This window comes from Miscanthus floridulus, chromosome 11 (assembly GCF_019320115.1).
Source record: "Miscanthus floridulus cultivar M001 chromosome 11, ASM1932011v1, whole genome shotgun sequence".
In the NCBI taxonomy this organism is placed as follows: domain Eukaryota; kingdom Viridiplantae; phylum Streptophyta; class Magnoliopsida; order Poales; family Poaceae; genus Miscanthus; species Miscanthus floridulus.
In genome coordinates this window covers 72,746,716-72,818,804 of record NC_089590.1, presented here as the reverse complement: position 1 = coordinate 72,818,804, position 72,089 = coordinate 72,746,716, and the positions used below count along the sequence as shown (strand labels likewise).

General features: G+C 46.7%; 1 protein-coding gene and 1 pseudogene across 1 annotated transcript; both read left to right on the top strand.

Moving 5' to 3' along the window:
• Positions 1 to 12,094: 12,094 nt before the first annotated feature.
• On the top strand, positions 12,095 to 18,824 carry LOC136492190 (T-complex protein 1 subunit alpha-like; annotated as a pseudogene).
• Positions 18,825 to 39,247: 20,423 nt separating this feature from the next.
• Positions 39,248 to 40,425, top strand: LOC136491201 (expansin-B5-like). The gene is made up of 4 exons (XM_066487439.1): positions 39,248 to 39,464; positions 39,583 to 39,695; positions 39,808 to 40,001; positions 40,095 to 40,425. Exons 1-4 carry the CDS (start codon positions 39,248 to 39,250, stop codon positions 40,423 to 40,425), a joined length of 855 nt encoding a protein of 284 aa, XP_066343536.1.
• The last annotated feature ends 31,664 nt before the right edge of the window (positions 40,426 to 72,089 follow it).

The window sequence follows — 72,089 nt, the reverse complement described above, 5'->3', positions numbered from 1 at the left end:
CCTGAAGCATCACAATAAACATCAAACGGCTTCTCGATATTAGGTTGAGCTAACACTGGTGCAGTAGTCAACAGCCTTTTCAAAGTCTGGAAAGCCTCTTCACAATCTGATGACCAGACAAACTTGACTTGGTTCTTCAACAATTCAGTTATAGGCTTTGATACTTTAGAGAATTCTAGAATAAACCGACGGTAATACCCCGCCAATCCAAGAAAACTCCGAACTTGATGAACTGTGGTTGGCGGTTTCCAATCAAGCACATCCCTCACTTTGCCGAGATCAACTGCAACTCCTTCGGCTGACAAGACATGTCCAAGAAATTGCACTTCCTTAAGCCAAAAATCACACTTGCTAAACTTGGCATATAGTTGATGTTCTCTCAAGCGGGTCAGAACAATTCTGAGATGTTCCACATGTTCTTTCTTATTCATGGAATATACTAAAATGTCATCAATAAACACCACTACAAACTTGTCTAGCTCAGGCATGAATACTGAGTTCATTAGATATATGAAATGAGCTGGAGCATTTGTCAAACCAAAAGACATTACCAAGTATTCATATAATCCATATCTTGTGGTAAATGCCGTTTTGGGAATATCTTCAGGCTTTATCTTGATTTGGTGATACACTGATCTCAAATCTATCTTGGAGAAAACTTTAGCTCCGGCCAATTGATCAAAAAGCAAATCTATCCGAGGTAATGGATACTTATTCTTGATGGTCACTTCATTCAACGGACGATAGTCAACACATAACCTCAGGGTCTCATCTTTCTTTTTCACAAAAATTGCCGGACATCCCCAAGGTGAGGAACTAGATTGGATAAACCCCTTCTCAATCAATTCTTGTAACTGAGTCTTCAACTCGGCCAATTCCTTAGGTGGCATCCTATAAGCTCTCCGAGAAATCGGAGCTGTTCCAGGTTGTAACTCTATATTAAACTGTACATCCCTATCAGGTGGTAGACCGGGTAAATCCTCAGGAAACACATCCGGAAATTCACACACTACCAGAATATCTCTAATCTATTTGACAGCAGTTGCACAAATCTTGCCCACTGATCTTCTTAGGGTTGGAAGTTGGATGAGAAGTTGAGAATTACTATCAGGCAAACTCACTCTTAATGTCCTATTCAAAGCATCTATAACAGCCTTATGCTGATACATCCAATTCATTCCCAAGATTACATCTATATCCTGATCTTTAAGGATAATCATGGTAGTGGGAAAAATATGCCCACCCAGGTTTACGGGTACCTGGTATACCATTTCCTTAGTACACAGACGTCCCCCGGGCGACTGTATAAAGAAACTTTCCTTTGTTGCCCCAATTGAAATTTCATACTTCACGACAAATGTTCTATTGATGAATGAATGCGATGCGCCAGAACCAAAAAGTATAACTGCAGGGTGATTGGCAACAGGAAACATACCCATCATCACTGGCTCCCCTTCCGGAATTTCTCCAACTTGAATATAGAACACCCATCCTATCTTCCTCTCATCTTTGCCCTTCTGAGTATTCTGATTGGGGTTCTTGTTTGGTACCTGACCCTGTTGTTGATTGGCAGGGGCCTTCTGATAATTTTGATTAGCCTGCCTAGGATATGGACATTCCCTAGAGAAATGACCAGTCCTTCCACAATTGTAACATGGATAGTTGTGACCCTAGGACGTTGGAGCATTGCCACCAGGAGCATTGGTTGACTGTGAATTCGGATAGGTTATAGCAGGACGGACATTTGACTGTTGCCCGGCTTGAGACTGTGGCGGACGATAAGGAGGACGATTATGATGTACTGGATGATAAATCACCCTCTGCCTCTTCTGATTTCCCCCATAAGATCCAGATGGCATACTCTTTTTCTTTTTGAGCTCCTTATGCTGCCGATACTTTAACTCTGAAGCAATTGCAATATTTACGGCCTCATGGTAAGTGACATTGGTACAAGTGGTCATCATAGTCTACAACTTGGTATTCAGGCCTCTCATAAACCACCTCTTCTTCTTGGCATCAGTATTGACATGTTCTGATGCATATTGGGACAGATGATTAAATCTTCCCACATACTGCATCACAGTTTGATCTCCTTGCTTCAAAGCAAGGAGTTCATCTAGCTTCATAGCCATCACTCCTTTAGGGATATAATGGGCTCTGAAGGCAGTACAGAACTCAGCCCAAGTTATTGGAATGCCAACTGGTTGCATAGCCACTAAGTTTGCCCACCAAGCACTTGCTGCTCCTCTAAGTTGCTGGGCGGCAAACGCAGGTTTCTGATACTCCGTGCATGGAATAAGGTCAAATTTCTGCTCCATGGTTCGAAGCCAGTCATCAGCCTCCAATGGTTCATCTGCCTTGGTGAACACCGGTGGTCTTGTGTCTGTAAAGTCAACATATGTAGCCTCCTATCTGTTATGGTGACGACCACGGTTTCCTTGCATCTGATTCTGATTACTCTGAGCCATCTCATGAAGCAAACGAGAATTTTCAGCCGTCACATTGACAAGTGCGGTTATAGCATCAGCTAGATTTGTTGGAACTAGTGGCGGATCTGGAATACCGTCCTCATCTTGTGAAGTTCCCAGAATAAACGAACCCCGCGTACGACGCATCTGCTCATAACAAACCAAACTTTATTCACATGTCTTTATTGAATTGTACCAGAGTTTACTCTAGACACATTACATAGAGTTTACTAATGTACAGACAAACCCATGAGTACGAAAACAAAACTACATAACTTAACTAGAGTTACTATTATACAACTCTACTCCTTTCCTCAATTACTTCAAACTTCAGGCTCGGTATCCATTCCGAAATTATTACCGCCTTCATCATCACTTTCATCGATCATTACTAATTCTTCAGGATCTTCTTCCTCTTCCTCTCCCGATTCATCATCATCGGCAAGGATGACACCGGGGTCCATGGCATCAGCTTGAGGCTCATGATTCGGGTTTAGTAGATTGCTAAGCCTATGAACTTCCTCATGTAGATAGGTATTATGTTCTTCTAAATCTTCTACATAGAATTCTAGCTCATGAGTTCTAGCTCTAGCTACATTTTCCCTCTGCCAAGCTTCATTTCTTCCCTCCACCGTACGAACCAACATACGTTCGCAGTTCCTGTGTGCGGTGGTGAGACGCCTCAATTGATCCTGTAATTCTCCTACATGTATAGCATCCAAAGCCCTATCTCTAATAGCTTGTGCTAATTCTGCGGAAATCCTCTGTATCTCTGCTTGGGGATCAGGCCTAGAACTGCTATTGCTAGCACCATCATTTCTAGGGGCAAGTTGGTGACGAGGAACTCCTTTGGGTCCAGTGGACTTACGGGGCGTCATCTTGGCACGAGCCATACTGTAGGAAGCCAATTTAATCCAAGTAAGACCATTTGATCAAAGTCTAAAGAGCAGTTATGATGGATTACATTACTCAAACCAGTCTCACTACTCAACTCCAGACTAAGAGGTGAAGGAAGTAACGAGTGAATTAATAATGATGCATGAATCGTTCTTACGAACAAAAACATCAAAGTTTATAATGCACATAAACAACATTTATTTTTATATAGGGCATAGTAAGATTACTACTCCACCACACAAGACCTTTTTAATCAAATAAGGAATGGTGAGAAAGAAATAAGATAAGTCAGAAGCAATTTGGATCAAATTATCAAGTTAAATTTAGTCATCCCAAATCATTTTGAAGTTTTTGTAAAATAATACAACAAAAACCTTGTAACGATCGCTCTGATACCATTCTGTGGCAGAACCTCCTAAGTTATAGGGCCCACATGCACTTGTCACTGTCCGATGACCTTTGACATTTATGCATATGCTTCCAATAATTTAAAAAGACTGTCGGGTGTCCTCGGGGAACCCCGAATCATCCACGATTTTCGAGCAGGATCACGTTACAGAGTCATTGCAGTATTACAACATTTATTCAAACATCAATACTAGAGTGAAAACAGCGGAAGTCTTACAATAACATAATTTACAAAACAGTAGTTTCAAACCTCGCAACTAGGTTCGATGTTTATTACAAAACGAAATAGTGGAGTGGCATTATAATATAATACAAACACACAATGAGACTGCCCTGCCCAAGGGCCACACATTTACTTCTCATCGTCATCACAAGGTACAACTGTCATGCAGCACGATCCAAAACAGATCTGCTCATGAGGCTCACCTGCAACAAGGGTCAACGAACCCTGAGTACAAAAGTACTCAACAAGACTTAACCGAAATAACACTGAGAAGACTCAGGAATGCAGGCTCAGGGATTCAAGGTATGGCTTTAGCAATAATCAAAGTTCTTTTGCATAAAAGCTCTTTTAACAAAATTCTTTATATAGAAAACTTCATAAGATCATATACAAAGTTGACACGATCTATGATGAGATCATGAAACTTCATATCCAACACCTTCACAAGCCTTATTTGAGTTCCAGTTATTAGTACTACGATGATGAACAGTGAGTTGAGTCTCTATAACCGAGGAGTAACGACGATTCGAACCAATTAAAACCTAGCTGGGAATTCCAGACCACACGACATATGCAGGTTCCAGACCTACATATACCAACCTCCCCTCGGATCCTCTAAAACAAGAACGGGTCCGCGCCACCCGAGAATACAGTACTCCACCAATCCAGCCCATTGCCACGTGGGTACACGCTATTCCCGCCATCTCTCCACTCCCAGTGTGCGAGTAGCCCTTCTCGTAATAGAATTGCCAAGTTCAGGCTTACCGGAGTATGTGGTTAGTACTACAAATTCTCACCTCATGCAATTCAACAACGGACGTGCCTTAATCGACACAGGCGGAAAGAACCCGCTCACAAGACCTCCATGTCTTGTGGCTCACACACACCGAGTCCGTCCGGTCTAGATTTATTACTCCACATTCCCATATCACATGCTAACATAATTAACCAATGTTCCATTTAAAACTTACAGGTGGCAGGTAGTCACCCGACTTTCATCGTTCTACGCATAGCTAAGCAAAACTAGGCATATACGAGTTTAAAACTGGTAATATGGTAAATATGGAATAACAAGGGTGGTAATGCACCAATTAGGCTCTTACTTAACTCCTAACCACTTAATGCAGTAACGGAAAGCCAAAAGCGAAATTAATTTATAAAACACAAGATAGGGTTGTATGCATCCGGGGCTTGCCTTCGTTGACGGAAAAGTCCGGTTCAGGAGACGTTCCACAAATATCAAATCCGACCTCAACAGGTGGATTAACCTCCTCCACAACTTGATTAACTACCACGTGCTCACATTCGTTCACTACACGTAGTAACAATGCCATGTTTAACATGATGCGAGATACAAAATATGATGCTCGATGATGGATGCCAATTAACCACTAATTAAACATATTCATAAAACTTATTTCAATTGCCAAGGATCATTACCAACTAATTACCCAAGGTCATCACTCAATCCAAAATTCAATCCAAACCTAAATCATTAGAGGTTACTATTTGCTTTTATGAATTAATTATTTAATTCAAAATTATGGAATAAATCAACTAGTTCCAATTGAGCTCAAAATTTTTGTAAAGGTTCACCACATGATAACTAAGTGGCAAAACAATTTTCATAATTTTTGGATAATTAATTAAGCCTAGAAAAATCATGAAAACTCATTTATTAATTAATTGAGCAATTTTTATCACATTCAAAAATTACTGAAAAGTAACATTTCATATTTTTCCTAAATAATATACATCACAGAGAGGTCACACAAAATTTTTTATAATTTTTAGATCTCTAAATAAATCTACACAAAAATAACAAATTACAGCACTATTCAATCATTTCTGAAAAAGGAAAAATTCATTTTCAAACCACCTGCTCACACAAACAACTCGGGAAGAATCAGGAGTCACACAAACAACTCGGAAAGAACTTAGAGCTCACACAAACAACTCGGAAAGAACCTGGAGCTCACACAAACAACTCGGAAAGAACCTGGAGCTCACACAAACAACTCGGAAAGAACCTGGAGATCACACAAACAACTCGGAAAGAATCAGGAGCTCACATAAACAACTCGGAAAGAATCAGGAGCTCACATAAACAACTTGGAAAGAATTAGGAGCTCACATAAACAACTCGGAAAGAATCAGGAGCTCTCACAAACAATTCGGAAAGAACCAGGAGCTCACATAAACAACTCGGAAAGAATCAGGAGCTCACATAAACAACTCAGAAAGAATCAGGAGCTCACCCCGAACGCATTGGAGCATAAAGCTGGATCGGAAGAACAATGGATGAGTGGTTCGATGTGCACAGGAAGCACCAGTAGCTCACCCCGAGCTCGATGGAGCAAAGAACGGGGCCGGAGAAGCAACAGTGAAGCAGGTCGACGATCCGAGCAACCACGGCGGAGCAAAACGTCGACGGTGGCGGTGCTCCGGCGACTGCGGTGGACAAAACTATCAAGCAATAAGGTATTAAGCACCACGGCATCAAGGCGAAGCTGGAGCTACGCTGAGCAAGGACAAATACGCACCAGAGAGCTCTGGCCACGGTGACGCGCTCTCGACGGCGGTACTGCCGGCCACGAGGAAGAAGAGCAACGAACGGGGGTTCCCGGCAAAATCAAGTGACCAGAACTAGCTGGCTGGGTGCGCAAGGAGTAGGCGGAGCTGGAACAAGCTTTGCTGAAATGGTGGAGGCACTGCGGCGACGGCAAACGCACGACAGAGCAGCGGCGATGGCGACTGGAAAACAGAGGAGAGTGGCGAAAAACGGCGACGGTGAAGTCCTTATAGAGTGGCTTAGAAGCAAGGAGAAGCCACACAGGAGCCTTTCCTGTGCCAGCGCCAAGCAAAGGGCGGCCACCGTCGTGTCTGGAAGCAGAAGGAAGACCGTAGACGGTGAGTTGGCTTCCGCGGTTACTGTTCATCAAAATTACCAAACTGCCATTCGATTTAAAAATCCAAATTACTCCCAAATTTATGTAACAACTCAAAAATCTCCAAAAATAAAAGTTGCTCCAAATTTAAAGTTCTACAACTTTGCTTTTATAACCACCCCCTAATTCGGTCTACATTTTGAAATGCAAATTTGAATTAAAAAAGGAAACATTTAAAGAATCTCGCATTTTCAAATTACTTCAAATTTTTCATAACAACTTTGAAAACTTCAAAAACAAACTTTGTATAACTTGTCAAGCTCTACACTTTTGCTTTTGGGCTCAACCCCAAAATATGCTTCAATTTTGAAATGAGTTTTCAGGGTAGAATTTGAATGCTGAAAATCAGGGTTTTCTCGAAAATTCAAATCCAAACCAAATTTTGAACTTGATTCAAACAATTCCATTCAACACTCATAACATAAATGTAAACTTGTTTTAGTGAATGCATATCAAAGTTTGCAATATGACCAATGCCTTGCAATGCATATGATGACATGTCTTGTTTTTAATTTTTAAACACCTGGGGTGTTACAGCAGCGCTGTCCTGGCATGGACGTATCGATAGCTATGCATTGCCTGCCGTCGCACCTCAGGGTATGCGAACCTTGGGGGTGCTCTTACCTACTCCAGGTTTGGTGTTGGGAACGATGGCTCGTTGGAAGGCCCCTTAATACTGGTTTACCGGTAAGTACTTCGGTTCACTATATTCTTCGAGGCCGTTATATATGATTATTAATAGCTAAATAATTATTGTGTTCAATGCAGCAATAGAACGGGCAGGATACACTCCCTATTGCTCTGTATATCTGGACGGAAGCAGAGTTAGTTAGAGGGAATGCGAGGCGCAAGTACAGGGAGTACACGGACGGTTTCGATGTCCTGACACAGCACCAGGTTATGCTCCCTTTACTATCATACATGTGTCTTGTTCGATGTATACTATATCACAACCTAACTTAATTACGAAATGTTCAGGTGCATTGGTGTCCTTGGAATGCTTCGGAGCTCTAGTACTATCTCAGTCCTATCACTAGGGACGAGTCAGACGAGTATCACTGCAACGTCCCTCTTATTTTCTTCCACGTGGTCGAGATTCACTTGCCCATCAGGGTCTGTAGATAGTTTGGAAGAATGACAGGCTGTCCACCACCGATTTACTCCACCAACCAAGGATTGCACGGGTGTGTTATCGATTAATAACAAAGCTACAATTTAGAGGTGTGTGTGGTACAACTAACATCGTTTTGTTGTAGGTATGACCGCAAGAAGAGATACAAGACCAAGGATTGACATGTGACACACAACACGCACATCCACTTGTGGGAGACCAGGAAACGACAACCGGTCCATGTGGGTCCTCCACACGACCAGCACACCTTCGACGAGTACCTATGGTGGCTTCACAGGTCTACGAGGACTCATATTAAGCCCCCATACACTGAGGAGGCGATTGACGAGGACTCAGAGGAAGATGTGATTGAAGATGTGTACGACATTGACACTAGGGAGGACACACAGCTACAGAGAGCCCCGCTTCAAAGATACGTGGTAAGACACTTGAATGGTACAATTTGTTATCCTTTTGGTATTAAAAATGTGTACTAAAACTGTTCAACCGCGTTTCTGTACCCAGGCGACACAATTGTCAAGGATGTCTAACGAAGCAGTGTTCTGGCTTCACGAGTCTAGAGGGCAGGGGTCAGGCGTTCTCGAGGCTTTTACGAAGATAAACATAAACTTGTCCGTTTCAAAAATATTTCTTTAGTGTATATTGAAAGGTCCTAATATGACTAGAGGGGGGGTGAATAGCCTATTTAAAAATCTACAAATCAACTAGAGCAATTTGATTAGTATAACAAATAGCGAAATGCAAACTTGCTCTATCACTACAAGGGTTGCAAGCCACCTATCCAACAATTCTAGTTGCTATGATCACTAAACACACAATTTGCTATTTCACTACTCACTAAGAGCTCTCACACTTGCTACACTAAAGAGCTCCACTAGATGAACTTAAACTATAAAGCAAGCTCTCAATTCTAGTTACACTAAAGAGCTTGCTATAACTAGTTTGTAAGAATATAAATAAGTGAGTAGGGTGATTATACCGTCGTGTAGAGGAGTGAACCAATCACAAGATAAATACTAAATCAATCACCGGGAGAATACCAAAGGGCAAGAGACAACCAATTTTTTTCCCGATGTTCACGTGCTTGCCGGCACGCTAGTCCCCGTTGTGTCGACCAACACTTGGTGGTTCGACGGCTAAGGGGTGTTGCACGAACCTCGTCCACACAATTGGACACCGCAAGAACCTACCCACAAGTGAGGTAACTCAATGACACGAGCAATCCACTAGAGTTACCTTTCGGCTCTCCGCCGGGGAAGGCACAAGACCCCTTACAATCACCACGATCAGAGCCGGAGACAATCACCAACCTCCGCTCAACGATCCTCGCTGCTCCAAGCCATCTAGGTGGCGGCAACCACCAAGAGAAACAAGTGAATCCCGCAGTGAAACACGAATACCAAGTGCCTCCAGATGCAATCACTCAAGCAATGCACTTAGATTCTCTCTCAATCTCACAATGATGATGGATCAATGATGGAGATGAGTGGGAGGGCTTTGGCTAAGCTCACAAGGTTGTTATGTCAGTGTAAATGGTCAAGGGAGTGAGCTAGAGCCGGCCATGGGGCTTAAATAGAAGCCCCACGAAATAGAGTCGTTGGCTCCTCAGTCCACTGAAAAAATGGGACGATCGAACGCACAGGTCAGATCGACCGGACGCTGGACCCCAACGTCCGGTCGCGCGATGTGTGCCACGTGTCCCCTGCTTCAAACACTGATCGCCCGATCTCAACGGTCATCAGTACGTCTAAGTTGTGACCAGACGTGTTGCTTCAAAGTGACCGGACGCAGGACCTCAGCGTCCGGTTGTTTCCAATAAGCATCCAGAAGCAAAAAAAACATGACCGGACGCGTCCGGTCATGCCCGACCGGACACACCCAGCGTCCAGTCACTCGACGTCTCCTCTGTGTGCTGCCATATCAGTAGGACCGGACGCACCCCGTCAGCGTCCGGTCACTAAGTGACCCAGCGTCCGGTCGAAGACTGACGCCAGCGTCTTCACACTTCCACTGACCGAACGCGCCGGTCCTTCTAAGACCAGCGTCCGGTCACTTACAGTGACCTCCGTCTTTTCTGTATATAGCACCGGTGGCACCGTCGAACACTCCACCGGTGAAGTTCCTAACCCTTGCTTAAATGTGCCAACCACTAAGTGTATCACCTTGTGCACATGTGTTAGCATATTTTCATAAATGTTTTCAAGGGTGTTAGCACTCCACTAGATACTAAATGTATATGCAATGAGTTAGAGCATCTAGTGGCACTTTGATAACCATATTTCGATACGAGTTTCACTCCTCTTAATAGTATGGCTATCGAACCTAAATATGATCACACTTGTTAAGTGTCTTAATCATTGAAACAAAATGGCTCCTACCACTTATACCTTTGCCTTGAGCCTTTTATTTTTCTCTTTCTTCTTTTCAAGTCCAAGCGACCATGGCATCACCATCATCATGTCATGATCTTCATTTACTCCACCACTTGGAATGTGCCAGCTATCTCATAATCACTTTGATAAACTAGGTTAGCACTTAGGGTTTCATCAATTTACCAAAACCAAACTAGAGCTTTCATATATGCGTTTGGGAAATGCACTAACTTTAACGTCTATTTATGCAGAAGGTGAAGAAGAGCTGTAGGAAGCTAGCTCAGAAGCTGAGCTGCATGGACACTCCTTATGTGGAGCCGCCACTCCCGGCGCGGTCGGGTGGCACGTCTTCAGCCTCTTTGAGGACACCAGCCGACTCTTCTCAGCCGGTGACAGGTGCCACTTCCGCAGTGCATACACCACCACATCATAGCGCTGGGAAAGACCCTGCAACCGAGGACGACGAGGACGACGACGACCCCCCGGGCTTCCGCAGACAGTATGACCAGTGGGACGATTGGCCGTGGGGCGAGATCAGCAAGTCTCAGCTAGGTGGTGCCCTGCTTGGTACCTAAGGAGCCTCACATGTACTAACAAATGTAGTTTCTTTAAATACGTAGGCTCCATGAACTAACGATCATAAAGATTATAAGTAATCGTGCGTATCATATACTTGCAGGGTACGAGCCGTACGCACCGGCGACGCGACCACACCGACGTTGGCTACACTCCCAATGTGTTGCCAACAAATCCGAAGAGACAGAGGCGTCCGAGGGATCATTACACTCCTGGGTCTTAGTTTGTTAGGTCGAACGAATATTGGCGTCCAAAACTTGCAGGCTTAGTTGGTTATGTTATGTCGAACTTATGTTAAACCAATGAAAATTTTATGTGGTAGCTTGTCAACTTACGCATGGACTGCATTTATTTGCTTTATATTCGTTTCAATGCGTCGCGGCAGCACTGCCGGCGAGATTAAGTAACAACTAGTTCGGGAACCGGCAGTCCCGGCATATCTCGACGCCGGTGGCCGGCGTCTTGCGCGAGAGGTCGAGGAAGCCGGGGTCCATGGTCGCGTCGCTGCCGATCCTACAATATGGGGCCAAAGAGCCAAAAAAATAAGTGATTCATTTTTAGCCCTTATAAAAAGAAAACGGATTCTTGAGCCTCTTTTACGCTCATGTCACGTCGAGGTACTGCAGAAAAAAGAACCGTAAAATCTGATCCAATTTTTCGTAATCGATTAGTTAACATGGTGGTTAACCGTATTATGAAAGACGGAAAAAAATCATTGGCTTATCAAATTCTCTATCGAGCCGTGAAAAAGATTCAACAAAAGACAGAAACAAATCCACTGTTGGTTTTACGTCAAGCAATACGTAGAGTAACTCCCACTATCGACGCGAAAAGTTTCGATTAAACCGTCCAGATACTGCCGCGGTCTTCGCCGGTCAGCGGCCCCGGTCTTCGCCACGTCAGCCTTCTGCCGTGCCACCATGCATGGCGTGGCACAAGCATTTCGCCACACCATGACAATATGCGTGGCCAAAAGTGTTAGTTTTTTTAAAAAAAAATAAGGTGTTAGATTTAAAATTAGTTTAAAAATGTGTTAAAAATAAAAAAAAAAATTTCCCCATCGACGGCCGCCCCGGCTCACCCCTTCATCTCCCCACGCCGGCCATACTCTAGGCCGATCTCCCCACCTCGCCGCCGCTAGCCATGGCGATCACAGCGCCAACTCCCGACATCCTCGGCGAGCGCCAGTCCGGCCAGGACGTCCGCACGCAGAACGGTAACCGCTCCCACCCCTCTCTTGCCACCAGATTCCACGGCGGCGTGCGGGGGTTTGTGAGATCTAGTGGCCCGAGTAGCCATTTGACTGCGCACTGGTTTAGTTACTGTTTTTGCTTGTTTGATCGCAGTGATGGCGTGCGGGGCGGTAGCCAACATCGTCAAACCATCGCTCGGCGGCCCCGTCGGTCTCGACAAGGTATGTGTACCTTCCACTCTGATCTATATTTAGGTTATGTTTGGCAGTACCGTATTCGTTTTCAGGTGTAAACCATCTCTGCCTGTAATTTGCTTTGCTGCGCACACTGCACAAAGATACTGTCGCTATCTTTTACACTTGGAAAGTGTTGTTTGGGTAAAATGCTTCCGCTTGCTGCTTGCATGGTTGCATCTGTGCTGTGCTTGCATCTCAAAAGCACAAAATCATTTTCTAAGCAGGTTGCATTGCAGTTGCAGCTGCGACACGTCTCACCATCAAATTTAGATTAAACATAGATTAAAATACAAAATTCCGTAAGCACAAAACACACATCAGATATAGGAACTTATCATCAGTAACTAGGCATGTCACTGCTCAAGTTCAGAAACAAGTGCCATCACCCATCCGAGAAAGTACAGGGTTGCTTTAGACCAAATGACACCTCAGAATCTCAGATCAGTTTGCAACTGCTGCAAGTCTGAACCACCAAGTTCAAATATAAAAATATAGCCAACAATAAGCACAACTCTTACACAAGGAAACAACATAGTTAGATGCCGACCAGAGAATAATACTTAAATAGAACTTCTCCAAAGATCACACAAGGTCATAATCTTGCAAGATCGTCACATGTTTTGCAGCCACTAACCTGCAACGCAGAGCTATAAATTTGAGTGTGAAAATTGCAAATAAATAATAAATTTCATAGAGATTGCAGTCCATCCAAATAAGAATAGATGGATGGACAATAGAATAACCTATTCATTCCTTTGGTCAGCTACAAACCACAAAGTCTTGTTTCATAGCCTAGAAATATTTTAAAAACCTAGGATGTGAAATGCTGAGCTCCTAAATTGATTGGTACAACTCGCAAAAGATGTGCAATGCAGTAATAAATTAATTAAAATGACAGTACTGCAATTTTCATTGATGCATCATGCATTATCTCATCCCAAATTGCATCTATCCCAACTTTCCAAGCCCAAGCATTACAATTCATAGACCTAATGGAATGGTATGGTCGGCTGAATACATTTCTGTCTCTGCTAAGAATGTGCAGGAGGCCTTTTACCTGCTATGGGGTAGGAAACGGAACAAAGTGGAAGGTTGCTGCAAGCTAATATTTCAACTGATCAGAAGCTGGTTTTGTCGAAACCTTCAGCTATGGAGAAAGCTGCAGATGGAAGAGCTGAAATGATGGAGAAGGTCAAGGATGCACCTGATGTAACGAATCAATAGGACAAAAGGTGTGGTCAGCATGTGAAAAAGAAAAAGAAAGAGAAAGACGGAAACAAGAGAACAAAAGATATTGAAAATGAGTGAAAGGACGTAGCTGCACAACTCTCTTCTGTGAAGCGAGAAGCCATAAATATTGAAAAGGCTGAAAGGCTCCATAAGGATGAGAAGATCAATGGCAAAACAACTGGCTCAGCGATCTTCAGTCAGTCCCATGACTGCTATGAGAATGACACACCTTCTAGGAAGTCACCTCACTCTGACTGCAAGTATCTTAGCCAGATATACAGCATTCCTGAATCACCGCAATTGATGTAACGGCGTAGGCAACAATCAGCACATGCAGTACAGGTTGCTGAAGAAAGGGGCGGAGTTAAAAGTGCAAGCACTCCTATAGACAATGAATGAGTTGGCAATGATCAGTTGCTCCTGCGAGCTCCATAGTGTGCTGTGTGTGCTTCTCTCATCCTATGTGGCCAAACATATGTGGCCAAATCAAAAGTGTTGATACATGTAATGGAACCAAGGTACAGATGGATAGGAATCAGATGATCCCCAGTTAGGCTGCAATGAATTTTTCTCTGCGTCAGATCTCTATAAATATGATACATGTAGCAAACAAATCATCTATTTTGTTCTCATCCCATCTATCTTGTCAGGAACTTCTAGTTTTTACAAAATGAATTATATTCTCCCGACAAATCAAAAGTAGCAACTTTGATGCCCAACTCCACTCCTGCCCAACTTACCTACAATGAATAGCAACCTTTCTCCTGCCCAATGATGATTAATTTGAAACATCGATCAACTAGCTAGTGCTATTGTTCTCAAACGAAAGGGCAAACAGAACAACTTTCCATGCTGTAGATGTGGCGCAAGACTAACTTCAAAAGAAGAGAAACACAATGGAGATGGGTACCTGAATCAATTCGCGCCATGGATTTGTGCGCAGCTGCAGTCGATTTGCCGCTCGGCGGCCATGAATTCACTTCTCGCTGATGGCACCAGGAAACCCTTGGAGCCGTTTCCACCGGCGTGGGCGAGTAGCGAGAAGGGGTGGGTTGAGAGCGGGGGGGGGGGGGGGGGGGGGGGGGGGCGGGGGAGGGGGGGGTGTATCTCGCCTATTTGGGTCGGAAAAAATGGCAGGCCTGTAACTTACAAGTGTTTCGGCCCGATTACCGGGCTTCCAAACAGGCCCTGAGTGTTTTGTTTACATATCTCGCCCGCAGCCTTTGGTGAATCCAAATTTTATGTTTGTATAAATTGCTGCATGGTCCGTATTACTAGAATTTTTTTCCCGCTCTTCTAATTTTAGCTTACTGTGCTGAAGATGCTGTGGATTTGAAAACATAGTTAGCTGGGTTATGCCTTACAACATATTGGCTGATTAGTTCATAGAATGTATTCAGTGTCATCACAATTTTAAAGAAAAATTCTAACAAACGTGGAAAAACACCCATACATAAGAGCATGAGTCTATGATGTATGCTCTGTACTCTAATCAGGAGAAACGAAAACTAATTCAGCGCATTCTGCTTACAGATGCTAGTGGATGATATTGGTGATGTTACAATCACTAATGACGGAGCAATGATACTTAAGATGTTGGAAGTTGAGCACCCAGCTGCCAAGGTGATTTCTGTCAGCGAAGTCTGAAAAAAAATGTTTTTATTGCTTCTTTGTGTTTATATTCTTTTTTATATCAATTTCTAGGTTCTTGTTGAGCTGGCTGAGCTCCAAGACCGTGAAGTAGGAGATGGAACAACTTCAGTTGTAATCATTGCAGCAGAGTTGCTCAAGGTAATTAATGTTCCGCTTTTCTCACAATTGTGAATTGCCATACCAGTTTTTGGATGCACATGCACTAACATAGTTTTGTTTCTTATTGTCAGAGGCAATGATCTTGTGAAGAATAAGATCCATCCAACTTCTATAATCAGTGGCTACAGGGTGCGTTTTCAAGTCTCGTTGTAGCTGTAGTAACATTTGAATTTTAGCAATGTTTTTAAGGCGGTAAGGCGAGGCGTGGCGAGTGACTACCGCCTTACACTTAAGCGACTAAATCGTGAGGCGAGGCGACGCCTTGCGAATTTAAGAAAAACTTAAAACAGCAACTTAGAGCAGTAGATGATGAAGAAAAAAGAAAAGGAAAAAAGGAAAAAGAAAAGAGGAGTAAGAAGTGGGCTGGCCCAGCCCACCAGGCGGCCCATGTGCCCGTCCCCCTCCTGGCGTGGCTTATCCTAATCCCCTCCAGGGCTCATTCTCCACCACTCATTCCGCCTCCATTCATCCCTCTGCGGCGCCGCTTCCCTCTGCTGCTCTGCCATCTCCGTTCGTCTCTCCGCTGCTCTGCTCTCCTCCCTCGCTGCTCCCCTTCCAGATCTACAGCTGCCACCGTCCCCTTCCAGATCTAGCAGACGGCGGCGAGGAGATGGCGGAATCGAGCGGACGGCGGCGAGGAGACGGCGGAATCGAGCAGACAGCGGCGAGAAGGCAGAATCAAGCGGAATCGACGCGGAGACGGCGGAATCGAGGGTGGCAAAGCCATAGAGCTTCAAAGATTTGCAAAACGTGTTGGTGGGCTTTGTGCTTCGGCTTCAGGTTGTGAGCGTTGTTGGAGCACATTTGAGTCAGTAAGTAATCTGTCAATTACATAAGTAGTAGTAATTTTGGATGTCTGATGCAAAACGTGTTGGTGGGCTTTGTGCTTCGGCTCTGGTTAGATTTCCAACAGAATGGCACATTTTGCATTCGTAGTAGTAATTTTGGATGTCTGATGCATTATCCTTTTGCATGACAATGTAGTATGTTTCACTTAACTAATTCTTGTAAAACTTACCAGAGTTTCACTTCCATATTTCTGTCTTCTTGCTTTCCTTGGTTCATGTGATTTTTGAGATCTCAAAATGAAGCTTCTCTTCCATGATTTAAATTGATTCTGATGATGCCATTTTAACATCTATTAGGAATTTCTGATCTTTCTATGTTAATATTTGTACATAGACATCTCATTCTGATATGATGTCAAACATATTTCAGTACTTTGTTGAGGCTGGAACAATTGCAGTAAGGCGTGTGCGCAAGGAAGATTTGCGCCATGTTGCCAAAGCCAACTATGGTATGCTTATACATGACAAAAATTGGAAAAAAAAAATACTGGCAGAACTTCTATTCTTGAGGTTCTGTAGAAGTAATGCAGAAGATTCTATTTAACTAAAATCTTGATGCTGTTTGGCTGTGCATTATTAGTATTATAGGTGGCTTAATAAGTGAACCTTTCAGGTGACTACTTTTGCGGACATGGAAGGTGAAGAAACATTTGATTCATCATTCCTTGGACATGCTGATGAAGTTGTGGAGGAAAGGATTGCTGACGATGATGTTATTCTGGTGAAAGGCACAAAGAACACTAGTGCGGTTTGTACCTTTTCCGGACCAATTTTATGCAAGTTTGCTATAAGAGACAAATTTAATTTGGAGATAATTACATAGTGCTTGGTTTTCTATTGTGCAGGTTTCCATAATACCTAGAGGCGCAAATGACTTCATACTTGATGAGATTGACCGGTCCTTGCATGATGCTTTGTGCATTGTGAAGAGAACCCTGGAATCAAATATGGTAATTCTTTTTGCTTCCATTCGTGTTGGATTGGATACCTGCAACTGAATTAGTGAACGCTTAGTGACAACTTTCACTGTTCTTCTATGGCTTTTGCATTGAGGACTTTACATGCCTAGAGAAAGCTTACAGTTCAAAATGCAATTTGCTTTTATTTGAGTGGAAATACTAATTGTTAGTATCATTGATGGTGCTAGTATCTTCAACATATTTGTATTGGCTTTGTAGGTTGTTGCTGGCGGTGGTGCAGTTGAAGCTGCGTTGTCAGTTTACTTGGAGAACCTTGCAACGACCCTGGGATCTCGGGAACAATTGGCAATTGCTGAATTTGCTGAATCTTTGTTAATCATACCAAAGGTTTTGATCTGTTCTATTTTACTTACATTTACCTTTTTCACCAATCAACATAGCATATTAATGACCTGACCTTGCACCAACAGGTACTCTCTGTTAATGCTGCAAAAGATGCAACTGAGCTTGTAGCAAAGCTTAGGGCATATCATCATACTGCTCAAACAAAAGCCGATAAGCAACATTATTCAAGGTAATGAACTAATGACATAACATGTCTTCAGTTTATTTGATCAATAGAGTCCTGATTCTTGTGTTTCATTTCTAAAGTTCTGTGGAAGCATGTTTCTTTCTATTTCCTTTGAAAGCTTTCTATGTATGCTATTATGTACTATTTAGCCTGCCATTAGGAAAAAAATGTCCTTCCTCAATATTTGTGTGGCTAAACAATATCATCTCACTGTCTTGTGCTGTGTTAAGCTCCCTAAAGATCCTTACTTTGAACTTTGTTTTATAATTATCATCAACATGCTAAACTTTTTTCACTTGGACGAATTTTAGAAACCTCGTATAATTCTTTTTTCCGTAAGTGGTTCTAGGTGTGATTTACTTCTGCTACCTGTGCTGTGATTGCCATTAAGTTTACTTCCTTGGTGTGCAGTATGGGTCTTGACCCCTCTAAAGGTATCATTCGCAACAACCTTGAGTATGGAGTGATAGAGCCATCGATGAGCAAAGTAAAGATTATTCAGGTTGGGCCTCTTGTTTCTTTTTCGTCATGGTATTTGTGATGTATGAGTTCTGTTCCATCATCTTTGACGTTCCTGTTGCAGTTTGCCACCGAGGCTGCCATTACTATCCTGAGGATTGACGACATGATCAAGCTTACTAAGGAAGAGGGTAACGAAGAAGAGTAAGCAGCCCAGCTGTAGGAGGTAGACGGGTAGTGGACTCTTGTGTGATGGTTGTCATAGCGTTTAACATTTGATTTTCATTTTTCGTTTAGCCCTTGCTTAGCTGTGGACATTCGTATAGGGGTGCTGTAGTAAAACCGAGAATGGATGTGTATCAGTCTATCCCTGTAAGCTGACGTTATTTAAAGGACAACTCACGAATGGATCAAAAAATTTTGAATATTGGGGCCAAAATAGTTCTAAGTTGTAAACTATATGCTGGTTGGCGCGTTAGCGTCAGGCCACACCATGCCTAGGAAGGAAATTGAGGTGCTGTTTCACGCGCTGAGGTTGGCTACTGTAGATTAGCTTCCTGCCTTACTGGCTGGTATCATTGTGACGAGCGATAGGGGCCCGGGTGGCCGGCCGGTCTCGGTGGAGCTGCAGCTGGTTCGCTCGTGCTCGTTGGCTTTTCTGTTGACTGGGAAGTGGGAACTTATGCGGAACACTGAACAAATTCAGTATAACGAAAATCAATGCCTGCTCGGAGTTTTATAGCGCTAGCATATTTGTTGCGAACAAGCCAAAATTCTGTGGTACCGTAGTTTACAAAAGAAGCCGGCGCAGTAGCATATTTAAGTTGCAGAAAAAACAGAGGCTTCAGGTTTCAACCGTGTTATAAAGACAACTGGACGGCGCTATTTTCGCAGCATACTTGCATATGCAGATCCGCCAGGACCGTATACGGGGAACAAACGAACAAGCAGTTCATCGAAGGATTCTATACTTAACTAATGAACCACCTAAAGATGATATGTGAATTTATAGCGACGAGTGTACGTGCATGTACGAGTATTGTGCATATATAAGAAATATAATATGCACGAAAGTTCACTCAGGACTTTCGTGCCAGCATTGGTGAGGCAATTCTTGCATGTTCGCTTGGCTGATAAGTCATGGCTAAAAGTATCGTTGGCTGATTTATTGTGAGAGAAAAATATTGTTCGTTGCCTGAAAAGGTACGGCTTATAAGCCAAGCGAACAAGACGTCTAGTTTCTCAGTCTTTCGAATCCACGCGATTTATTGATTGGTTCCTCGTATTAATATTGTATTGCGTTAGAGGTTATACAATATACCCTTAACTTGAATAAGACAATATAATTTGTTATTGTTCGATTCACCTGGATAAGAAATTGACCCCGTTCACTGGTCTGAAACTTGGCTGAAACTGGCTGAAAACACTGTTGGCTGAATTATTTGTCACGACTTTTCTCGGGTAGAAGGAATCAGGTGATTCCCAGTTGGAAGAGCAGAACAGAGGAAGAGACAGAGGAAGAGTTTGGAGGATTCGGAGTTCTGTTATTCCATAACGAATGAGTTTGTTACACCGGCTTATAACACTGCCATGACCGACTTCACACGATGGGCCAAGCCCAGGTTCCAACTATCGGGACAAGCCCAGTACAGACCCATTACTTAGCCACTAATAGTCTTGACATTGCCCTCTCCTTTGGCAACAGCTTGCCCCCAAGCTGTCTGATACCGGCGAAGCATGTCATGCTCATCCTCCCAAGAAGCCATAGACTTAGGCTGATTAGCCCATTGAACCAACACTTGCTTAACTAGAGACCCACCCTTCCAGATAGCGCGGGATGACAGAATCTGAACAGGGGTAACTGGAGCATTTGGATCAGTAGCAACAACATGCAGGTAATCAATTACCTCCATGCCCGGTGGAATATGCTTCTTCAACTGAGAGACATGGACCACTGTATGAATAGCAGCTAAAGGAGGTAATTCAAGCTTATAAGTCACTGATCCGACCCTGGACAAAATCTTATAAGGTCCAAAATACCGGAAGGATAGCTTGTGATTATTGCGAAATGCCACAGATGATTGTATATGAGGTTGAAGTTTCAAGTATACTAAATCCCCTTCACTGAACTCCCTCTCCGATCTATTTTTGTCCGACTGGTTTTTCATGCGCTGTTGGGCTCTTAACAGCTGTTGCTGCATCAATTTGGTCAACAAATTTCGTTCTGTTAGCCACGATGCCAGATCAGGAACAGTTACTGCCACTGGATCATAGATGCCCAAATGCCTTGGAGGATGCCCATACAACACGTCAAAGGGAGTGGTTTTCAAGGCTGAGTGATATGAAGTGTTGTACCAAAACTCAGCTAATGGTAACCACTTGTGCCACTCCTTTGGACATGAATGAACTGTGCATCTGAGAAATGCCTCTAAACACTGATTCACCCTCTCGGTTTGGCCATCCGTTTGTGGATGGTAAGATGAGCTCATGAGAAGTTTAGTATCTGACAGAGTGAACAGCTGCTGCCATAATGCACTTTGTGAAAATCCTGTCCCTATCAGAGATGATGGCACTAGGCAACCCATGAAGCTTATATATATTGTTGAAATAGGTCTGTGCAACCTATAATGCGGTGTATGGATGGGAAAGAGGCAAAAAATGTGCATACTTTGAGAACTTATCCACCACCACAAGGATGACATCCCACTTGTATGACTTAGGTAATCCTTCTATGAAATCCAAGCTCACAGTGTGCCAAGCCTGCTCTGGTACTGGCAGAGGTTGCAGTAACCCAGGCAGTTTCACATGTTCATGCTTAGCTTGCTGGCAGATCTGACAGCCCTGGACAAACTGGGTTATGGTTTGTTTGAGTTTTGGCCAAGCAAGAAGAGCCTTAACCCGCTGATAAGTAGCTTGAACCCCAGAATGGCCACCTACTGCACCAGCATGTAAGGAATGCAAAATATGTTGCTGAGCTATAGTATTATTGCCCACCCAGATTCTGCCCTTTTTCCTGATGATGCCATTGTGCAGACTAAACCCTTTTGAGTTTTCCTCATGCAAGCTAAGCTCAGCCAACAACTGCTTAGCTTCATCATCATCCTCATACCCTTGCTGAAGCCTGTTCAACCAAGCTGGTGTACTTAATGAAATAGCCAGGATATGAGGTTCTTCCATTACCCTAGATAAGGCATCCGCAACAGCATTAGTGACTCCTTTCTTGTACTGAATTCTGTACCTGAGGTCCATCAATTTGAGTAGAGCCTTTTTGTTGAACCTTGGACACCACTTTTTGATTGTCCAAGTGCAACAAGCTCCCATACCTAATTCACTTGCATCAGTTTCAATTACAAAAGGCTGACTGAAATCTGGTATTGCCAGAACTGGGGCTTCTGTCAAAGCCTTCTTAAGCAGCAGAAAAGCCTCCTGAGCGAGTGGAGTCCACTGAAGTTGTACTCCTTTTTTCAACATCTGAGTCAATGGTCTGCTGATAAGCCCATAGTGCTTAATGAATCTTCTATAATAGCCTGTGAGACCAAGGAACCCTCTTAGCTGCTTCACATTACTCGGTTGAGGCCATTGAGTTACTGCCTGAATCTTAGAAGGTTTAGTAGCTACCCCTTGTGATGACACAATGTGGCCCAAATACTCTAATGATCTCTGTGCAAAAACACACTTGGACTTCTTTAGAAGAAACTGATTTTTTCTCTAAAATCATGAATACTTCTTGTAGGTGATGCACATGCTCTTCTATAGTCTCACTTAATACCAAGATGTCATCCATGAAAATAAGCACACATTTCCTCAAGAGTGGAGCAAAAATATTGTTCATGGCACCTTGGAATGTAGCTGGAGCATTGGTGAGTCCAAAGGGCATGACCCTAAACTCATACAACCCACTATGAGTTCTAAAAGCAGTCTTAAGCTCATCACCTTCAATAATTCTTATTTGATGATAACCAGACCTACAGTCCAACTTAGAGAAGTAGGAGGCCCCAACCAATTCATCCAATAACTCATCCACAATAGAAAGGGGATGCTTGTTCTTGACAGTGATGTTGTTGAGGTGCCTATAATCAACACATAATCTCCAGGACCCATCCTTTTTCTTGACTAACAAGACTGGAGAGGCAAAAGAACTGACACTGTGTCTTATAATCCCAGATTTGAGCATCTCATTGACCTGCCTTTCTATTTCATCTTTTTATTAAGGAGCATACCTGTAGGGCCTAACATTCATAGGTTGAGCTCCAGGTATGAGAGGGATGTGATGATCAAATGCCTCTGAGGTGGTAAACCAGTAGATTCCTAGAACAGATGATTGTACTGCTACAGTAAAGACTGAACTGGTTGAGGAAGCAGATTATCATCCTTAGTCTCAGGCTGGGTAATGTCCTCAATGACAGCAACAGATTATTGAGGGTCACTGGACTGCCTTGGAAGAGACTGGACATGCTGTAGTTCCAACATGTGGGTGATATCACCTCTTTTAAGTAGCCCTTTTAACTTGTAAGCAGGAACATGAGAACAAACTATCAAGTCCTTGACTCCTTGCAACAAAATTCTCTTGTTATTGTGAGTGAATTTCATCCACTTTTTCTTCCAATGGAACCACATGGGACTATGTTCCTCTAACCAATCTGCTCCCAAGATGAGATCATAGCCTTTGAAAGACAATACTCTAGCATCAAAATGGAAACTATGGCCCTACACAACCCACTGCAACTGTGGAATGACTCTGTCCGATACCAATGAACTACCATCAGCTGCCATGAATTTGAGAGAATCACAGTCATGCTGTTCTAGATTGCATCTTTCCACCAGGTCAGAGTTGATAAAGGTGCCTGAGCTGTTAGAATCCAAAAGGATCAGAATCTCTTGTTGATTAATATGACCTATAAACCTAAGAGTCCTGGTCCTCTTTGATGGTTGAGGTTGTGGCTACACTGCCGTTACCACTTGACCGGCATCAGCCTCTGTGTCCTCATCCTCTGTTGCATAATCCGCTTCAGGTTCCACATGTACTGCATCCATGAATTCTTGCAACACATGAATAGACACATGAGTGGGGCATTTGTGTCCACGGCTAGTCCACTTCTCACCACATGTGAAGCACAAATTATTGGCTCTCCTGAATGACCTTAATGCAGCCAACTTATCTTCAACGTCTCTATTCTTGACCTCAACCTTCTTGACCACAGCTTTGGGCTTATCAGTATTGTGAGACTTGGTACCCTAAAACTTGGTATGCTCTGACTTATGAGGAAATTTTGGCCTCTGCAACTCCAATTCTATTTCCTGCAAAGAGGCTAATTCACTGGCAATCTGCACAGTCTTTGGTCAGTGCAAAGCAATAGCAGATCGGATTTCCTCCTTAAGAACCCCCAAAAACCGTGTGACAAAGAAAGTATCATCATAAGCAGGATTATACAGCAGAATGCCATGGGCTAACTCCTCAAATCTTATCTGATAGTCATAAACCTAACCCATCTGCTTAAGAGAATCCAGATGCCTCAACTGCATTGGATATTGGTCTTGATCATATTTGATAAGCACTGCCTTCACCAAGTCTTCCCAATTTTGAAACCGACCACGACGTTCTTCTGACTGAAGCCAAACAGAAGCGGGAGCCACAAAATTCAGGGCGGCAAAGCGTGTCTTCAGAAATGGTGCCACCGAGTAAATCTCAAAATACAGCTCACACTGATCCTGCCACCAACGAGGGTTGGAGCCATCAAACTTTGGAAACTCCATTTTCGGCAACTGCAGATGACGACCCCCACAATCCCGATCTAAACTGGCCCCATCAACAAAACGCGGAGGAGAATCATGTGGCGAACCTGTGACCGAATGCGGTGTAGGCCCGAGAACTCCATCACCCTCCTCACGGTGTAGAGCAGACGAGTTGTGCCCCGCGGCTGCTCCAGAACTCGATGCCGACGGCTACACAGGCTGGTCTAGGTCAGTCTGTACGCTCAGACCCATCTGCGGCGGTGGCAGTAGTGGCGCGTGCTCCAAGTGAAGAAGGCGCGCTGAAGTCGCATCCGTCTTGAGCAGCAAATCCCCCATGGATTCATCCATCACCCCTTTCTAGGAGTTGAGGCTGCTCAACTCCTCCAACGCCTTCTTCATCATTGATTGGAAACCCTGGAACTGCTTCGCCAAATCTTCAATGTTCGTCGCCATCTGCTGTTGAAGCTTAGTTGACTTCGATGGCGCCAGCACGAATCAACAGCGTCTCCACCCAAACTCCTCCCGCACCCGAATCACCTCGCGTTTCAGCACCGACCCGTTCAACCTAGAAATGGACTTCTGGAATCAATCGACGAACACCGAAGTGCTTACGACGATTCCTGCCATCAGGATTTACGAACACGATCAAGATGGGAAACACGACGGCTCTGGTACCAAATTGTCATGACTTTTCTCGGGTAGAAGGAATCAGGCGATTCCCAGTTGGAAGAGCAGAACAGAGGAAGAGACCGAGGAAGAGTTTGGAGGATTCGGAGTTCTGTTATTCCATAATGAATGAGTTTGTTACACCGGCTTATAACACTGTCATGACCGACTTCACACGATGGGCCAAGCCCAGGTTCCAACTATTGGGCCAAGCCCAGTACAGACCCATTACTTAGCCACTAATAGTCTTGACATTGTTGTGAGAGAAAAACACTGTTCCGTTTGAAAAAATAAGCCGAACAAGCCGAATATGAGGTAAGCCGAACAGGGCCTGATATAATCTTACATCAGTGATTTTGGTTGGGCTGTAGAGCGGGTGCAGGAGTGAGGGTGCATAACTGGATAAGTAGGATGCGTTTGCTGGACAAGGGTGGCTCATGTGGCTGGCCATGCTCATCTGGTGCAACAACATTGCCTGTACGAAACGGATTATTTACATATTTACCCATGGGTAGAGTTACCCCTGCCATTTGCACAAACACCTTGCATACATGGTAGCGCAGCTCTGCTCTTCCCCATGTGAGGACGAGGAGGGAGAGATGTTGCTGCTAGGATTAGCCATAGGCTGCTCCTTCCTCGTCGTTGCTAGACGTGAGGACCACGAGGTGGTCGTCCGGCTTCATAATCTATGCCGCCTCGGTGGCGAGGTCGGCCTGGCGTTTGGAGGAGTCGAGGGCGCGTTCGGCAAAGATGAAGTCGACGGAGGAGTTCAGGAAGGGGAGTTGATGGTTGCTTCCCGCCTGCCTAGAGGGGAGGGGACCGCATCTTGGCGACCGCGACGGCGCTGAACACGCCGAGCTCCCGCAGCACCATCGCCTCCTGGGCACCGCCGAGGCAGACGGCGTGGGAGGACGCGGAGAGCATGCCGTCAGCGAGGTGTCTTCGGAGGACGGCGGCATGGTGGTCCATGGCTCGCCTCCACTCGCGGCTGCGCCACGCATCCGGTGACCTGACGGCCGCCTGGGCGTGAGTCCTCCTGGCCATGGCGAATTAGGCCTGATTTCAGCGGAAGCTCCTCCGCCTTCAGGGAGCTCTGTCGGGAAGCAGCGTCGGGCACTGCCCATGGAGGTGGGGAGATGGATTCGCCGTCGGGTAGCTAGCGCAGGACGGCGGCGCTGCCCATGGCAAGGTGGGGAGGGGGCGAGGGCTTTGACAGCCTTGTAACTTCGTCCTGTACAACTTTTGTTTTATTTAATGAAAATACAAAAAAAGGTAGGGATCTTCCCCGCCGGGATTGAGGGGTGATAGCGAACCAGAGGTGACAGTAACAGCCCCTCGTGGCTGCAGCAAGGCTGGCTCCGGAGAAACGAGAATAATTTTCCTTCCTCCAGATGGAGCATCTTCGCTGCTTCGACGACCGTGCGGGGCTGGCTCGTGGGCTCATCCAGCAATCAAACAGTCCAAGTTGCACCCTGGGGCACGGTGGTTCGTCGAGGCAAACAAACGCACGCATAATGACCCTGTTCGGCTTACCCCATATTCGGTTTGTTTGGCTTTTTTTCAGCAAGAACAATGTTTTTCTCTCACAACAATTCAACCGGAACAATATTTTTCAGTTAGTTTCAGCCAAGTTTCAGACTAGCGAACGGAGCCAATATTTGGCCGAATAGTTGAATGCAGTTTGTAGCATTCAAATTTCGTACTCAAATATAAAGAATTCTAGAATACATAAATCAGTTTTGCTGTCGGTGCTTTGGAACAAGGGGTCCCTCAACCAACGAGTGAATTTGTGCTGCGTGCCCCTAATCCCGGATGGTGGTGCAAAGAGACATAAGGTTTATACTGGTTCAGGCAATCATGGCCCTACGTCCAGTCCGAGAGATCGATCTTGTATTCCTTGCACCGGAGTGCTCGTAGTAGGGGGTTACAAGCTAGGTGAGAGAGGGAACTAGCCCTAGGTCTCGGCGTGTGTGGTGCGGGCTGCTTGAGGCGTTGTACCCAAGCAGCGTAGGAGTGCGTGGTTCTATCGGTGTGTTCGTCCTTTTATTCTCCCCCCTAGAAATGGCCCCAGTCCCTCCCTTTTATACTCTAAGGGAGGACCGGGACCATACATAGGTTGCTACATAGCGCTTCTGTAAATGGGGTGGCGTGTCCGAGCCCTGTAGCCGGCCACTGTTGTGGTATGGTCGATGGAGTGGCCCCGTCCTTGTCGTGCGGAAGTGACATGCTGGTCATACTCGATCTTGTGCGTCGTGGGGCTCCAGTACGGCTTGATGCAGGACATGGCGGGCGACGTGCTGATCACCGTGTAATGACGTCGTAGGGAGCAGCGGCTCTGTAGATGCCGAGGCCGAGCCATCGTGGGGGGCTCGGTGGTCATGGACCCTCAGGCTGCCGAGCTCGTGAAGCAAACTGTCGAGGCCTTGGGGGGAGTTATTGGCCCTGGGTACTGATTCCGAGGCCACAGTAGCCCAGACGTGGCTCCCCATGCTGCGTTGTTCTCAGAGCAGGAGTTGGCAGCACAGTGAGGCATGGGTGTCAACCATGTGCATGGTGGATAGCATAGTGACGGGTAACCCCTGCCCAGTCCTGCCTCCTGTCCCATCGGCCATTCTGCTGTACTGTGCCGGGCATGCGGCTGTTGTCAGGGGCAGCAGTTGGCTGAGTTGATGCGACACGATGTTTTGCCAGAGGGACGGGAGAAGGAAGATGTAGCGGAGTGCTGCCGAGCCCGCCTTGCGCGAGACGGAGGGTCGGTGGCCCGGCCGAGGCCTTTGGCGGGGAATCGGCCGAGGCCCGCGGTGAGGGGGCCTCGGGCGAATCGGAGAATCGGCCGAGGCCCGCGGTGATGGGGCCTCGGGCGAGTCGGAGAATCGGCCGAGGCCCGCGGTGATGGGGCCTCGGGCGAGTCGGAGAATCAGCCGAGGCCAGCAGCGTTTAGCTGGTTTCGATCTTTACGAAGTCTAAGCAGTCGTTTTTTGGATCTTGCTTAGGGTACCCCTTCTCACGGTATCCGACAGTAGCCCTCGAGCCTTGGGGGGAGTGGAGGCACTCCCCCTGAGGTTCTGACGAGAATTGGCTCTTGATAGTTCCTGTCGGGATGGTGTTTTGTTTTCGAGGTTTCGGTGGGTGCGCGCGAGCGCACCCGCCGGGTGTAGCCCCCGAGGCCCTAGAGGAGTGATTTCACTTCTTCAGGGGCTTTTTTCTCTTTCGAGTGAGGCGTTTTCATCGTGTTTGCCGGGCCCGTGGGTGCGAGTTCGGATCGCGGGGCCTCGACGATGTTGCGGGAAGAGCCCCTTAGCCTCCGCCTAGAGCGAGAGGGCCGTCAGGGGTTCTCCCGGCTTTTTTTGTACGACCCTCGTGCTTCCTTTTCGCTCGGAAGGAGGGGTGGAAGATGCCATGCTACCCTCAGTGGGCGCGAGTGATGGCATTTCCGGTGAGCTGTTATCGGGTAAGTCCGAGTGGAGGCCCATACCCCATTCGCTGGGGGTCGGCTAGCGGTCCGGAGACGCGCTCCAAGAATACCGGCGGGTTTCTCTGGTGGGTGCCGAGGCCGTTCGCTGGGCCTCGGTGGCTCGGTGCCTCCCTACGGTGGGATCCCATTTGGAGACCTCCCTGCCGGTCTCGGACACGACCCAGGGCGCGCCTGTACAGGCTCGCCCGTAGTCGTCCCTGACTCCTTTATCCTGGGGCGGCTGTCGAAACCCCTGGGGGCCCAGCCTTCGAACCCCTGGACTGTAACGGGCTTGGGTCGCTTTGTCTTTATCTTGGGTCCAGGAAGAACCCCCGAGCCTCCGCTCGGAGCGAGAGGGTGGTCAGGGCCCCGCACGTCCTTTTCGTTCGGACGAGGGGGCTCTTTGCCGAGCCCACTCGTGTGCGAGCTTGAGCCGCTGGGTCTCGGCAAAGTTGCAGGAGGAGCCCCCGAGTCTCTCGCACGGAGCGAGAGAGCGGTCAGAGGTCCCCCTGGCTTTTGGTTCACCCCTCGCGCATGAGGGTCTGTCTACCGTGCCCCCCTCGGGTGCGAGCCTAGGTCGCGGGGTCTCGGTGTCTTTTGCAGAAGGAGCTCCCTAGCCTCTGCACGGAGCAAGAGGGCCGTCAGGAGTTCTTCTGGCTTTTTGAACGACCCTCGCGCTTCCTTTTCGCTCGGAAGGAGGGTTTGTTTTGCCGAGCCCCCTTGTGTGCGAGTCTAAGTCGCTGGGCCTCGGCAATGTTTTGCAGGAAGAGTCCCTTAGCCTCTGCGCGGGGCAAGAGGGCCGTCAGGGATTCTCCTGACTTTTTATTCGACCCTCGCGCTTCCTTTTCGCTTGGAAGGAGGGTTTGTTTTGCCGAGCCCCCTCGTGTGCGAGTCTAAGCCGCTGGGCCTCGGCAATGTTTTGCAGGAAGAGTCCCTTAGCCTCTGCGTGGGGCAAGAGGGCCATCAGGGATTCTCCTGACTCTTTATTCGACCCTCGCGCTTCCTTTTCGCTCGGAAGGAGGGGTGGAAGATGCCATGCTACCCTCGGTGGGCGCGAGCGACGGCATTTCCGGTGAGCTGTTATCGGGTAAGTCCGAGTGGAGGCCCGTACCCCGTTCGCTGGGGGTCGGCTAGCGGTCCGGAGACGCGCTCCAAGAGTACCGGAGGGTTTCTCTAGTGGGTGCCGAGGCCGTTCGCTGGGCCTCGGTGGCTCGGTGCCTCCCTACGGTGGGATCCCATTCGGAGACCTCCCTACCGGTCTCGGACACGACACAGGGCGTCCCAAGCGTTTCGCTTGCTTGGGCCTCGGCCTCGTATAGGCTCGCCCATAGTCGCCCCTGACTCTGTTGCCCTGGGGCGGCTATCGAAACCCCTAAGGGCCCAGCCTTCGAACCCCTGGACCGTAGCGGGCTCGGTGCCCAGTTCCTTTGCCTGAAAGGAATCGGGGGGGTTATTTCTCTCCCTACGGCTAACAACGGCAGGCGCGTCTTTTGAGGCGACTTTTTTGGGGAGGCAAAACGGCGCCTGCTGCTGCTGCGGTTGGACGCGACGTGGCGTCAGCCGACGGGACGTGTCTGCACGCACGATTTAATGAGGAGGGAGTGGGCGCGTGGGCGGTAAAACCGGATCTGGATAACCGCGCCGGATCTTTTGGGGGAAACTTCCCCGATTTCGTCGCCCGGCGGTTTCGTCTTGTCCCTGCATAAATACGCAAAGGACCTCGCCCTTCCCCTTCTTACCTCTTCCGCATTCGCTTTTGCTGCCTCCGTGCCGTTGCTGAGAGCATAGAGCGCCGAGGAAGAGAAGGGCGAGGGCGAGAGACCGAGAGAGAGAGGGAGAGAGATTACCGCCGTAGCAGCGTCCTCCACCGCGCAATGGCTGGTGGTCCCGTCATCCTCCCGACGGATCCCTGGGAGCGGTCCGACGTTACCGAGGAGAAGCTGCAGTCGCTCGTGGAGGCCGGTCTTCTTCGCCCGATCACCGACCCCGACGAGCCAGAGTGGATTGCTCCGGGGAACGAGTCGGAGCCGAGGCCGTGCGACGGCTACGTGGTGAGCTTCGTCGTCTTCCACGAGCGAGGCTTCGGGTCGCCGGTGGATAACTTCATGCGGGCGCTCCCGCATTACTATGGCGTGGAGCTGCACAATTTCAGCCCCAACTCCATCGCGCAGGCGGCCATCTTCGTCGCTGTCTATGAGGGGTACCTGGGGATCGCTCCCCACTGGGAGTTGTGGCTCCACTTGTTCCGAGCGACGTTCACCACCAAGCCGGGGGGAACGAGGGGGGCTCGGAAGGTACAGAGGGCCGGCGGCTGCACCCTTCACGTGCGCCAAGACCGGCAGTCCCTCTATATCCCGGCCCAGCTGTCATCGTCCAACCGTCGTTGGTATGACGGCTGGTTCTACCTCCGCAACGACGGCGGAGGACTTCCCCCTTATACCGGGCGGGTTGTAGAGAGTCAACCAGAGAAATGGGGGTACGGCGTCATCAAGGCCGATCAGCCTAGGCTGGAACCGCTCTTGAGGGCCTTGGGGAAGCTGCGTGACCACAGCCTTTCGGTGGCCGTGGTCGTGGCGGCTTTTCACCGCCGGAGGGTGCTGCCGCTGATGGCCCGGCGGCGGCGGCTGTTCGAGATGACCCCGGGCGATTCGATCGTCGGTGTCAAGATGTCCGCCTTCGCCCTTACCGACGACGAGACCCTGCATCGGGTGAGAGAAGCGGTGGACGGGAAGCCGAAGATCGACGATTTGATGCCATTCCCGATGCGCCCGTCGCGGGGGTATGTCTCGCTGGTAAGTTGGATGTTGTCGAGGCTTTTGCGGCCTTCTTGTTTTTCGCCTTTTTTGTCTGTTGTCTTACTTCGTCGTTCTCACAGGGGATAAGAGACGTGCGAGGCTCCCCGCCGCCCGTTCCCGAGGACGCCCGGCGGCGATCCGTGAACAGGGCGCGTGCCGAGGAGGAGGAGAAGAAGAAAGATGCCAAGGAGGCGAAGCGCACGAAGAAGATCCTCGCGCGCGAAAAGCTGGACGCCCGTCGCCGGCGTCAGAAGCTCGACGGTCTCCCGTTGGAACCGTCTCCCTCGTCGTCGGTGTCGGATTCTTCGAGCGACGGCGGCGGGCGCGAGGTGGGGACGGCCTGCCTAGAACACCTCCCCGACATCAGGGAGATGGTACCCGGGGCGCCGGCAAGGAGCCTGACGCCCCCAGGAGGAGGAGGAGGTGTCCCGGGGCCAGTGGCGGCCCGTCCCGGGGCCGAGGCCGACACACCCGAGGCGCGGGTGTCGGAGGAGCGTGCCGTCAGCCCGATGGGTTCGATGGTGGAGGTGGAGCGGTGACGGTGGGGGCGACCCCATTATCTCCGCGAAGGGTCGAGGAGGTGCCGGGGTCCGACGGAGGCCAGCTGGCACTGGTGGACACCGAGGCCGCGCTGCTGCCACCACCGCCGCCGTTGCAGAGGAGGCTAGCGGTATCGAAGCGGCTGCATCCCCGGTCATAGTAAGCGTCTTCTCTGGTGGAGTCCGTAGTACTTCTTGTTTGCCCCTTGGTTGCATGCTGACCTTGGGAGTGTCTTTTCTTCCAGCCAGACGCTTCTGGTGGAAGATCCTCCCTTGGCGCCCCGTAAGGCGCTCAAGGTGAACGTTAGCTCCTCCGCCCATCAGGCACCGGAGGCGCAGGCTGGCGTGCGACGCGGCGCGGCGTTGGGCGAGGCCGTTTCGGAGGAGGCGGCTGCCCAGGAAAAGGGGGCCGAGGCGGCTGCGGAGCGAGTGGAGGAGGAGGAGCCCATGCCTCGCGATGTTGTGGGTCTTGGGGCGAAGGAGGCTGGGGCATCTGCTATTGCCGAGGCCATTGAGGGTGAGGCCGAAGCCCCCAAGACCTCCGACGTCAGCGCGGTGGACGCCGGGGCCATCGAGGTAGAGATGGCGGAGGCCAGAGCCCCCGGATCCGTCGAGACCGAGGCGATGGAGGTGGAGACGGGGCAAATTTTGGCGCCGCCCCTGGTTCAGACAATCTCGTCTGATGATTCCTCCTGAGGGAAGGAGGCGGCGGACATCGAGGCGGCCAGTACCGCGGAGCAGCCAGTCCCAGATCCCGCCGAGGGGAGTTCGGCCCTTGCGCCGCTACGGCCCGAGCCCCGTGGGTGGAACTTCCCGCGTGTTTTCTGGTGGGACCAGGCTGATCCCGAGGGGGAGCCTGTGTTCGCCCTTGAAGATATCGCGGAGGGGGGGCGTTGGGATACCCTCGAGGAGTACCTCCAACTGGCAGTGCGGTCGCTGCAGACAGCGATGACTGTTATGGAAGGGGACTTGCCTGGTGTCACTCGGGTAAGTACTTTCGTGTCTTGTGCCGAGTTGTCCTCGCAGTGTTTGACGTGCGTTTTTTACCTCTTTAGGAGCTCGAGACCCGGTCCCTTGGGAAATCGGTGTTCCTACGAAGGGAGAGGGATATCTGGGACCAGCTCCGGCGGCAGAGGGGCCTGCTTGCCGATGCCCAGGGGCTTTTGTTGGCGCGGAGTGCGGAAGTGGAGGACCTCCGCCTTCGTTGTGCTGACCTTCAGGCCGAGCTGGTCACGGCTAAGGGGCAGGCTGCCCCTCTGGTGGCGAAGATCAAGGAACTGGAGGAGGAGCGAGACTCCTTCAGGTCTCGGGCCCAAGAAGCAATGGCCTCTGCGAAGGCCACAGCCGGGCAGCTGGGTGCGGAGCAGAGCGAGCATCAGGCGACAAAAGTCGCCCTGGCAGAGGCTACCAAGGCGGCCGAGGCCTCTCGGGTCGAGGTCTTAGCCTGGAAGAACAAGGCCGAGGGTAAGTTCCGCTGAACCGTGTTCCTTGTCCATTTGTTCTGGTTCGCGTTTGACTCCTGACCCCTCGTTGCGACGTAGATCTAGAGAAAGAGGCTTCCCAGGCGGCTGTGGCCTCCGTCGCAGCGCAAGCGGCGCTGGATGTTGAGGTCCGGGAGCATGAGGCGCTGTGCAGCGCTGTTCGTACCGCCTACGAGGCCCTAGACGTTGGGGAGGTCCAATCAGCCAGCTCCCTTGGGAGCCGTCTGATTGCGTTGAGCGGCCGCGTCCATGAGAGGCTCCGGGGGGCGTTGCACACGGGTGTCAAGCGCGCCCTGGCCATTGTCTCCTCGCACTATGCCATCAACCTCGAGGCCGTCAGCGACGGCTACGTGTTGCCAGAAGATGACGAGGAGGCGGATGCGGAGGTCGTGAAGCTGTTGGAGGCGGCCGAGGCACCTGGCACAGCGCTGGCCCGTCTATTTGAAGAAGAGGTGGTCCCTCCCGCGCCAGCTGCCGGTCCTTGAGCTTTGATCTGGGCCAAAAGGGGTCATGTAACCGGATTGGGTTAGTTGTCATACCGTGACGTCTTTGTGGCCGTCGAGGCCTGTAAAGTATTTGCGTACGTGCGTCTTTTAATCGTTTTCTGTTCTACTTCCGAGCCTGTGCCCTCTGTCTCGATCTTGGGAACCCGCAAAGAAAACCCTCGGGACCTAAGCCGTCCTTCGGCGAAGGGTGGTGAGGGAGCTGCCGTAGCCCAGAGGCGTAGGCCGTTCTCACGTCTCGACCGGCCCTTTGGCCTCCAGACAAACTTTTGGTCTTTGGGTTTCTTGTGAGGGTCCCGCCGGAGCGCGAGAGAGTTTGGCGTAGAAATTTTTTTGAAAGACCATTAACAAACGGTGTTCGAGACTTAGGGGGTTTCGGGACTTAGGGGGTTCCCCCTTTTTAGCCCCCGAGGGGGGCTCGGCTTTGCAGAGGCAGAGCCGAGTCCCCCTTATAGCGCTATTGTGACGTCGAGCCCCTATTGATAGACAAGCTCTCTGCATAGAACTTCCTCGGAGCCTATGCTGTCCTTTGGGTGAAGAGGTGGTGAGGGAGCTGCCGTAGCCTAGAGGCGTGGGTCGTTCTCACGGCTTGGCCGGCCTTTTCGCCTTTGAGACGATCGTGCGGTCCTTAGGTTCTATACAATCGACTTGTCTATAAGGGGGGGTTCCTCGAAAGATTATAACAACTAAGGACGCTTCTTTATTGTATTTCGAGAAACAATGTAAACAATGCTTGGAAATTTAAGGGTAGAAATGACGTAGCTGTTCTATGTTCCAAGCGTTTGTGAAGATTTCGCCCTTCTCGTTGGCCAACTTGTAGGTCCCGGGCTTCAGCACTTGAGCGATGATGTACGGCCCTTCCCAGGGTGGGGTTAGCTTGTGGCGGCCCTTGTTGCTTTGCCTCCATCTCAGCACCAGGTCGCCTACCTTCAGGTCTCATCTTTGGACGCGCCGGGCTTGGTAGCGTCGTAGGGCTTGCTGGTACCTGGCTGAGTGTAGCAGCGCGACGTCTCGGGCTTCCTCCAGTTGGTCGAGGGCGTCTTCGCGGGTAGTGCGGTTGCTTTGCTCGTTGTACGCCTGTAGCCTCGGGGAACCGTATTCCAAGTCAGTGGGGAGGATGGCCTCGGCTCCATAGACCAGGAAGAACGGTGTGAATCCCGTGGCTCGGCTCGGGGTATTCCTTAGGCTCCAGATGACTAACGGGAGTTCGGCAAGCCATTTCTTGCCAAACTTCTTCAACCGATTGAATATTCTTGGCTTAAGGCCTTGTAGGATCATGCCGTTGGCACGCTCTACTTGGCCATTCGTCCTTGGGTGCCCTACGGCCGACCAGGCCACCCGGATGTGGTGGTCGTCGCAGAAAGTTAGGAATTTGCGACCGGTGAATTGTGTCCCATTGTCAGTGATGATGGTGTTAGGAACCCCGAACCTGTGGATGATATCCGTAAAGAACAGCACCGCTTGCTCGGATTTGATCTGAGCGATCGGACGAGCCTCGATCCATTTGGAGAATTTGTCGATAGCTACCAGCAGATGGGTATAGCCCCCGGGTGCCTTCTGCAGAGGCCCAACCATGTCCAGCCCCTATACAGCGAATGGCCATGTGATGGGGATGGTTTGGAGGGCTTGGGCTGGGAGGTGCGTCTGTCGAGCGTAGTACTGGCATCCCTCGCAGGAGCGTACTAGCCTCATGGCGTCGGCCACCGCCGTCGGCCAATAGAAACCTTGGCGGAAGGCGTTACCCACGAGCGCCCGAGGCGCCGCGTGGTGCCCGCAGACTCCCGCGTGCAAGTCCCAAAGTAAGGATTGGCCAGCCTCGGTGGTGATGCATCGTTGGAGAATACCGAATGGGCTACGCCTATACAACTCGCCGTCGCAGAGGACGTAAGTCTTGGCGCGTCGCGCAAGCCGCCGGGCTTCGGTTCTGTCAGCAGGAAGCTCTCCTCGAACGAGGCGATCAAGGAAAGGGACTCGCCAGTCCGTTCCTTGATCGGCCTCGGGAGGTTCTGCGTCAATCGCCATGGCCTCGGGCCCGGCGGGCGAGGTCTCGGTGGCAGAGGGGGCGTCGGGCCCTGCGGTGGGCTCGGCTGACGGGCCCTCTTCCGTCGCTGAGGCGTAGTCGACGGATGGCTTGTGGAGGTCTCTGGCGAAGATGTTCGGGGGAACCGGGGTCCGTGCCGACGCCATCTTTGCTAGTTCGTCCGCGGCCTCGTTGAACTTTCGTGTAACGTGGTTGAGTTCGAGACCGTCGAACTTGTTCTCCAGGTGACGTACTATCGCGCAGTACGCCTTCATTTTGGGGTCATGGCAGCTCGACTCTTTCATCACCTGATCGACGACGAGCTGCGAATCACCCCGTACATCGAGACGTCGCACTCCAAGTTCGATGGCGATTTGCAGGCCGTTGACGAGGGCCTCGTATTCGGCGACATTGTTGGAGGCGGCGAAGTGAAGCCGGATCATGTAGCGCATGTGTACTCCAAGGGGCGAGACCAGGAGCAGGCCCGCGCCAGCCCCGGTTTTCATCAGAGACCCGTCGAAGTACATGGTCCAGCATTCTGATTGGATCTGAACGGGTGGCAGCTGTGTGTCGGTCCATTCGGCTACAAAGTCGGACAGGACCTGTGATTTGATCGCTTTCCGTCGCCCCTCGGTGGTGGAGGGCTCGGGCATTGCTCGGACCAGCATCGCAGCCGCTGCGACATTCTGGCTAGCGCGATTAAAGATTGGGGGTGGCTCTCCCCCCTCGTCGTCGTTGATGCGGTGATGGATGTCGCGGGCCCTCCCTTGGGCCCCTCCGCCCTCACCGCGCCCTTGCTGCTCCTGCTCGAGAGTGTCCCAAAGCTGTTGCAGAAGGAGTCGATCTTGTTCGACCTTGGCTCGAAGCTCGTGGAGCTGCTCCAGGTCTGGGCGTCGATGCCCCCCGCGAACGGGATTCTCGTTCCGTGCTGCCGGGGCCTCGAGACGCGGAGGTGTGGCGTTGCCCGCCCCTGCCCGGGGCGGGGAATGGTTGCCTGTCCTCTCGTCCTCTTCGCCCGCCCTTAGCATCCCGAGCCCGACGTGGAAGCACTCACGAGATGGGTCGTAAGTCCCTTCATCTTCGGAGTCGGAGTAGCCGAGGCAGTAGTCGCTTGCGGCCAAGAATTGGCGCAAAGCCCCGGGGTTGTGGGGTTCGGAGAAATTCACCCTGGGCCATGCCTCGTCCTCGTCCGAGGAGTCGGAGCGGGCGCTCAGGTCGAGAGCGAAGCGCTGGCGGCGTTCCGAGGGGTGCTTGTGAGTGGCAGCGTAAGCGTAGGCGTAAGAGGCGGCGGCATTTCTCAACCCAAAGGGGTATGGGGACGGTGCCGTCTCCATATTCTGCCCCGTTGGGGTCGGCTCTTCAGGGAGTGGTGGGGCAGAGCTAGATGACTGGGCGTCGCCGCGAGCCACCGGCGATTTTCCTTCGTCCATGCTCAGGCCAGACAGGTCCCCAGCCAGGGACCCCGCACCAACAGCTGGTCGTAGGGCATCGGCGGGGAGGGGCGTGCTGCCCTGGGCTCACGTAGCGTCGGGGTGGCCTTGCTTGCGTCGCGCCTGGCGAGCGTGGCGAGAGCGGCCGCCCGGGCGCCGCCTGCGCCTAGGCTGCCGGGGCGCGACTTCATCGTCGGACGGTGGGGCTCGAGGAGTGAGGAGCACCATGTCGTACTCATGCCCTAGAGACATGAACTCTAGGCTCCCGAACCAAACCACGGTGCCGAGACGCAATGGTCGTACGGGGTCTGCCATCCAGAACTTGCTAGGATGACGAAGCTGACACGCAGACGCCCCCTACCTGGCGCGCCAACTGTCGGTGCTTTGGAACCAGGGGTCCCTCAACCAACGAGTGAATTTGTGCTGCGTGCCCCTAATCCCGGATGGTGGTGCAAAGAGACACAAGGTTTATACTGGTTCAGGCAATCATGGCCCTACGTCCAGTCCGAGAGATCGATCTTGTATTCCTTGCACCGGAGTGCTCGTAGTAGGGGGTTACAAGCTAGGTGAGAGAGGGAACTAGCCCTAGATCTCGGCGTGTGTGGTGCGGGCTGCTTGAGGCGTTGTACCCAAGCAGCATAGGAGTGCGTGGTTCTATCGGTGTGTTCGTCCTTTTGTTCTCCCCCCTAGAAATGGCCCCAGTCCCTCCCTTTTATACTCTAAGGGAGGACCGGGACCGTACATAGGTTGCTACATAGCGCTTCTGTAAATGGGGTGGCGTGTCCGAGCCCTGTAGCCGGCCACTGTTGTAGTATGGTCGATGGAGTGGCCCCGTCCTTGTCGTGCGGAAGTGACATGCTGGTCATACTCGATCTTGTGCGTCGTGGGGCTCCAGTACGGCTTGATGCAGGACATGGCGGGCGACGTGCTGGTCACCGTGTAATGACGTCGTAGGGAGCAGCGGCTCTGCAGATGCCGAGGCCGAGCCATCGTGGGGGGCTCGGTGGTCATGGACCCTCAGGCTGCCGAGCCCGTGAAGCAAACTGTCGAGGCCTTGGGGGGAGTTATTGGCCCTGGGTACTGATTCCGAGGCCACAGTAGCCCAGACGTGGCTCCCCATGCTGCGTTGTTCTCGGAGCAGGAGTTGGCAGCACAGTGAGGCATGGGTGTCAACCATGTGCATGGTGGATAGCATAGTGACGGATAACCCCTGCCCAGTCCTGCCTCCTGTCCCATCGGCCATTCTGCTGTACTGTGCCGGGCATGCGGCTGTTGTCAGGGGCAGCAGTTGGCTGAGTTGATGCGACACGACGTTTTGCCAGAGGGACGGGAGAAGGAAGAGGTAGCGGAGTGCTGCCGAGCCCGCCTTTCGCGAGACGGAGGGTCGGTGGCCCGGCCGAGGCCTTTGGCGGGGAATCGGCCGAGGCCCGCGGTGAGGGGGCCTCGGGCGAATCGGAGAATCGGCCGAGGCCCGCGGTGATGGGGCCTCGGGCGAGTCGGAGAATCGGCCGAGGCCCGCGGTGATGGGGCCTCGGGCGAGTCGGAGAATCGGCCGAGGCCAGCAGCGTTTAGCTGGTTTCGATCTTTACGAAGTCTAAGCAGTCGTTTTTTGGATCTTGCTTAGGGTACCCCTTCTCACGGTATCCGACATTTGCATTAAATACTTTTTATTTATCAATCAGTTACCATTAATCATATTGATGATAGCATCTGATTAGGAAATAAAAAGTTAAGATACATATGTTAATATGTTCTAAAATTTCTAAAATGCATTATATTATAGGACAGATGGAGTAGACTTATACCAGTAACCAAACAGGAACGGATTGTTCTAGGGCTGGATAAAGGGTTATATAGACAATCATTTAGACCCGATACATGTAGTACACTATAGTACGAACAATGATGAGATCAGTAGCAAGTCACCTTTTGACAAACGCAGCACATATTTAATAAATGAAAACAATAACAATTTGCCCAAATGTCTAAGCGTACCAGTTCAACTTCTTGAACTGTAACACATTACACATGCTCAACCGACGCGAACTACCTTGTGTTATTTGTTTATCCAAGACTCAAGAATTGACCGCAGCATATGAGGTTATGAGCGCTCACACCCGTAAGGACAAACAATTTGCCACGTTCATTCCCGATACTGCATGTGCACGTAATTTTTAAGTCGTGACCCCTAATTAAACCATCCTACTACTACTACATATAACACCCAAATCGAGCTTAAGAGACCACAAAACAAGCCTAGCTCCACTACGCATCGATACAGTTAGCTAGGACTAGGAGTAAGTCTCGCCCTCTCAACAAGGAGGAGATAATCAATGGTTACTCCAGTTACATTCCGAGATGCCGTATTCGCGGTGCTGCCAATCCTGACACTTCTTGTAAGCCCCGTTCCCTGCTATGGGCATCCGAGGTCCATGTCTCTTCGCAACCACACTACCAGCCGGTACACCTCAACGCCAGCCAGAGCCGCCGACCGATGGTACTCCGGCGGCGCGACGTGGTACGGGAGCCCTTACGGCGCCGGCAGCGACGGTAAGTATCACATTGATCAATATGTAATGCAGTGAATCGTAGCAGTCCTGGACTAGAAGAAATCATATTAAATAAGCTTAATCCTGCAACTGAATGTTGATGATCTCGTTGCATGCAGGCGGTGCGTGCGGTTATCAAGGCACCGTCAGCCAACGCCCGTTCTCGTCGATGATCGCCGCCGGCGGTCCTTCCCTTTTCAAGAACGGCAATGGCTGCGGCGCATGCTATCAGGTTAGTACTTGTGACTTGCGAAGTGTTGTGTGGCGTGTAGTGCGTACGTACATTCGTCTTCTTAATTAACCACTGATACAAGTGTTGTCTGTACTGCTGTACGAATACGAAGATCAAGTGCACCGGCAACAAAGTCTGCTCCGGGTGGCCAGTGACTGTTACTATCACCGACTCCTGCCCCGGTGGGGTCTGCCTCGCCAGGACGGCGCACTTTGACATGAGTGGCACGGCCTTTGGCGCCATGGCCAACCGCGGGATGGCGGACCGCCTCCGCGCCACTGGAATCCTCAAGATCCAATACAGGAGGTGCTGTTGAGTTTGAAGTTTTGACTGACCATTCTAGTGAAATTAAGCTGTGCACGCGTGTGACGATCGAAGCTACTACCTTTATTCTCGCAGGGTGTCGTGCAACTACAATGGCATGGGAATTGCCTTCAAAGTGGACCGGGGCTCCAACCCGTTCTACCTCGCCGTGCTGATCCAGTACCAGAACGGCGACGGTGACCTCGCCGCGGTGCACATCATGCAGCAGGGCGGCGCGTGGGCGCCGATGCAGCACTCGTGGGGCGCCATGTGGCGCACCAACTCGAACACCGGCAAGCCGCTGCGCGCCCCATTCTCGGTCCGACTCATCTCCGGCTCCGGCAAGGTGCTCGTCGTCGGGAACGCCATCCCCGCCGGTTGGCGCGCCGGTATGACATACTGGTCAACGGTGAACTACGCCACCTAATAAGCCATTGGTGTAGAGGGATTAGGTTAATGCTGCGGCAATTGTCAAAAGTAATTGGTCACGTGTGTGCCTGAAATTCCAGACTTTGTAAAATTTCTTCCCCTGTAGCCTATAGCCGGTATGGCCATTTGCACTTCTCCAGTCGTTGGTGCAGTGTCAGTCTTATTTGATAACAAGTGCAGCTCGGCGGTAGGGGTCTTGGAAGGCATCAAGCAGCATCTATAAATCTTGTTATAAATCTACAGTAGCAGCTTCCTTGTAATCTTTTTATTTTCGGGATGCTGGCGCTCGGACGTCCCGAGCCCACGCCTTTCCGGCGCCATCTCCGTTTCCCTACGCTCGCATCGCCCAAACACCTCGCTCTGCCCGTACCGTCTGCTCGCATACGGGGACCGTCCGCTTCCGCTCTATCGCACAGCGGGCACCACCTGCACCTGCACCCGCTTCCCACGCCTGCTTCGTATCGCGCTAGCACCCCCGCCTACGGATGTGCGCCGCGTGACTCCGGCCATCCCATCCAACACTTGAAACATGAAACACTTGCTGCAACATATGTCTGAAACAGCTAAAATATTTGGAACATACGCTTGCCACATATGTGTGAAATATATGCAATATTCAAATAAAACACTTGCAACATACATCTAAGACAGATGAAATATTTCGAACAAATGCTTGCAACATAAGTGTATAGCCATTGCAACATGTGCAACATCTGGATCTACTTTTGCAACATCCATATATGAAACACTTGCAACATACCTCTGAAACATCTGAAACACTTGAAACGTACTTTTGCAACATGCGCTTCTTCCTGTTGTGGCGTCTTCGTCTGCCCACGGGAGACGATGTCCCGGTCGGCGACTACCTTCTCCTGGTGGCGCCGGGATGGTGGTGGCGCGGTGCATGCCGTGGCCGCAACGGCGAGCGCGGAGTGGGGCGCAGTGGTGGATGGCCGCAACGGGCTAGCGTGTGAGTGCAACATAGTGTAGGATGGGGCATGCAGCGAGGGATGGCCATGGCGGCGAGAATGAGTGGGGCGGCGCGCTGCGGCGCAGGTCGAGAGCCCGTGGAGAGGATGGCCGCGGCGGCGAGGCGGAGTGGGGCGGCTGCACGGCCCACGACAGACGAGCGCAGAGCTGGGAGATATTTTTGAGATAGAGATGGAGAAGGCGTAAAGAGCAGGTAGACCTATTGGGCCGGTAGTGCGCAGGCTCGGGAAAGTGGCGTCCGGACGGATGGACAACCTAACCCAAGCATTACAATTTTTTTTCGTCTTCTTTCTTCTTTTTCTATAGTGGCTTTTGGTTCTCTCACTGACTATAATTCAGGTTAGTATGGCATAACCTGCAACTTATCACTCCAGTCTTGTTCGTTTTCTCCTTAATGCATTGGCAGGGCTCCTGCCTTGGCTTTAAAAAAAAAATCAAAAGATGTTCTCTCTGCACCACAGAGTTACAAAGTTGGGTGACAATAAAAGTAAGTTAATATTGTTTACATGAATTGTGCAGGCACCGGACGTGTCCGAGGCACCACCGGACCGGTGCACCGAACACGAGTGGACTGGTTGTTCACTGCTATTCGTTGAGGGGGCACACAAGCAAGTCCGGTGTGCACCGGACTCCACCCCACCAGACTGGACATCCAAGGAGGATGTCTTCTGGGTTTTCAGGCGTTGAACTCGGCAGACGTGTCCGGTGTGGCACCAGAAGCCACACCGGATTGGGGTTCCAAAGACGGTGTTTTTGGGACTTCTCGAGCTGACACACACATGACATGTTCGGGATGTCTGACAAAGGGTAACGACTATGTTTTCGCCCGTTTGAAACTAGTCGTTGGTGAGTCCGATGCACAGGTCCAGTGTGCCACCGGACAGGTCCGGTGCACCCGCAGACTGTGTGTAAAAGGGGTAACGGTTGGTTTTGTTGATGGACTTATAAATAGCCCTTGTGGCAGACCTTGGTCTCCCTCTTGCAACCCCAACACTTGTGCACATACTCTAGAGCTGAGAAACACGTACTCTCCCAACTCCTCTCTTGACTTGGTGTTCATCTTTGTGAGAGGATTGGAGTGACCTAGTGCATTGCATATGAGATTTTGCACTTGGTGGCACTAAGTGGTCTTTCTGACTCGGGATTTCTTGTTACTCTTGGTGATTGCTGTCACCTAGCCGATTTAGTGCTTGTGGTGGACCATGGAAGGTGCTCTCTCGGTGATTGTTGCCGCCTCCGGTCATTGGCTATTGTGAGGGGCTTTGTACTCATGCCCATGGGAGATTCGCAAAGTGTAACTCTAGTGAAATCAATCGAGGTTTGGAGAGGTCCATAGTGATCTACCGTCTTCTATGTATGGTGAACCTTGTGTAAGGAAAATAGACCCTAGGCCCATTTACTTTGGATTTTGGTGTTTGATGACCAACACAACCAAACTGGACTAATCAATTTGCAAGTGTTTGTTTTGTAGTCCAACAGGGTGCAAGACGTGACTTGGACGAAGGCGACGTGATGATCCGATGATCAACACCTTAAGCAAGACCTTAGGAGCATAAGAAAAGACCCAAGATATCAAGCAAAATCCAAGCATGAAGATAGGAACCAAGCCGTACGCAAGATCACGAAGAAACGAGCTTGCAGATACGACCGGACGCAAGGACCGGACGCTGGAAGCGCGACCGGACGCTGGACCGGTGGCTCGGCAGATAGGCGACCGGACACGAGGACCGGACGCTGGTGGCAACCGACCGGATGTAGGAATGCAGCGTCCGATCGATTACAGTAAGGTTCTAGAGCGGCAAATCTGTGACCGGACGCGTCCGGTGGCAGGCGACCGGACGCTGGCCAGTGTCCGATCAGTAAATTGCCAGCTCAATGGTCGGGACGACCGGACACGTCCGGTCAGAACGATTCAGCGTCCGGTCAGTAGCAGTTTCACGGGAATTCGACCCCAACGGCTACTTTCTCAGTGGGGCTTATAAATAGACCCCCAACTGGCCATTTGAGGAGTGTGGAGCTGAGGAAACATACCAAGGGTGTTGATACACCATTTTAGTGATCTCCACATGCATAGTGCTTAGTGTTTTATTAGGTGATTAGCATAAGTGCTTTGCGAAGTGCTTAGGTTGATTAGACCACCGCTCATGCGCTTGCTCTAGGTATTTGCCTAGTGTTTAGTGAGGTTTGCATACCTCTTGCCACCCCGTGCTTGCGAGCACAAGTGTTGTACATCGGAGGGGCTTGAAGTCTTGTGAGATCACACCAACCGCGTTGGTGGTGTGGCCACCACCGTGTACCGGAGGGAACAAGGCCCGCGGCGTTTCGACCGGAAGCTTGATAATGAAGACGGCGGGGAGCATCCAGGAGAGGCTTGCCGAGAGGCACATCGGAGACCCACTTGCGCGTGGGGAAGGCCCGAGACTATCCACGGAGTTACCCGACCAGGAGCTTGGCCCTTGCGAGGGATTCCTTGCGAGGGGCTCCAACGAGGACTAGGGGGAAGCTTGCGCGCTTCTCGATACCTCGGTAAAAATACCGGAGTCATCGATGGGAGTTTGCATATCTCTACCTTGCTCTTTAGCTTCCGCATTTACATTGATTACTTTACAACGTTTGCGGTAGAGATAGCAACACACTAGCAAAACCATAGTTGCACATCTAGATAGCTTATCTATTGCATAGGTCTTGCTAGGGTTAGAAAAAGAGGCCATAATTTAGAGTTAGAATTTTAAGTTGCCTAATTCACCCCCCCTCTTAGGCGTCACGGTCCCTTCAATTGGTATCAGAGCTGGTTGGCTCATATTTGGACCCTTGGCTTAACCGCCGTTGAGCCGACGCTATTGTAGAGTGGTTGGAATGGATACCGCTAGGCCTCCACAATTTGATGGCACTAACTTCCTCTACTATAAGGCTAGAATGGCTTGCCACCTTGAGGCGGTTGATTTAGGTGTATAGAGAGTCACTCGTGATGGAATGAAACTCATTAAGAATCCCGAAAAGCCCACAAAGAGTGACGAAAAAGAAATGTATTTTAATGCTAGAGCTAAGAATTGCTTGTTTGAATCATTTAACATGGATGTGTTTAACCAAGTGTTCATCTTAAATACGGCACATGAAATTTGGTTAAAACTTCAAGAGCTCCATGACGGCACAAGTAATGTCCGTGAGCAAAAACATTATCTAGCTAAGCAAAATTATGATTCCTTTGCTATGAATGATGATGAGCTTGTTCGTGATATGTATTCTCGATTGAATCTAATTATCAATGAGCTCCATTCAATAGGATTATTAAAGCTAGATGATGCGGACATCATGAGGAAGATCATCTCCGTTCTACCACAAAAGAAATATGCAAGCATCATCACCATCCTTCACAACATGGAGAACTTGAGCACCATGACCCCGGGCATTGTCATTGGCAAGCTAGTGGCATTTGAAATGTCACGTAAGATGGGTCAAGGAGAAGTATCTTCATCAAGCAAAGGCAAAGCTCTCGCTTGTAGTGAGAAGAAAAAGATGAAGGGCAAGAAAGTTGAGTCAAGCTCAAGCTCAAGCTCCTCAAGTGAAGAAGAAGAAGATGAGGATGATGATGATGATGAACAAGAATCAAGTGATGATGATCAATCTTCCTCCTCCACCTCCGACCTTGATGAAGAATCAATCAAATTAATCAACAAGGTGGAGAAGATGATCCAAAGGCTCAATGTCAAGGGTGTGCCCATCCAAATTCAAGATCTCATTTTCACCAATCAAAGAAATGAGCAAAGAAAGATAGGATGCTACGGATGCGGCGAGATGGGGCACTTTGTGGAAGTTTGTCCAAACAAGCCCACACCCAAGGCAAAGAAGAAGGCGTGCAAAAACAAAGCCCTCACATCAATAAGGTCATGGGATGATTCTTCAAGTGAAGAAGACCATCACAAGAGGCAAGGGTGCAAGCACTCATCATCAAGCTCTTCTCGTGTGTGCCTTATGGCACGAGGTAATGAAAGCTCATCCTCTAGTGAGAGCGATAGTGATGATGATTTGCCTTCTTATAATACAATTGTGCAACAAAATCTTAAATATGCTAAAGTTTGCACTAGTCAACAAAAGAAGCTCAAAAATTTAAAAGAAGAGCTAGGTAGTTCACAAGAAGCATACAAAAATTTGCTTGAACAATATAAAAACTTTGAAAATCTCAATGTTGAACTATCCACTAAAATTGAGCAACTTGAGGCTAGTGCAACAACAAATGCATGCACAATCAATGATGAGCAACTTTTAAAGAAAAATGAAAAATTAAAAGAAAAGTTAGCTAGCTCACAAGAAGCTTATAATAGTTTGCTTGCTAAAATAGAAATCATGTGCAAACATTGTGATGAGCTAACTAATAAAGTTGCTAATCTCGAAGCCGTTAGCACAAACCCCACCAAGGCATCTAAAAAGAAAAGTTCTATCTTTAACATGTCAAAAAGGGATGCCTCTACTTCTTGTAATGATTTATGTTTAGACTCACCTTTGTGCAACCAAGTTTGTGTTGAGAAAGTTATTGTAGATACATGCACACAAGAGGTTGCAAAGGAAAATGAGCAACTCAAGCAAGAAGTAGCTCGCCTCACCAAGGACTTGATTCAAGTAAAAGGCAAGGCGAAGCAAACCCAACTTTATCAAGATAACACCATCAAGGGAGTGAAGAAGCTTGATGAAGGACAAACCGTGGTTTGTTACGTGTGCCACAAGGAAGGTCACAAGTCCTATGAGTGCAAGGTGAAGAATGGGGGAGGAGCAAAGAAGGAGAAAAAGCAAACAAACAAGCTCTCCAACACCTACACCAATAAGGTGGACAAGAAGGCCTCCACACCTTATCTCTTGAAGAAGAAGAAAAATGACAAGGTGGTGGCCATCAAGGTGAACAAGCAAGCCAACAATGGGGTCAAACGCTTTTGGGTGCCAAAGGAAATCATTTCCAACATGAAGAGCACCAAGAAGGTTTGGATCCCAAAAGGGAAGTGAGAAGTCCGTCGGACTTCGGGGAATTTGGAGACTTGGCAAAGTTTGGGTGCATTACATGGGGTGCATCATGATGGACAAAGTCATTGCCAAGTAGGTTAGTGAATACTATAGACCCAAATTCCCCTTCCCATGTTAGGTAACTAGATGTCATTACTTTCAATTAGCATTTGTTTCAATTGGTATTGCCTTTCAATTGGTATACTCTTAAAGCATCTAGTTATCTTTTATGCCTAATGTTTGCATTTACATGCTTAAATATTTTGTCATGCATTCAATAGGTATATCATATGGTAGGCTTGCTCGGTTTCATTATCAACCCTTGAAGCAAACCTACATGGTTTAAAATTGTTTAGGAGCACGACACATAGCTTGTTTTACAATTAACTATCTAATATGTGCCAAAGTCCAAATTGTAGATAATCTCTCCCAAATATCATTTTTCAAGTGGTATTTTGATACTCAAATCAATGTGCACAAATTTTACAAGTATTCAACACTTGTGTGCACAAATTTAGGGGGAGCTTAATCTACAACTTGGATGCTTTGAGACTAACACTTTTTCAAATGGTATCAATTTTTTCAAACTTATCTCATGTGTAGTAGTCTCATTGTAAGGAAATTGGAGTCCCTGGAGTTCAGCATCATTCTTTAATTAGCATCATCATGTTGATCTCATTTCATATTTATATGCTTTCTCTATGCATTATATAGATTAAACTCTCTTATGCAATGAATTGCTAATTATGCATATGCTTTGCTTTCTACCATATGTATGCATACATTTAAGGGGAGCTTAGTCTATATAATGTGAGAGTTAAATTTTGTGATCCACTTCATTCTATACACAAAGGATCATGAAATTTGACCCTCCCTTGTGCTACTAATGTCTTCCTTTTCGGTGTTTGATGCCAAAGGGGGAGAATTTGAAGGACCAAAGGCAAGCATCAAGTTGATGTCTAAAAGTGGTAATGGTCCAAGAAAGGGAGGAAAGTGGATTATGGATTAGACTAAGTAATGGTAAAATTTGTAGGAATCCATAATGACACAGGGATTTTTGTAAGGGCAAGATGGTCTTCGATTGGTATCTAAGTAGGATTTTCTAGCATCATATAACCTTGCCCTTTGCATTGCATCCTAGCATCATATAACCTTGCCCTTTGCATTGCATCCTAGCAAGTAGGTAGTTTTTAAATTTCAAAATCTCTATCATTTGCTTGCTTTGGTCGTGTTGTCATCAATCACCAAAAAGGGGGAGATTGTAAGGAAAATAGACCCTAGGCCCATTTACTTTGGATTTTGGTGTTTGATGACCAACACAACCAAACTAGACTAATCAATTTGCAAGTGTTTGTTTTGTAGTCCAACAGGGTGCAAGACGTGACTTGGACAAAGGCGACGTGATGATCCGATGATCAACACCTTAAGCAAGACCTTAGGAGCACAAGAAAAGACCTAAGATATCAAGCAAAGTCCAAGCATGAAGATAGGAACCAAGCCGTACGCAAGATCACAAAGAAACGAGCTCGTAGATGTGACCGGACGCAAGGACCGGACGCTGGAAGCATGACCGGACGCTGGACCGGTGGCTCGGCAGACAAGCGACCGGACGCGAGGACCGGACGCTGGCGGCAACCGACCGGACGCAGGAACGTAGCGTCTGATCGATTACAGTAAGGTTCCAGAGTGGCAAATCTATGACCAGACACGTCCAGTGGCAGGCAACCGGACGCTGGCCAGCGTCCGATCAGTAAATTGCCAGCTCAACGGTCGGGACGACCAAACGTGTCCGGTCAGGACGATTCAGCGTCCGGTCAGTAGCAGTTTCACGGGAATTCGATCCCAATGGCTACTTTCTCAGTGGGGCTTATAAATAGACCCCCAACCGGCCATTTGAGGAGTGTGGAGCTGAGGAAACATACCAAGGGTGTTGATACACCATTTTAGTGATCTCCACATGCATAGTGCTTAGTGTTTTATTAGGTGATTAGCATAAGTGCTTTGCGAAGTGCTTAGGTTGATTAGACCACCGCTCATGCGCTTGCTCTAGGTATTTGCCTAGTGTTTAGTGAGGTTTGCATACCTCTTGCCACCCGTGCTTGTGAGCACAAGTGTTGTACATCGGAGGGGCTTGAAGTCTTGTGAGATCACACCAACCGCATTTGTGGTGTGGCTGCCACCGTGTATCGGAGGGAACAAGGCCCGCGGCGTTTCGGCCGGAAGCTTGATAGTGAAGACGGCGGAGAGCATCTAGGAGAGGCTTGCCGAGAGGCACATCGGAGACCCACTTGCGCGTGGGGAAGGCCCAAGGCTATCCACGGAGTTACCCGACCGGGAGCTTGGCCCTTGCGAGGGATTCCTTGCGAGGGGCTCCAACGAGGACTAGGGGGAAGCTTGCGCGCTTCTCGATACCTCAGTAAAAATACCAGAGTCGTCGACAGGAGTTTGCATATCTCTACCTTGCTCTTTAGCTTCCGCATTTACATTGATTACTTTATAACGTTTGTGGTAGAGATAGCAACACACTAGCAAAACCATAGTTGCACATCTAGATAGCTTATCTATTGCATAGGTCTTGCTAGGGTTAGAAAAAGAGGCCATAGTTTAGAGTTAGAATTTTAAGTTGCCTAATTCACCCCCCTCTTAGGCGTGACGGTCCCTTCACCTTGGATCCACCTCAACGGGGATGTCGGTTGCCGGCAAGCAATCGAACCTCGGGAAAAAATCCATTGTGTCACTTGCGTTCCTTGGTCCGTTCTCTCAGCACATGCAATTATAATTCATATCTTGTGCTTGTGTTGTGCTAGTGTAGCCTAGTTCTCTTTTTAGTAACTTTGTTACCTTGCTCCTAGCTTGTTTAGTTGGTAGCCTAGCACTAGTGAGTAGTGGAGTTGTTGCTCTCTTTTAGCTCTCTAGTTGCTAGGTGGTAGTTCTAGTTGCTCGCTTGTTCAAAATTTAATTAGTCTATTCACCCTCCTCTAGCCATGCATAGATCCTTTCACTCTCCTCCACCCTTGAGCTTCACTCGGCGACTCGCTCGGCGAAGAGACGTCTGCAGCAATGCTCGGGGGCAGATCAGTGGGACGCAGTGGGAACTTTGGCGGCTCACGAGTACATGCTCCGAGCGAATCTGAACATGTTGATTAGGAGCTATGCAAAAACTGCAGGAAGGAGTTTGGAGCTTTTTCTTCAACATGGGAAACACAACTTGCAGGACGAGGGAGAAGAAGATGAGGTGCATGGGTTGGGCTCACGGCGTTCATCATCTGCTCCCTTGACATCGATGGCGAGGAGGATCCGCCAGTTGTAGCTGCATGGTCAAAAGGAAACAGATCATGCTCTTTGTGGAGAATCCTTACAAGGTGGTGTCGCCGGAGCAATGCACATTAGGAGAGGAGGAGGACCATGCAAATTGTCTTGTCATGCTCTCGTCGTCTAAGTCTAACAACGAATAGGCAACTGTTACTACAACAGATCATCGAGAGCCATGTGCCTCTGACAAGGAAGGTGATAGAGTGCCACCATTGTAACTGCAACCAATCTCTTTTTTCACACAGGCACAAGAGTCTATTAAGTTTCTACATCACTTTGAAAGTTCTATTAAGCTTTATTTATTCTGTATGCTAATTTGATTATTATTCCTCTATGTCCTTTCTAATTTAATGTTGTAGTGACTAGTCTAATGATATATGTTTAAGTTAGCTTAGAATTTATTCGTTTTTCTGAAATAATTAACTTGATCAATGGACTAAACTCTACCATTATTTTTTTGTTTATCCAACTTTATTACAATATTTTACCCAACAAATCTTTTTTTTTGTCTTTTGTTGTTTAATTAATTTGTAGTCCAAAATTTTCACCTACACTCCTACAGTGGCATTATTATTTGTTTCTTGTTGTTGTTTAGTTTTTCTTAGGTTAACTATTTTTAAATGAAAAGAACAAACCCCTTCTAATGCTTTGGATCTTGTTGGTCCTAGACCAAATAGGAGAGAGGAGATAGAGAGACAGAGAGGGATTGAGCAAATGGGTGATGGGCCAAAGTTCGTCTCCACCTTATCCTTCACCCCTTTTGTAGGAGAGGTGGGAGGTGGAGGTTCTCATCCCTTCCCCCAAGTGGGTTTATAAGTACAAATGGGTTTCTACAAATTACAACCATGTCCTAAACACTACAAATACACCCCCAAAAGTATCTCCTTAGCTATTTGGTTTTGGTCCGAGGTATAAGACCCAATAGCTTAATACAACTAAATGTGGCCCAATTACAATTCGGACACGATTGCGAGGATCGCCCTTTGCAACCTACACGTGTGTGCCTCGCAAAAAAAAACCATCCCAAAAACCCTTGTGGGAAAAAGGGCCTAGGGAAAAGAGCTCGCACATGACTCTAATATATACAATCGTCATGGGACACTTTCTCCATCGGCTTGCCCTCAGCAGAAAATTTCGCTCAAGCCTTTGTGACTTCGCGTTTGCTAATTGTTCTTTCGCATGGCCTTGAGATCTTGATAGCTTCTGTTCTTAACTAGAGCCTCCACCAAAGTAGTTGAAGTAGGCGGAGTAGTCAATGTGGGCGATGTAGTTGTAGGTGATCATGACACATCTTTGAAGTCGGCGGAGAAGTCCCTCGCTGTTGGCATGGGCAGTATTCACGACATCAAAGTCGAAGGCGAAGCCCCTCGTTAAAATGTTGGCGTCAATGCTGTCATTTTTTTGTTGCATTGATAAGACATAGTGGAGATACTATTGGATGATGGACAATTAAGTCAAGTGCAGATTGGGTCTCCTTGAAGCTGTTTAATGCCACATTTTGCAAGCCGATGTGTATTTTTTACGATTATAAATATGCTTTTAGCTTTGATTTTCCTATGAAAATTTGGAATCTTTTGAATAGACTATATCTATGCCCGTGCGTTGCAACGGGAACAAAAATATTGTCAACTGGGTAACATCTTATGGACCAACACCAAGTCGCCCAAGGAGTAGTATGGATGTTGCCTTAAGGAAAGTCAGTTTTTTATGAAAGTTGTAGAATTAGTGAACTCACAGGGCCAAAGCAACCAACAAAAGTATGTACCGAAGTTTAAATTGGATAAACATGATCATCCAACGCAGTGGCAGAGCCAAGAGTTTAAACTTGGGTATTACCACATCCGAAACAAAATCCAATCCATACCATAGGTCCAAAATATAGTTCACAATAGTATAGTACCGATAACTAAAATCACAAAAATGTCCCAAACAACTAATTGTTCAGCTATAAAATATGTATGAAAAGCGCTCCTAGCCGCTTGCCTGCTGTTGATTTGGATGATTGGTGCACAATGATTAAAAAACAAATGATTTCATAACATGTTCTCAAATATTGAAAAGATGCTTATTATTCATACAGCTAAACATTGCAGCATAACAACATAACCATCCCTGACCATGATATAAATGTGGCGTATTCTTTTTTTAAACATACCACGGTTCATTTTGGGAATTAGTTGATAAATAACTAAAGAAAAAATAGAGAAGGCCTGAATGAATTTGCAAATAGTTTAGGATTTCTAATGCAAAATCATTTATTAGCTTTTTATTATATTTTAAAAATAATAAATCTGCTTAAACTATATGATATAGGTGATAAAGATCATGAAGGGTTTTGTATTTTCTATGTAATTAGATTTGTAGATTTCTGAATATGTTGATCTAAGCTGTGTAAGCCATGTGCTGTCGTTGTAGACGTGGACAAAAGGTCGTGACGCTAGTGAAACGCACAAGCATATATCTTAAAACAAAGAACTTCCGTAGTGGAACGACAAGACAATACTACCGCACTAATTGAAGATCTTTAAAAACCTCATTGTACCAATCTACCCTGGGCCGTTTTCAGCCTTAACAAAAGTCTTGTTAACTATAAGGTGGACCTAGATAGTTTTTCGATAATAGAGAAAAAAATCCAGTTTCATCCCTCTTGAGTCTTGAGTCTACCGAACAAAGTTCCAACTCAAAACCTAATCCTAAGTTCCTAACACTAACGACCATTCAATGGAAGAAATGAAACACATTGTGGCCATTTACCAATGCTCGGCAGACTTAAAATTCTCCTTCATATCATCAAATCATTGTAGCTGCATTCAAAACAGTAACAATTTTAGCCATTGTGCTCATCCGAATAGAACCTGCAAAAAAATGTTGGTACACGCAAGAAACGATATCATGCATGTAAGCCATATTGTCTAGTAAATACCTACAACACTTGTCAACATATGTTCTGCTCTCCAAAGAAATTTAATCCCCGTTCGGATTCATGAACTAAATTTTAGTTCCCGTCATATCAGATATTTGATACTAATTAGGAGTATTAAACATAAACTGATTACAAAACTAATTGTACAAATGAAGACTAATTCGCAAGACGAATCTATTAAGTCTAATTAGTCCATAATTTGTCCATGTGATGCATGTGCTAATTATGGATTAATTAGGCTTAATACATTTGTCTCGCGAATTATGCTTTATTTATGCATTTAGTTTTGTAATCAGTCTATGTTTAATAATTTTGACTAGCATCCAAACATTCGATGTGATAGGGACTAATTTTTAAGTCTCTGGATCCAAACACCTATTTAGCATAGTCACACAACTTGTTATTTGAAACTTTTTAGTTTTGTTAGAGTGTGCAGCGGATCCATCCCAACTCGCTACACCAATGAGCTAGCACCTCTAACTCAGTCCACTAAAACCCACAACAAACCAAGACATTGGGCCTAACTCAACCCAAAAGATGATAGGTGAGGATTGTCATGTCTTATATGTTGTGCTTTTCCAACATCAATTAGTGATGTAGGACTAAACCTCAGACCTAATTGCCGAGTGCAACTCTCTATGTCACACACAACCCATATGAGTTGACCCTCCAGAGATGTTTATGGGCTCCTCCGTCATTGTGGTACCCTGAGAATTTTTTTAGTTTTTTTCTAATCATGGGCTCTGATATTACTTGCTAGAGTGCCCTTGTAAATTTGGACAAGCTTGTTATACCCACGTGTTGATGCTCCTCAGGCCCAGATCAATGGGAGCCCACATCACTTATTGATGTATGACTAAACCTAACAAGATAGGTAAGGTTGAAACCATAGTTGATATGTAAGTGGCGTGAGATAAATTTGAGACTGCAGAAAAATATGAGGATGGAAAGCAAGACACAAAGTTTTCTTTTCGATTTGGGTTTTGCCCATTCCATTACAAAAATGGGAATATATGGTTTGAGACCCATTATTCATTTTAGGTTGCACTAATTCCCTGCAGATAAAATCTAAAATCAAGATGTTGCTTAAATTCCTAAACGTTGAATGAAAATCATCTGGTCCGAACGGTCGGACCAGAGACTCGTGTCGAACAGTACGTGGGAGGCCACGTGCGGGAAAAGTGGGCGGGCGGCCACACGAGAAAGTGGGCGGGAGGCCACGTGCTGGAGTAGGTATGTTTCCTTTTCCTTTTCTTTTTCTTTTCTTATTTATTTTTCCTTTCCTTTGTTTTTTCTTTTGTTTTCTTTTTATTGTTTTATTTCCTTGCATCTATTTATTCTTCCTTTTCTTTTTCTTTTTTTGTTTTCTATTTTTTCATTCTTATTTTGTTTCCTTTCCTTTTCTCATTTTTATTTTATTTGTTTCTTTTCTAATTATGTTTTCTATGATTCATGTTTTTTATTTTTATCTTTCTTTATCTTTCTTTTCTTTTTTCTTTTTATTTATTTTTCTTTTCAGTCCATCATTCTTTTTAATTTTATTTTTCTGTTTTATGTGTTTATTATATTTCATTTTTATATTTTTACTTTTCTTTTATTTCTTTTTTCTTTTCTTTTATTTTCTTTTTCCTTATTATTTTTATGATGTTATATGTTGTTTTTTTGTGATGTTCATGTTTTTTATGTTTATGTTTTTACGTGCTATACATGTGATGTTCTGTGATATGTTTTATGTTCACAGTGGTATACATGTAATGTTCTATGAAGTTTTTTGCGATATTCACGTAATATACATGTGATGTTGTTTTTGTAATGTTCACACGATATACATATGATGTTCTATGATGTATTTAGTGATGTTCACGTAATATATATGTGATGTTGTATAATGTATTAGTGATGTTCTATGGTGTATTTAGTGATGTTCGCTTAGTATACAAGTGATGTTCTATGATGTATTTAGTGATGTTCACGTAATATATTAGCGATATTCTATAATATATTTAGTGATGTTATATGATGTTTTTTTTGTGAAGTCCACTTAGTACACATGTGGTGTTCTATGATATATTTAGTGATGTTCACGTAATATATATGATGTTCTATGATGTATTTAGTGATGTTCTATGATGTATTTATTGATGTTCACTTAGTATACATGCGCTGTTCTTCAGTGTTTTTAGGATGTTTGAAAAGTATCCATGTGATGTTCTTTGAATTTTTTCTTTATTATGTGTTTTATTTTTTCCTTATGCTTTGATCTAGATTTTATTAGTCTTTATTATGTTATGTATTTATTTATTTACTTTTATGTATATTATGATACTAATTTTGTGAATCTAAAACTAGAATACTCTTCTTCTAAACTGAGAACATTTTTCTTATGAAGATGGAACTGTTGAGAATTATTATTTAGTGCTCAATTAGGGATTAATCCATGTGGGTGTCTTTTTCACCCCCTCTCTCTTTCACACTTGTAACCGCCCCACATGGGCTTGTCGATGTTTGACCACCGATAGCCTACCACGAGGGTACCCGGGGCAGTATGTTTGAGCTTCAGCGTATGTAGAACTCGATGGTAAACGCAAGAGACAATTGATTTATCCTGGTTCGGACCCTCGATCTTCGATCGAGTAATAGCCCTACGTCCAGTCGGCGTTAGCCTTTGTGTTGGATTGATTGTAAAGTGTTATGTCGTACCATTGTCGCCCATCCCTAGGAACCCTACCCTCCTTTATATAGTTAGAAGGTCAGAATCCTAGTCGGTTTACAATGAGAGTTCCTAGTAGGATTACAGAATAATACTACTACTAAGATTACAGGGGAAGAATCCTAGTTAGACTAGATCTTCTCCCTTTCTTGCGGGGTATCCCGTGTGAAAGGTCCTAATATGGCTAGAGGGGGGTAAATAGCCTATTTAAAAATCTACAAATCAACTAGAGCAATTTGATTAGTATGACAAATAGCATAATGCAAACTTGCTCTAGCTCTACAAGGGTTGCAAGCCACCTATCCAACAATTCTAGTTGCAATGATTACTTAGGCACACAAACTTGCTATATAATTACTCACTAAGAGCTCTCAACCTTGCTACTCTAAAGAGCTCAACTAGATGAATGTAAATAATAAAGCAAGCTCTCAATTCTAATTACACTAAAGAGCTTGTATCAACTAGTTTGCAAGAATGTAAATAAGTGAGTAGGGTGATTATACCAATGTGTAGGGGATGAACCAATCACAAGATGAATATATAGCCAATCACCGAAAGAATGCCAAAGACAAGAGACAATCGATTTTCTCCTGAGGTTCACGTGCTTGCCAACACGCTACGTCCCCGTTGTGTCGACCAACACTTGGTGGTTCGGCGGCTAAGAGGTGTTTCACAAACCTCGTCCACACAATTGGACACCGCAAGAACCAACCCACAAGTGAGGTAACTCAATGACACGAGCAATTTATTAGAGTTACCTTTCGGCGCTCCACCGGGGAAGGTACAACTCCCCTCACAATCACCGGAGATGGCCACGAACAATCACCAACTCGTGCCGACCCTCCACCGCTGCACCGAGTCATCTAGGTGGTGGCAACCACCAAGAGTAACAAGCGAAATCCATAGCGCAACATGAATACCAAGTGCCTCTAGATGCAATCACTCAAGCAATGCACTTGGATTCTCTCCTAATCTCACAAAGATGATGAATCAATGATGGAGATGAGTGGGAGGACTTTGGCTAAGCTCACAAGGTTGCTATGTCAATGAGAATGTGCAAGAGAGTGAGCTTGAGCCGGCCATGAGACTTAAATAGAAGCCCCCACGAAATAGAGCCGTTGTACCCCTTCACTGGGCACACTGCGGGCTAACCGGACGCTCCGGTCAGACTTGACCGGACGCTGGGCCTCAGCGTCCGGTCGTCCGATGGATGCCACACGTCACTAGCTTCAAACGCTGTTCGTCAGATTTCAACGGCTATGAAGCTGACCGGACGCATCGGCAAAACTGACCAGACACTGAAGCCCCAGTGTCCGGTCGTTTCCAGTAAGCTCCCCGAGGCGTATTTTTTTTACCAGACGTGTCCGGTCGACCTTGACCGGACACAGAACAGCGTCTGGTGCAATACCCTAGGTACTGTGCAGACCCATCAGTTTGACTGGATGCATCCTATCAGCATCCGGTCGCTGAGTGACCCAGCGTTCGGTCAATAGACCAACGCACGCACCCTCTGCTGCCACTGACCGGATGCACCGGTCCAGCTGAGGCCAGCGTCTGGTTGCTTGTAGTGACCTCCAATTTTTCTGTCTAGGGCGCCGGTGGCACCATCGGACTGGTGGAGTTTTCTTACCCTTGCACCTAAACTTTACCACCCTTGATCAAATGTGCCAACCACCAAGTGTATCACCTTGTGCACATGTGTTAGCGTATTTTCACAAACATTTTCAAGGGTGTTAGCACTCCACTAGATCCTAAATGCATATGTAATAAGTTAGAGCATCTAGTGGCACTTTGATAACTGCATTCCGATACGAGTTTCACCCCTCTTAATAGTACGGCTATCAATCCTAAATGTGATCACACTCACCAAGTGTCTTGATCACTAAAACAAAATGGCTCCTACATTTTATACCTTTGCCTTGAGCCTTTTATTTTTCTCTTTCTTCTTTTCTAAGTTTAAGCATTTGACCATCACCATGCCATTACTATTGTCATAATCTTCGCCATTGCTTCATCACTTGGAGTAGTGCTACCTATCTCATAATCATCTTGATAAACTAGGTTAGCACTTAGGGTTTCATCAATTAACCAAAACCAAACTAGAGCTTTCAATCTCCCCCTTTTTGGTAATTGATGACAACCCTTATACAAAGATATGAATTAAAGTTCATTTGAATCCATGTTGCTTGCCCAAGCATATTTACCATGTGTAAAGGATATGGGCAAGTTTCATGAACTCCTTATGATAGCAATTGCTCCCCCTACATATGTGCTAAGAGTTTGGATTGAAGCTTTGCACATATGATTAGATAGGAAATATAGGAGTCAATTTCTACCAAATGATGCTAAGGTATAAGAGATAGACCTTTGAAGCGTGATACCAATAGGAGTGCACCAATATACCATCCTTAGCACCATTAATAACTAGACATATACAAGAACTAGAATACCCCGTGAGATCAACATTACATGCAAGGGTCTAGTTTCCATAGAATGAACATAAGTCTAGTTACTTTAGCCCATGCATGCTAGTTTTTCATTTCAACATTCAAATCTACAAATAGCATACACCACACAAGCATGGATATTGACATTAAAAAATTATGCCATTCAAGCAAACATATGTAATGCACATTCAAATGCACCATATAAGTTTATGAGCTTGCTCCCCCTATTTGTATGCTCAAAATTTTAATTAATCCCCTTCCCCTTTGTTTCACTATCTTTATACACTATTTCTCCCCCTTTGTCATCAATGACCACAAAGGCTTAAAGTATAGATAGGGTAGGAGTAATAATGTCAACAATTTGCACAAAAGGTGGCCTCAAATTATAGATATGTTGGGGTGAGACCATGTGAAATGAGGATTATTTTCCCAATTTGGTTCAATCTAGATTACTTGCAAAAGATATTTAACTCGGTTTGAGCCAAGGACAAGCTTCTTCACACCTCCAAATAAGGGTTATCTTGTACCATGTTGAGTTAAACACTTATAGCTCATTTTCTAAATCAAACACTAGGTTTACAAGCCCACAAACATGTCATATGCTACCACTAGATCATTTTAAACATACAAGCAATAGTGGTACCATCAAGCATCAAATTCATTTGATTTTCATGAATGAGCCTATTCAAATGTGAATTATGTCTAGATGCACTATTCATGTCCTTAGCAAGGACGTATGCCATGCCAATCAACTTTTACCTTGGATTGCTCGAAGGAGAGGCATGTCATATAATAGGGGTGCATTAACACATATTGGAGAAGTCAAGTATGTTCAATTCATTCCTTAGCTTGCAAAACCTCTTCTCATCGAGTGGCTTGGTGAATATGTCGGCAAGTTGATCTTCGGTGCCCACACTCTCTATGTAAATGTCCCCTTTTTATTGGTGATCTCTTATGAAATGATGGCGGACATCAATATGCTTTGTTCTTGAGTGTTGAACCGGGTTGTTGGTGAGCTTTACGGCACTTTCATTGTCACAAAGCAATGTCACTTGCTTGAACTTGATTCCAAAGTCACTCAAAGTAGCCTTTATCCAAAGTAATTGAGCACAACAACTACTGGCTGAAATGTACTCTGCTTCGGTGGTTGAAAGTGCTACACTATTTTGCTTCTTTGATGACCAAGATACAAGTGATCTTCCCAATAGTTGACATGTGCCTGATATGCTCTTTCTCTCAACTTTGCATCCCGCATAATCGGAATCCGAATATCCAATCAACTCAAATCTTGCTCCTTTGGGATACCATAATCCAACATGTTGTGTATGCTTTAAGTACCTCAATATTCTCTTAGTTGCCTTCAAATGACTTTCTCTTGGTGAGGCTTGAAATCTAGCACATATGCATACACTAAACATCACATCCGGCCTTGATGCGGTCACATAGAGTAGGCTTCCAATCATAGACCGATACATCTTTTGATCCACCATGTTGCCACTAGTATCACTATCTAAGCTTCCACTTGTCCCCATTGGTGTACTAATAGCTTTACTATCATCCATTCCAAACTTCTTAAGCATGTCCTTGATATACTTGCCTTGACTTACAAATGTGCCATTCTTTATTTGCTTGATTTGAAGACCAAGGAAGTAACTAAGCTCTCCAATCATGAACATCTCAAACTCACTTGCCATCATCTTGCCAAACTCCTCACAAAATTCTTGATTTGTTGACCCAAAGATGATATCATCAACATAGATTTGTATTACAAACAAGTCATTCTCAAGCTTTTTGGTGAAGAGAGTGGTGTCAACCTTTCCCATCTTGAATCCCTTAGAGAGTAAGAAATCCCTTAATCTCTCATACCATGCTCTAGGTGCTTGTTTCAATCCATACAAAGCTTTTCTCAACTTATAAACATGGTTGGGTTTCTTTTCATCTTCAAAACTAGGAGGTTGCTCAACATACACAAGTTCATTGATGTACCCATTGAGAAATGCACTCTTCATATCCATTTGATACAACTTTATGTTGTGGGCACAAGCATAAGCTAGCAAGATCCTAATTGCTTCCAATCTTGCAACCGGGGCATATGTTTCTCCAAAGTCAAGACCTTCAACTTGAGTGTAACCTTGAGCCACTAATCTTGCTTTGTTTCTTATCACTATCCCATCTTGATCTTGCTTGTTCCGAAAGACCCACTTGGTTCCAATCACATTATGACCCTTAGGCCTCTCAACTAACTCCCATACTTGGTTTCTTGTGAAGTTGTTTAGCTCTTCATGCATAGCATTGACCCAATCAACATCATTCAAAGCTTCATCTATCTTCTTTGGCTCAATAGATGACACAAATGAGAAATGCTCACAAAATGAAGCTAATCTTGATCTTGTTTGCACACCTCTTGAAATATCACCAATGATAGTGTCCAATGGATGATCTCTTGCAACATTGGTTGGTTGAAGCACTTGCACTTAATTGCTTGCATTAGATTGATCACTTGGTTGAGATGATGAGCTAGCCATTTGTTGATCTTGCACATTGCCATTACTAGTGCTTGCTTGGATTTGATCATGAGAACCACTAGATTGCATATTTGAGTTAGAGAGCACTTAATTCTTGTCATCTTCAACATCAATCACCTCTCTAGGCCTTAACTCACCAATGTCCATGTTCTTCATTGCATTGACCAATTGAGTGCCTTTTACATCATCTAGGTTCTCATCTTCGTCTTGGGAACCATTTGTTTCATCAAATTCCACATCATGAACCTCCTCAAGAATACCACTAGCCAAATTCCAAACTCTATAAGCCTTGCTAGTAGTGGAGTAGCCAAGTAAGAAACCTTCATCACAATTCTTTTCAAACTTGCTCAATCTAGTGCCTTTCTTCAATATATAGCATTTACAACCAAAAATCCGGAAGTATGCTATGTTGGGCTTTCTTCCATTCAATAGCTCATAAGGTGTTTTCTCCATCATGGGGTGACAATAGAGTCGGTTGCTATAGTAGCAAGCCGTGTTGATTGCTTCGGCCCAAAATGAATGACTCACATTGTACTCACTCAACATTGATCTTGCCATGTCAATCAAAGTTCTATTCTTCCTTTCAACTAAGTCATTTGATTGAGGAGTGTACTTGGCCGAGAATTGATGTCTAATTCCAAATTCATCACACAACTCATCAATTCTAGTGTTCTTGAATTCACTACTATTGTCACTTCTAACTTTCTTGATGGTTGTTTCAAACTCATTATGAATGCCCTTGACAAATGATTTGAATATTGCAAACACATCACTCTTGTCACCAAGAAAGAATACCCATGTGTATCTAGTGAAATCATCCATAATCACAAATCCATATTTACTTCCTCCAATGCTAGTGTATGTGGTTGGTCCAAACAAGTCCATGTGTATTAACTCAAATGCCTTAGATGTGCTCATCATACTCTTCTTAGGATGTGTGTTACCAACTTGTTTTCTGGCTTGACATGCACTACATAGCTTATCCTTTTCAAATGTGACATCTTTCAAGCCTCTAACTAAGTCATGCTTAATCAACTTGTTCAATTGTTTTATTCCAACATGGCCAAGCCTTCTATGCCATAACCAACCCATGCTAGACTTAGTGATCAAACATGTTGACAATTGAGCTTCTCTAGCATTGAAATCAACTAAGTATAGATTCTCATATATAAATCCTTTGAATAAGTTAGAGCCATCTACACTTATGATCTCTACATCATCCACACCAAATATGCACTTGAAACCAAGATCACACAATTGAGCTACCGACAATAGGTTGAAGTTCAAGCTCTCTACTAGTAGCACATTGGAAATGCTCAAATCATTGGATATTGCAATCTTACCAAGCCCTTTGACCTTGCCTTTGCCATTGTCACCAAATGTGATACTATCAATCCCATTGCTCTTGCTTTCATTGATTGAATTGAACATTCTTGGATCACCAGTCATGTGTTGTGTGCACCCACTATCAAGCACCCAATGCATTCCTCTGGCTTTATAATTTACCTACAAAAGAAGATCAATTCCTTTTAGGTACCCAAACTTGCTTGGGTCCTTGTAGGTTAGTCACCAAGGTCTTTGGCACCCAAATGGCCTTCTTCTTTGGGCCCATAATTGGTGTACCAATGAACTTAGCCTTCACACCATTGGCACCCTTATAAAGCATGTAACAAGAATCAAATTTGATTGAGGATACATTAGGTAGCTTGTTCTTGTTAGTCTTGCAATTTTGCTCTATATGCCCAACTTGCTTGCATCTATTGCAAAACCGACCATTGCACTTCACAAAGCTAGCTTTGGGAGTGACAAAGGCTGCCTTGCCCTTCTTGAGGGTATAGCCTAGTCCCTCTTTGTTGAGAGAAAATCTTTGGCTACCCAAGCACTTTAGCAAGCGGGCATCTCCACCATAGGCATTGCCTAAGGCACGAGTGAGCTCATTCACCTCCTTCTTAAGGGTTTCATTTTCCACCATTAGTGATGTATCATTCATAGGTGGAGTGGTAATGGTTGTGCTACAAGAAGTGTTAATGGGAGCAACAATAATGGGTTCATGAAAAGATTCATCAATAAGATCATATGTTAGTCCCACATCACATGTTACTATCACTTGCTCCTTCTTGGCTTCCTCCTTCTTGACTTGCTCAATGAGAGAGGAGTGAGCCTTTTCAAGCTTAGAGTGAGCTTTGCCAAGCTTCTTATGGGCTTCCATTAGCCTCTCATGAGTTGCATTGAGCTCATCAAGGGATTGCTCAAGAAATTTGACTTTCTTGTTCAATTCCTTGCACTCCTTTCTCTTCATCTCAAAGCAAGTATGCACTTGCTCACACATGTCCATGAGCTCCTCCTTGGAGTACTCTTCATCATCATCATCACTCCTACAAGCATCACTTTCACATTCATCATCATCACTCACATCATATTTTACCTTGGTAGGTTTTGCCATGAGGCACGTCGATGGAGTGTCGAAGATGGAGGGCTTGTTGTTGATGGCGATGCTTGCTAGTGCTCTCTTGATAGATTTCTTGTCATCATCACTAGAGCTATCACTATTTGAAGAGCCATCACTATCCCATGTGACCACATAGCCTCCACCCTTCTTCTTCTTTTGGAAGGTCATTCTCTTCTCCTTCTTTTCTTTCTTATCCTCCTTGTGCTTCTTCTTCTCATCCTTATCATTGTCACTATTGTATGGACAATTTGCTACTACATAATCGGGGCTTTTGCAATTATAGCATCTTCTCACATACTCTTTCTTCTTGGAGTGATCTCTTCTCTTTCTTGCACCATAGCCCTTCTTCTTCATGAACTTGCCCATCTTGCGCACAAAGAGAGCCATAGCTTCATCATCAATATCACTAAGATCATCATCACGTGATTCTTTCTTGGACTTGCCCTTGTTCTTTGATGATGATGAGCTAGCCTTGAATGCTATGCTTTTCTTCTTCTTGTCTTCTTCTTCCTTCTTGTCATCCTTATCATCCCCCTCCCTTTCCACATGGTATGTCTCTTGTGTCATGACATCACCTAGTACTTGGTTGGGGGTAATATCCTTCAATCCTCCTCTTATGATTAGCAATCTTAACATCTCAAATCTTAGAGGTAGGCATATCAAGAACCGATGAGAGACGTCATCATCCTTGATCTTCTCTCCCAAAGCCTTCAAGTCATTAACAATTATTTACAATCGATGGAACATCTCCGGAATGATCTCATCTTCCTTCATCTTGAAACTTGTCAATTTGTCCTTGAGGATATACAACTTGGCACTCTTCACCGCTGGTGTGCTCTCATATGTTTCTTCCAATCTTTTCCACACCTCATTTGCTCTTTCACAATCCTTGATTTGCTCAAATACCTTGGAATCAATGGCATTGTATATAGTGTTGAGAGCCATTGTATTGCATTGCTTGTTGATCTTATCTTGGTTGGTGGGATCATCGGGATCAATGATAGCATAGTCATTCTCGGTCACTTCTCATACTTGATCATTGATTGAACCAAGATACATCCTTATCTTTCTCTTCCAATAATCATAGCATGTGCCATCAAAGAACGGTGGTTTGCCTCCCACATGGTTGAACACAACTTGAGCTATAATTTGACACCGAGGTTGTTAAGCCTTCAATCAAACGGTGACCACGGCTCTAATACCACTTGAAAGGTCCTAATATGGCTAGAGGGGGGGTGAATAGCTTATTTAAAAATCTACAAATCAACTAGAGCAATTTGATTAGTATGACAAATAGCGTAATGCAAACTTGCTCTAGCTCTACAAGGGTTGCAAGCCACCTATCCAACAATTCTAGTTGCAATGATTACTTAGGCACACAAACTTGCTATGTAATTACTCACCAAGAGCTCTCAACCTTGCTACTCTAAAGAGCTCAACTAGATGAATGTAAATAATAAAGCAAGCTCTCAATTCTAATTACACTAAAGAGCTTGTATCAACTAGTTTGTAAGAATATAAATAAGTGAGTAGGGTGATTATACCGATGTGTAGGGGATGAACCAATCACAAGATGAATATATAGCCAATCACCGGGAGAATGCCAAAGACAAGAGACAATCGATTTTCTCCCGAGGTTCATGTGCTTGCCAACACGCTACGTCCCCGTTGTGTCGACCAACACTTGGTGGTTCAGCGGCTAAGAGGTGTTTCACAAACCTCATCCATACAATTGGACACCGCAAGAACCGACCCACAAGTGAGATAACTCAATGACACGAGCAATTTACTAGAGTTACCTTTCGACGCTCCGCCGGGGAAGGTGCAACTCCCCTCACAATCACCGGAGACGGCCATGAACAATCACCAACTCGTGCCGATCCTCCACCGCTGCACCGAGCCATCTAGGTGGTGGCAACCACCAAGAGTAACAAGCGAAATCCACAGCACAACACGAATACCAAGTGCCTCTAGATGCAATCACTCAAGCAATGCACTTGGATTCTCTCCCAATCTCACAAAGATGATAAATCAATGATGGAGATGAGTGGGAGAACTTTGGCTAAGCTCACAAGGTTGCTATGTCAATGAGAATGTGCAAGAGAGTGAGCTTGAGCTGGCCATGGGGCTTAAATAGAATCCCCCATGGAATAGAGCCATTGTACCCCTTCACTGGGCACACTGCGGGCTAACTGGATGCTCCGGTCAGACTTGACTGGATGCTGGCCCTCAGCGTTTGGTCGTCTGATGGATGCCACGCATCACTAGCTTCAAATGCTGTTCGTCAGATTTCAACGGCTACGAAGCTGACCGGACGCACCGACAAAACTGACCGGACGCTGAAGCCCTAGCGTTCGGTCGTTTCTAGTAAGCTCCCCGAGGCGTATTTTTTCGACCGAACGTGTCCGGTCCACCTTGACCGGACATAGAACAGTGTTCGATGCAATACCCTAGGTACTATGCAGACCTGTCAGTTTGACTGGATGCATCCTATCAGCGTCCGGTCACTGAGTGACCCAGCGTTCGGTCAATAGACCGACGCACGCACCCTCTACTGCCACTGACTGGACGCACTGGTCCAGCTGAGGCCAGCGTCCGGTCACTTGCAGTGACCTCCAATTTTTCTATCTAGGGCACTGGTGGCACCATCGGACTGGTGGAGTTTTCTTACCCTTGCACCTAAACTTTACCACCCTTGATCAAATGTGCCAACCACCAAGTGTATCATCTTGTGCACATGTGTTAGCGTATTTTCACAAACATTTTCAAGGGTGTTAGCACTCCACTAGATCCTAAATGCATATGCAATGAGTTAGAGCATCTAGTGGCACTTTGATAACCGCATTCTGATATGAGTTTCACCCCTCTTAATAGTACGGCTATCAATCCTAAATGTGATCACACTCACCAAGTGTCTTGATCACTAAAACAAAATGGCTCCTACATTTTATACCTTTGCCTTGAGCCTTTTGTTTTTCTCTTTCTTCTTTTCCAAGTTTAAGCATTTGACCATCACCATGCCATCACTATTGTCATGATCTTTGCCATTGCTTCATCACTTGGAGTAGTGCTACCTATCTCATAATCATCTTGATAAACTAGGTTAGCACTTAGGGTTTCATCAATTAACCAAAACCAAACTAGAGCTTTCACCATGGGTCCCGCACCGACAAGCCCCCGAGCACTTCATGGTTGAGTTCTAGAAGCCTTGTCTTGTTCCTTCAAGTCTTGTTGAGCAGGAACAAGCGTCGTCCGAGTGCTTTCTTGAGCGAAACCATGTAGCGCTTCATGAGATCTTCGCGTGGTGTATACCTTTTTGAAGAAAAAAGTACTCCCATTCAGGTGTAGCCCCCGAGCCTCTTGCTGTTTGGCATAAGGAGCTGGAGGGTCTTTTCTTGAAATCTTCCTAATTCTTCATCGAAGGGCTCCTGAGCGTATACCCAGATTCTTTGTCGAAAAGAGCTCGGATATAGCTATGTCCGGGTTCTTTTTGTCGTGTGGCCTTGAAGTCGTCTGTCTTGAATAAGTCTTCTGAGTGATGTGCTCTTTTTTGAAGGAAAAAGTGCACTCACTGAGTATAGCCCCTGAGCCTCTTGCTATTTGGAACAAAGAGTTGGAGGGTCTTGAATCTGAGTTGTTCAAAAGAACTAAAAACCTCTCCTGTTGCAGCCCCCGAGCATATATCTGGGTTCTTTGTTTAGAAAGAACTCAGAAGCAGGGTCTTGGCATATTCTCTAGTAATCTGCTGTTGTTAGATGTAGTTGTATGGTGGTGGTTGAGTGTAAATGGTGTTTGTTCATGAGTTGTACAGTGTTGGTATATCCTTTCGAATATGCTTGTCCTTGAGTATTGTTCCTTCACGCCTGAGTCTTCTTTCATTGAATTCTATCTTTTCACTATGTCCTTTGTTAGGTTTGTTCCGCTGGTGCTCCTGGTCCATGTGCACCGCTTCTTTGGCCTATAAATATCCTTGTTCTGTGTTGTTTTGATTCATCGAGCATTTTTGTTGCGTGGTCCGAAGTCTTCATAGTCATGAATATGGTAGTTTGTGAAGTAGAGCAGCCTTCGAGCGTGTTTTGCTATCCTTGTGTATCTTGCTGTAGCTGGAGGGAGTCTTGTGATAGGGATTAGAGATAGGCTAATCCCACAGCAGCATTGTACTTGGAAGTACGTGGCGGTAGTTGGAGGGAGTCTTGTGATGTGGGATGCGATCCTTCATCTGGCAGTTCTGGGTTGATCCTCATCGCCTGCCCTGATCCTCATCGCCAGCATCACATTGGACTTGGGTAGACAGATGCCTGCCGGCCTTCTCTGCTCCACGTTGTCTCATCGTGCTGCTGATTTCTGCCTTGGATGCACTGTGTCTGTCCTTTGAAGAAAACAGTGTAGCCAAGGGCGGTTTGTTCTACCGAGTAGCAATTTGAAACACGTAGTCATTCCAGAGCCTAGCTGTGTCTAGGTTCCTCTTTGCTACCTTGCTTGTCGTAGTACTGAGTTCGTTGGGTCTTGTAAGATGTGTAATCTTCTATTTTTTGAAACCATTTATAATAGAAAGAATCTTGTCTTCTGAGTTGTCATTCTTTATTCTTCTGATGTTCCAGTTGTTGATGAGATTTCCGAGTTCTTTCTGTAAGGACCGGGTTGTTGCGCTCCTTGTGAGGTAACCCTTCTTTGCTTTATTGTTGATGAGTTCTTTTTGTAGTAACATGATAACTCCGCCGTGGTGCTGGATGGATAAGTCTGAGATCTGCCCGTTGAACTGTACCGTTGTGTGGATTTGAGCCATCCGTCATTTTAGTTGTGTCGGTAAATGGACCGTTGCGTCCTCATGCCATGTTAAAACGGGCCTAGTGGGCCGTGTTTTTATCGGTGTAAAATCTATTTAAAGGCCTTTCCCCTCCTTTTCTTTGGTACCTTGCCTTTGCCTTGAAACCCTAGCCTTCGAAACTCCATCGTCGCCATTGCCGCCGTCATCTAAGCGCTGCCATCCTAGCCTTCTCTATTCTTAGTGCCCCATTGCCTTTGCTAGTATATGGGTAGGAAGAAGTTAGCGAGTAAGTCCCAGGCGACCTTTGTCGACGAGGACGAAGCATCGCTCTCTGTTATTGAAAATCTGGAATTCATGGTGATGAGGGCTGCTCAGAAGATCTAGCTGGCTCCAACAACAACTGAAGATCAGCTTCGCGAGCTCGTTAGTGATGGTCTGCTCTAGAGCAAGGAGTTTGCTGATTAGAGAGCTCCAAGCGAGCATTAGGTCCCTGCTCTAAGTCCTGGTGAGATTATTCTTTTCGTCTCCTTTATCTATGCCGGTCTCTGCCTTCCTGCTTTTGCCTTTCTTCACTGATTTCTTAACTATTTTGGGATTAGCCTGAACCACCTTGCTCCCAATGATGTCCTTCATCTTTCTGTTTTCGTTCATCTTTGTAAAACCTTCCTTGGAATTCCTCCTTCTCTTTCTCTCTTTCGTTACTTCTTTCGCCTAAAGCCACAACCCCACCGCGATGACACCAATGTTCTTGGTGGCTACGGGATCCAGTTTCGCCAGGGTCTTAAGAGCAAATTCTTTGACTATGACCTGGTTGATTCTGTGAAGGATTGGCGTGCTGACTGGTTTTATGGTGCCAACTTGATTCCTCCTCTTTCCGTTCACTCCGGATCTGGTCCCTTGGTTAATGACCGATGGGAAAAGAACCCTGTGACTACTGCTGAGTTCTAGACAATAAAGCCTTTTCTTGAGAGGATTTGCACTCTGAAACAACAAGGCTTGACTGGCTTCGGGATTATTTCAAGTTTTCTTCGCCGTCAAGTTCAACCTTTGAAGGAGCGCAAACATTATAGTTTTGAGTACTCTAGGGCGGAGGACCCTTCTCGTATGGTCCCTGCCCTTGAGTTGACTGATGAGGAGGTGCTCGAGCATCTTCAGAAGATGCTGAAAGGAGTAAGCGTCATCCCGCTTGCTGTCCTTGAGTACAGTGCTAACAACCCGCCCCTTGCTGTGAGTTGTTCTTTTCTTATGCGGGTACTTTTGAATGTCTTTTGTCGTTTTGACTTTTTGCTTAATCTTCCTTGTCTTGTTGTTTTACTCTTTTATAGGAATTGGGGCATAATTTCGCTGATCCAATTCCCCTTGATCATCTCCCTGCAAATGTGGAGGCTGGGGGTAGTCTTGCTGGGGCGTCCTTGACCAGTAAGTTTCAAACTACCATGATGCTTCCTGGTGTTTCTTCTGCATTTTCTGATGTATATGAAGAGTATGTTTCTCGTCCAGTTCCTCGAGCTCCTCGTACTTTTGGAAAGAGGGGTCGAGTGGATAGTTCTTCTTCTGCTCCATCTACTGCCAAGAAGTCTCTCCAGTCGAGTACTCGTCTAGGTACTCCAGTTGTAGCTAGCATGCTCTTAGGTGAGCATATTAATACGCTCTGCCCTTTTGTTGTTTGTTTTTATCTTTGACCGAGTACTTTTATCCTTTTTCAGCTGGCGCTATGGTGGCCTTGGTCGAGAGTGAAGAAGAAGAATAGGATGATGATGCTACCCTCGTTACTCATCGGTGAGTTCTTTTCTTGTTTTCCTATTGTTGAACTCCTCTTTTTGTTTTGACTTTGGTCTTGTTCTCTTGTAGCAAGCGGTCATCGGGTTCGAGTTCTTCTGGGGCTCTAGTACCGGCCGCACCGCTCCTGTCGCAGGGTGGTGGCGATGTTTTTGCTGCCGTGGTTCCCCCTGTGAGGTCTTCTTTTGGTTTTATGAAGAAGAAGATAGCTGAGTGAGTGAATTCTAGTTTTATTTCTCTGCTTCTATTCTCCTTTTTTTCTTATTCTTATTGGCGAGTTTCCTTGTCAACTTTTAGGCCTTTGTCTTCCCTGAGCCTCCAGTCGACTTCTTGTCAAACCTCTAGCGTACCCTTGCGTATTGAGTCTCAGGACTCGGAATGCACGGTCGCTGAGGTGGCTGTGAGGGGGACAGAGGCCGCAGCTACTGATTTACCAACTCCTAAGGTGACTGTGGCCATGGCGGCGAGTTCATCTGAGGGGTTGGCCGTGGCTTCCCAGGAGATTGCCCTGGTCATGCCTTCTTCGCCTTGGCTGGCTTCTCCCTCTCCTCTTCATGCTTCCGATGGTCCGTCTTTGGCCGATGACGTGGTGCAGCAATTTGATGCCACTCATCGATGACGTGGTGCAGCAATTTGATGCCACTCAGCAATTTGACTGCCGCCTGGGGAAACTTGGCAACCTTCATGACTTCTTTTGGGGAAAAGCTCTAGGTAAGTTTTTCTGAACTTCTTTCTTTGGATGTTCGTTTTTCTCCTATCCTTATTTCTTGTTTTTCTCTCTTTCTTTTTGCTCAGTCTTTTTCTCATGATCATACCGGCTTCTTTTTCTCCTGAAGGTAGAGCTTGACCTCTGTCGGGCCGAGTTGGAGACTGAGCGTCAAATGCATCCGAAGGAGGAGAAGGCTCTCCGTGCCCGAGTAGTTGAGGTAGAAAAGCAGAGGGATGCGGCTTCCCAGGAGGCCTTAAAAAACGTGGAGGCCATGAAGAAAGAGTACCATGGTATCGTGAGTTCTTTTTCGCTTCCCTTTGTATTCAAATTTTTCTTTCTGCTGACTTGTCTTTTGTTGCTTGATCTAGCTCTTCGAGTTGAAAAGAAGAAGCTCTCGGAGGGTATCGAGGAGATGAAGACACTCATTCGTACTAGCCACAATAAGGCTAAGGAGGTAATTACTCAAGCTGAAGAAGAACTCGCGCTTGCTAAGTTGATTAGGCGTGGAGTTGACAGAGATCTTGTGCAGGCCCAAAAAACCATTGAGGACTTGACTGGCAAGTTGGCAATGGCTACTGAGAACTGGAAAGCTTTGTGGAAGTCTTTTCGCTCAATAGTCGACCTTCTTCGGACTCCAGTAGATGATGGTCATTCTTGGGCTCAGTTCATTCCCCAAGTGCCGACCCGTTTCTAGGAGTTCGTGAAGCGGTGTGCCCATCTTTGTACCAGGAATGTTCTTGCCCAGGTCTGAGTTCTTTCTCCAGACTTTCCTTTGTCCAAGGTTGCTGATGAAGCCGAGAGCCAAGAGTATCTAGATGCTGTTGAGAAGTTGGAGCCTGAGGTCGATGATTTAGCCAGGAAGATTGTAGATAATCTTAACATTGATGTTTCTTCTCCCGATGACAATGCCTGATGTAATCGACATTTGTATTCCAGCTTCTATAACAAAACACTATACTTGAAAACTGAATGGAGATTCTTTATTTTTTGTTGATGTCTTCTTTGTCTGTATTTCTTTGTCTGTAAATCATTGTCTTGACAAACTTTCTTGATCTGTTGAGTGCTTTTCTGGCTTTCGTTTGTGCCTTGTAAACAACTCGGTATATGTAGATTGATATATTGATAGACTTCCTTGATTTGTCGAGTGCTTGTCTAGCTTTCACCTGTGACTTGTAAACAACTCGGCATAGACCGTTGTCTCGACAAACTTTGTGTTCTTGTTAGTACTGAAAAGACTTAGGACATCTCCAGCTTCTTCTCAGAGTGTGGTCAGCATCTGGTCCTATCTCTAGTTGCAAAAACATCCTAGGATCGACAAGCCCCCGAGCACTTCATGGTAGAGCTCTAGAAGCCTCATCTTGTTCCTTCAAGTCTTGTTGAGCAGGAACAAGCATCGTCCGAGTGCTTTCTTGAGCGAAATTGTGTGGCGCTTCTTGGGATCTTCTGAGTGTAGCCCTCGAGCCTCTTTCTATTTGGAACAAGGAGCTGGAGGGTCTTGTCTTGAAATTGCTCTGATTTATGTTTAGGCTTAGTTTCAGTCATTTTGTTTTTTGGTTCGGGTGTTAGCTTATTAGCTACCCTCATCGGCGGGCTCAAGTATCTTTTTAGCTCTTTTGCTCTCGGTCGGTATGCTCAGGCATCTTTTCAGCCATTTTGCTTTTTGGTTCAGGTGTTAGCTTATTAGCTACCCTCATCGGCGGGCTCAAGCATGTTTTCAGCTCTTTTGCTCTCGGTCGGTATGCTCAGGCATATTTTCAGCCATTTTGCTTTTTTGTTCAGGTGTTAGCTTATTAGCTACCCTCATTGGCGGGCTCAAGCATGTTTTCAGCTCTTTTGCTCTCGGCCAGTATGCTTAGGTGTCTTTTCAACCATTTTGCTTTTTATTTTGGGTGTTAACTTGGTAGCTACCCTCATCGGCGGGCTCAAGCATGTTTTCAGCTCTTTTGCTCTCGACTGGTATGCTCAGGCGTCTTTTTAGCCATTTTGCTTTTTGTTTCAGGTGTTAGCTTGTTAGCTACCCTCATCAGCGGGCTCAAGCATGTTTTTAGCTCTTTTGCT

What these genes read in the sequence shown, in the direction of transcription:
- LOC136491201 (XM_066487439.1), top strand. Translation starts at nt 39,248, where the DNA reads ATGGTTACTCCAGTTACATTCCGAGATGCCGTATTCGCGGTGCTGCCA. An exon ending in GCTGCGGCGCATGCTATCAG is followed by an intron (nt 39,696 to 39,807) that starts GTTAGTACTTGT and finishes ACGAATACGAAG; the next exon opens with ATCAAGTGCACCGGCAACAA. An exon ending in CTCAAGATCCAATACAGGAG is followed by an intron (nt 40,002 to 40,094) that starts GTGCTGTTGAGT and finishes TTATTCTCGCAG; the next exon opens with GGTGTCGTGCAACTACAATG.